This window comes from Hordeum vulgare, chromosome 5H, assembly GCF_904849725.1.
Source record: "Hordeum vulgare subsp. vulgare chromosome 5H, MorexV3_pseudomolecules_assembly, whole genome shotgun sequence".
In the NCBI taxonomy this organism is placed as follows: Eukaryota; Viridiplantae; Streptophyta; class Magnoliopsida; order Poales; family Poaceae; genus Hordeum; species Hordeum vulgare.
Window position 1 is genome coordinate 83888542 of NC_058522.1, and position 72089 is coordinate 83960630.

At 43.9% G+C, this 72089-nt stretch overlaps 1 protein-coding gene and 1 long non-coding RNA gene across 2 annotated transcripts; both read right to left on the bottom strand.

Moving 5' to 3' along the window:
- Positions 1 to 23955: 23955 nt before the first annotated feature.
- LOC123395568 (enolase-like) lies at positions 23956 to 24690 on the bottom strand. The gene is made up of 5 exons (XM_045090582.1): positions 24670 to 24690; positions 24505 to 24585; positions 24348 to 24422; positions 24130 to 24192; positions 23956 to 24036 (listed from the first exon to the last, which is right to left on the bottom strand). Exons 1-5 carry the CDS (start codon positions 24673 to 24675, stop codon positions 23956 to 23958), a joined length of 306 nt encoding a protein of 101 aa, XP_044946517.1. The 5' UTR covers positions 24676 to 24690.
- Positions 24691 to 24849: 159 nt separating this feature from the next.
- On the bottom strand, positions 24850 to 25251 carry LOC123395569. Its single transcript, XR_006609786.1, has 3 exons — positions 25196 to 25251; positions 25026 to 25112; positions 24850 to 24930 (listed from the first exon to the last, which is right to left on the bottom strand). It is a non-coding gene; the product is annotated as an uncharacterized LOC123395569 (long non-coding RNA).
- Between the last annotated feature and the right edge of the window lie 46838 nt (positions 25252 to 72089).

Consider the following 72089-nt stretch of genomic DNA (forward strand, 5'->3'; position numbering starts at 1 on the left):
CATCTTTGATCAACGAGCTAGTTAACTAGAGGCTCACTAGGGACAGTGTGTTGTCTATGTATCCACACATGTATTTGAGTTTCCAATCAATATAATTCTAGCATGGATAATAAATGATTATCATGAAGAAAGGAGTCTCGCACGGGTCCACCGTACCACGTGGTTGCCTTCAAGTGGGTCGCGCACGTCGTGCGTGGAAAAGACCGGTAGAAGGTTCGACCGGACTAACGACTCCGAATGCTTACCTATGTTTTACCACCTTTATCAACAAAGTTCATGTGCCTGGCACAATAAATCGAGGTAGTGGGGTGTCAGACGTGTTGCATGCGTGCCATGGGCCCCACTAAGACGAAGAACCACGAGCATATATGTCCAAAAAATTGGATGTTCTTGTTCCAACCCTCCTTATAACATGTCCCCTGGCTCAATTATTAATCTTACCTCAAAGCCTCTGCTCCTGAGCTCCAAACCCTAGCGATATGATACGTCTCCAACGTATCTATAATTTTTGATTGTTCCATGTTATTATATTATATGTTTTGGATGTTTTATATGCATTTGTATGATGTTTTAATTATTTTTGGGACTAACCCATTAATCTAGAGCCTAGTGTCAGTTTTTGTTTTTTCCATGTTTTTGAATATTGCAGATAAGGAATATTAAACGGAGTCCAAATGGAATAAAATCTTCGGAAATATTTTTCTTCGACGAGAAGACACACAAGAGACTTGCAATTTCCGGGAGGCCACAAGCCTGCAAGGCGCGCCCTGGGGGTGGTCGTGCCCCTCTTTTGTGGGCCCCCTGCAAGTATCCTAACCCTAATTCTTGGCCTATAAATTCCCAAATATTCCCGTATCACCAAAAAGAGCCACGAAAATACTTTTACGCCGTCGGAAGCCTCTGTTCCCGAGATATCCAATCTCGGAGCCTTTTTCGGTAATCTGCCGGAGAGGGAATTGATCATGGAGGGCATCTATATCAACTCCATTGCCCCTCCGATGATGTGTGAGTAGTTCACCACTGACCTACGGGTCCATAGCTGGTAGATAGATGGCTTCTTATCTCTCTTTGATCTTCAATGCCATGTTCTTCATGATCTTCATGGAGATCTATCCGATGTAATACTCTTTTGCGGTGTGTTTGTCGAGATCCGGTGAATTGTGAGTTTATGTTCAGATTATCCATGAATATTATTTGAGTCTCTTCTAAATTCTTATATGCATGATTTCATATATTTGCAAGTCTCTTCGAATTATTTGTTTGGTTTGGCCAACTAGATTGGTAATTCTTGCAATGGGAGAAGTGCTTAGTTTGGGTTCAATCTTGTTGTGTCCTCGCTGAGTGACAGTAGGGGTAGCGAGGCACGTATTGTATTTTTGCCATCAAGGATAAAAAGATGGGGTTTTCATCATATTTCTTGAGTTTATCCCTCTACATCATGTCATCTTACTTAATGCGTTACTCCGTTCTTCATGAATTTAATACTCTAGATGCAGGCAGGAGTCGGACGATGTGTGGAGTAATAGTAGTAGATGCAGAATCGTTTTGGTCTACTTGATACATACGTGATGCCTATATGCATAATCATTGCCTTGGATATCTTCATAATTATTTGCTTTTCTATCAACTGCTCAACAATAATTTGTTCACCCACCGTGTTATTTTCCTTTATGAGAGAAGCCTCTAGTGAAACTTATGGCCCCGGTGTCTATTTTCCGTATTATATTTTCAGATCTATAAACCAAAAATACCAAAAATACTTTGCTACAATTTATTTACTTTTGTTTTACTTTTAGATCTATCAATATTTTATACCTATTGCTATCAGATCTCATCCTTGCAAATAACTCTGATGGGATTGACAACCCCTTTATAGCGTTGGGTGCAAGTGTTTGATTATTTTTTAGGTACTACTATTAGGGCCTTGCTTGTTCCTCCTACTGGATTGATACCTTGGTTCTCAACAAACTGAGGGAAATACTTATGTACTTCGCTGCATCACCCTTCCCTCTTCAAGGGAAAACCAACACAAGCTGAAGAGGTAGCAAGAAGGATTTCTGGCGCCATTGCTGGGGAGGATACATAGCAAGATCATGCCTACCAAGTACCCATCACAAACTCATTTGGCATTTGCCTCTCGTTTTCCTCTCCCCCACTTCTAAAACGATTTTCAGAAAATACCAAAAAGATTTGCCTTTTTATTTGCCCTTTTTTCGTTCGTCTTTTTGTTTGCTTGCTTGTGTGCTAGATTGCTTGCTTTGTCACGATGGCTCAAGAGAATACCAAGTTATGTGATTTGTTTCACTAATAATAATAATGATTTTATTAGTACTCTGATTGCTCCCGCCACTAGTGCGGAATCTTGTGAAATTAATGCTGCTTTGCTCAATCTTGTTATGAAAAAACAAGTTTCTAGCCTTCCTAGTGAAGATGTCGCATCCCATCTAAATACTTTCGTTGAGTTGTGTCATATGCAAAAGAAGAAAGATGTGGATAATGAAACTATTAAATTAAATCTATTCCCTTTCTCATTACGAGATCGTCCCAAACTTGGTTTTCATCTTTACTTAAAAATAGTATTGATTCATGGAATGAGTGTAAAGATGCTTTTATTTCCAAGTGCCGCTTTGCTCGATCTTGTTATGAAATAACAATTTTCTGGCCTTCCTAGTGAAGATGTCGCATCCCATCTAAATACTTTCGTTGAGTTGTGTGATATGCAAAAGAAGAAAGATGTGGATAATGAAATTGTTAAATTAAAGCTATTTCCTTTCTCATTACGAGATCGTGCCAAAACTTGGTTTTCATCTTTACCTAAAAATAGTATTGATTCATGGAATAAGTGTAAAGATGCTTTTATTTCCAAGTATTTTCCACCCGCTAAGATTATCTAACTTAGGAACGATATAACGAATTTTAAGCAACTTGATCATGAGCATGTTGCACAATCTTTGGAGAGGATGAAACTAATGATTAGGAATTGCCCCGCGCATGGTTTGAACTTATGGCTGATTATACAATTTTTGTATGCGGGGTTGAATTTCCCTTCTAGAAATCTTTTAGATTCAGCCGTGGGTGGTACATTTATGGAAATAACATTAGCAGAAGCTACCAAACTCCTAGATAATATTATGGTTAATTACTCTCAATGGCATACGGAAAGATCTCCTACTAGTAAAAAGTGCATGCTATGGAAGAAATAAATACTTTGAGTGGAAAGATGGACGAATTAATGAAATTTTTTGCTAGTAAGAGTGCTCCTATTGATCCCAATGATATGCATTTGTCTTCGAAGCTACAAAACTCCTAGATAATATTATGGTTAATTACTCTCAACTACATACTGAAAGATCTCCTACTAGTAAAAAGTGCATGCTATGGAAGAAATAAATAATTTGAGTGGAAAGATGGACGAATTAATGAAATGTTTTGCTAGTAAGAGTGCTCCTATTGATCCCAATGATATGCCTTTGTCTTCTTTGATTGGAAATAATAATGAATCTATGAATGTGAATTTTATTTGTAGGAACCATTTTGGCAATAATGAGTATAGAGGTAATTTTAATCCTAGGTCATTTCCTAGTAATTAGTATAATAATTATGCAAATTCCTACAACAATTCTTATGTAAATTACAATAATATGCCCCCTGATCTTGAGAATAATACTAAAGAATGCATTAGTTCTCAAAAAGGTTTCAATGCTATGATTGAATAAAAATTGCTCAAGATTGATGATTTGACTTGGAACGTTGATAGAATTTCTCTTGAGATTGATTCTTTGAAACTTAGAACTATTCCACCCAAGCATGATATTAATGAGTGTTTAAAATCTATGAGAATTTCTATTCATGAGTGTAAGGAAAGAACCGCTAGAACACGTGCTAAGCGTGAATGGCTTGAAAAAATGTTTTCTCGTGATAATATTGATGAAGATCTAAAAGTGATTGGTGTGACACCTATTGAAACTTTGTTTTCTAGCATAAATCTTGAAAAAATGGGACTGGAGATGAGTCAACTTAGCTAAAAGGCGTCCCAATGATTCGGAGTTCATAGATCTTAGTGATAAGATTGATAAAAGTGGGATGGAAGAGGTCAAAACTTTGAATAGCAATCATCCCACTCTTTCATATTTCAAGGATTTTAATTTTAATAGTTGCTCTTTAATTGATTTCGTTTCCCTGTTGCCATCCATGTTGAATTCTCCGCATGCTTATAGTCAAAACAAAGCCTTTAATAAACATATTGTGGATGCCATGACGAAATCGTTTGAAGAGAAACTTGAGTTGGAGGTCTCTATATCGAGAAAAAATTATGATGAGTGGTAACCTACCATTAGGATTAAAATCAAAGATTATGAGTGACATGCTTTGTGTGATTTGGGTGCTAGCGTTTCCACAATTCCAAAAACTTTATGTGATGTGTTAGTATTCCGTGAATTTGATGATTGTTCTCTAAATTTGCATCTAGAGGATTTTACAATTAAGAAACATGTGGGAAGGATTAATTATGTTCTTATTGTTGCTAATAGGAATTATGTGCCCGTAGATTTCATTGTTCTTGATATAGAATGCAATCTTACATGTCCTATTATTCTTGGTAGACCCTTCCTTAGAACGATTGGTGCAATTATTGGTATGAAGGCATGTAATATTAGATTCCAATTCACATTAAGGAAAGGCATGGATCACTTTACTAGAAAGAGAATAATATTACCTTATGAATCTATAATGAGAGATACCTATGGATTGCATACCAAAGATGATAATACTTGGATCTATTGCATTATGCCTACCTAGGGGCGTTAAACAATAGCGCTTGTTGGGAGGCAACCCAATTTCATTTGTTTTGCTTTTTTGTGTAATGCACATATTATTACCTGTGTAACAAATTTTTTTCTTTTTTTCATTAGTGTTTGAGCCAAGTAAGACCTTTGGGATGGTCTATGGTGTTTGCAAGTTGATTTTGCTGAAAACAGAAACTTTTGCTCTCAGTCGAGGAATTTTATAAATTCACTAGAATGTTATTTTGATCTTAATGCTTTACACAAGATTGGTTTACAAAATTCCCACATAGTACTGATTTTTCAGAATTTTTGGAGTTACAGAAGTATTCGAAGTAAACAGATTGCTACAGACTGTTCTGTTTTTGATAGATTCTGTTTTATTTGTGTCGTTTTCTTATTTTGATGAATCTATGGGTTGTATCGGGGGTATGAACCATGGATAAGTTAGAATACAGTAAATATTACATCAATATAAATAAAGAATGAGTTCACAATCGTACCTAAGTGGTGATTTATCTTTCTTATACTAACGGATCTCATGAGTTTTCGGTTGAGTTTTGTGTTGTGAAGTTTTCAAGTTTTGGGTAAAGATTTGATCGACTACGGAATAAGGAGTGGCAAGGGACTAAGCTTGGGGATTCCCAAGGCACCCCAATCCATATTCAAGGATACCAAAGAGCCTAATCTTGGGGATGCCCTGGAAGGCATCCCCTCTTTCCTCTTCAATCCGTCGGTAAATTTACTTGAGGTTATATTTTTATTCACCACATGACATGTGTTTTGCTTGGAGCATCTTGTATGATATGAGTCTTTACTTTTTAGTTTTCCACAATCATCCTTGCTGCACAAATATTTTTAGAGAGACACACACACTGAATCGTGAATTTATTAGAATAAACTTTATGATTCACTTATATCTTTTGAGCTAGGCAATGTTGCTCTAGTACTTCACTTTTATATTTTAGAGCGCGGTTGTAGCGACCCGACTCAAGACGAGTCAAGCCTCTGGTGTTTCCGTACCATCCCAAGATCATGCTGGTACACACACACTACATAATGTATATATTCAAGAGTTCAATCACACAGCTTTATTAATCGAAATCTCATAAAGAGTACTTTATTACAACAAAGGATTACAATAAAGTGGCTGAAGGCCAACTCATGAGATATCTAACGAAGACTAAGCGGAAGCATCAGGTAGACGAGTCCATCCGACTCCAAGGGCATGTCGCTGAGCGTAGATCGTAGCCTCACTCCTGGTCGGAAAAGTACTCTGCAACATGATACGTTGCAGCCGTGTAGGTTAGCATATTGAATATGCCGGCAAGTCATCAAAGAGAGGAGTAAAATAATAATCAACTATCTCTACATGCATATTTGGCCGGTGGGGCTAAGTTTTGCATAAAGCCAGTTTTATCCTACAACAAAAGGGGTTGGAAGCAAAATATTACTACATTGTTTGTTGTTAACGAGATGGTTCCGCCAACCAGTTCTCGTACCCGAATAGTTGTTAACACCCACATCCTTATTAAGTTGTGTCGACAGTTCAGGGGAAATTCAATGCCTTCGGCTCAAGTTGTCCATGACCGTGGACACGGCTAATCGATTAGGTTGGGCACTCTGCAGAGTTTTGCACACGATCCCCACAAGATTTGATCGCCTCTGGGTTTGTCCTCGCACTTCAGTGTGTTTGAAGACCGGATGATCAAAACATGGTCTTTCAACGGGTCCCTCTGAATCCCTGTCGGTGCCCATCCATTCCTACCATTCTTCTACATCTGCTAGCACCGCCTGTCCAGAGTCGACGCGTTGTCCTACAAAGCCAGAGCCCATAATGACTTGTGGTTGTGCAGGTAAGCCTTGAGTCTTGAAGTCTCCGTCCGTCTCTTCGAGCCTGGGTGAAGCTTTCCGCAGGATGACATGGCCTCTCCAGCATCCCGGGCATCCACTAGGTTCTCCAGGGAGCCGATCAACCGTCCTTCAGCCAGAGTTGCATTGCGTCCGAGGTCTTGAAAATCTTGTCTTAACCGGTCTTGATTATTATATCAACCTCGCATCACTCGTGATATACACTCAACCGATAACCCGTCTACTCAAGCATAGCATTAAGAAATTGTCGTCCCGGGTCCTAGTATTGGGGGTTGTTGTGTTCCTACCACATGATACTACAACTTATACTAAAGTTTCCAAGTACCTAGGCAGCATGCAATTGGGCAAAAGAAAGGTGATCTACCATGCATCGAAAACATAGGTAAAATAACATGATCAAAATGACTTGCCTTGATGATAGTTGTCTTGCTCGAGCGCTTCTAAGTAACATGCTTCGCACTACGGATGATCTACCGATACAAACACAAAGCACACCATAAGCACTTCAATCATGCCACAAGTAAAAATAACATCACAAGTAAGGATTTGCTAAAGCCTGCGTAAAAGAATTCATCACGCGCCGGTATGGCAGAAACTTGTTTCTGTTGAAAACACCAGTAAAAATACTTTAAAAATTTTGAAACTTCTACCACAGTAAGATTTTATCACTAGAAAGCAGTAGCAAAATGAATCAACTAAAACTCATTTTTAAACTCCTGGAATAGGCAAAACAAGGTTTAAACTAAATCTGCTCTAACTTATATTTGAAAAATTCAAACATAGACAAATTATATGTTTTTAAAAACTATAGAAAAATTTTGAGCTACTGGAAAAAGAATCAATGTCATTGGACTTCGGGATAAAAAGTTGTGGCAAAAAAAAAACAGAAACTTTCTGTTTTTGCAATGTAAACTGAAAAACTGAGGCTAACTAGTAAACTAGCAGAGGGTACACGTGGCATGCTACTATAGGCTGTGGAGGCGTTTGTTGCAAAGTTTTGAGCAAACGGCCGGAGCTAACTAAAACCTGCTGGCTAAATCATAAGTGAACTAAAAAACGCTGGTTTTCTAAACTAAACCGAAAGGTTATTTTAGAATCTAATCTATACCATCCAACTAAGATCTAAGGGCTAAAAAAAGAAAAAGAAGAAAGAACAGAGGGATGGAGGGAGCTACCGTGGTGTGGCTGGAACTCCGGCGGGGTGGGGCGTCGCCGGCGAGGGGAGAGCTCCGGTGGGGGCGGTGGAGGTGACGAGGTGGCGGCGGCGGTGCTCCTCCTCAGCGGGGTGGGGCTCGGGGGCGTCGGGCGGCTCGGGTGGCGCTCTAGTAGGCGGGGCAGAGGGTGGCAGCAGCTCGGCTGCCGGCGAGGTCGCGGCGGAGGGCTTGGGGGCGGCGGTTTGTCAGGGTAGGGTTGGGAACGGGGGCGGCTCGGGTGGGGGTACTTATATAGGCCATGAGAGGGAGAGCTAAGGAAGGGGAGGGGTGTAAATCGGGGAAGGATCCCGGGTACTGGGGCAGGCTCGGTCTCGGGCTTGGTTTTGGTAGGAGGAGGAAAAAGGGTGGCCGACGAGAGCTTGCTCGGTTGGTGGGGCCCAGCGGCCAGTGAGAGAGAGGAGGGGAAGAGTGGGGCGGTCGCCCTGGATCTAAGGGATTTAGATCCCGGGTACTGCGGGATTTCAGCCCATGGCCTAAGATGTGCTCGGGGGCGGCTAAAAGGAAAAAAAAACCTTCCTAATTTCTAACTTTTTTCCGAAACAGAAAACAAAAACGAATAAAAGGGAAATAAATCAAAATATTAATATAGGGTATTATATACCAAAAAAATCAAAAAAATATTCTCTACCCGAATAACATTTTTCGAAAGCAAAAATAAAAACTTTAAAAAAATGTTTTTTTTCAGAAATTCCCAATTTGCTTTATTTCTTTTTGCAAACATTTTTGCAAATAATCCTTGGATTTTCTTGGCTCCAACATTTCAGAAATTTGCCCGCACTTTGGAGGGTCATTTTCCTCCGCTCTCTCTCTTGCGTGCAAGAGTCTTTTCTCCGGGCTTTTCTCATGCGAGGGAAAACGGAAATGCAAATCAAAAAGACGAAAGAAATTCACGTGCTAAATTTATTTCAAGAAATATGCATAGATTCTTAGCTACAATGTAAAACATTCCCAATTAGGAAAATTGGGATGTTACAAACCTACCCACCTTAAGATGAATCTCGCCCTCGAGATTCGGGTTGGCTAGAAAACAGGTGCGGGTGGTCTCGACGAAGATCCTCTTCTCGTTCCCACGTGGCTTCTTCCTCGGTGTGGTGGCTCCACAACACCTTGCAGAACTTGATGATCTTGCTGCGGGTAACTCTGTTGGCAGTCTCGAGAATCCTGACGGGTTTCTCCTCATACGTCAGATCACTGTCAAGCTGTATGGCCTCTAGGGGCACTGTATCTCTCAACGGAACATCGGCCATCTCAGCGTGGCATTTCTTCAACTGGGAAACATGAAAGACATCATGAACGCCGGACAGTCCTTCCGGCAGTTCCAGTTTATATGCAACTTCGCCTCTACGTTCAAGAATTTTGTAGGGGCCAATGAAACGAGGTGCTAATTTTCCTTTCACACCGAATCTCTTGATTCCTCGAAGTGGAGACACTCGAAGATATGCTCGGTCTCCCACTTTGTACGTTACCTCCTTGCGTTTGCTGTCAGCATAACTCTTCTGCCTGGACTGAGCTATCTTGAGTCGGTCACGTATAAGCTTGACCTTCTCTTCAGAATCTCGGATAAGATCGGGACCAAAAAGCTGTCGGTCTCCAACTCCATCCCACATCAACGGTGTTCTGCACCTCCTTCCGTATAGAGCTTCGAAAGGGGCCATCTTCAGACTGGTCTGGTAGCTGTTGTTGTATGAGAACTCGGCATACGGTAAATTGTCATCCCAACTAGACCCATAGTCTAGTGCGCAAGCTCTCAACATGTCCTCCAGAATCTGATTGACTCTCTCGGTCTGTCCACCTGTCTGCGGGTGAAAAGTTGTACTGAACTCCAATCTTGTTCCCAAGGTTTCATGCAGTTGGTGCCAAAATTTTGATGTGAACTGAGTCCCTCTATCAGACACAATGCTCTTCGGTACTCCGTGCAGACATACGATCCTCATCATATATATCTTGGCCAGCTTGGCACTCGTGTAGGTAGTCTTCACCGGAATGAAGTGAGCTACCTTGGTCAAACGATCGACCACAACCCAAATAGAATCATAGCCAGAACGGGTCCTGGGTAATCCTGTGATGAAGTCCATACCAAGCTTTTCCCATTTCCACTCGGGTATGGGCAGAGGTTGGAGTAAACCTGCTGGCTTCTGATGCTCGGCTTTTACTCACTGACAAACATCGCATATTGCTACGAACTCAGCAATGTCTTTCTTCAATCCTGTCCACCAGAAACTTTCTTTCAGACCCAGATACATCTTGGTGTTGCCGGGGTGTATCGAGTACGGGGAATCATGGGCTTCCTGAAGTATCAACTTCCTGAGTTCGGGATCATTGGGCACATAGATGCGATCCTCAAACCATAAAGTTCCGTGTTCATCCTCACGAAAACCTTTAGCCTTCACGTCTTCCATTTTCTGCTTAATCTCAGTTATCTCCTTGTCTGATTTCTGTGCTTCGCGGATCTTTTCTGTCAAAGTGGACTGAATTTCTAGAGTGGCAACAAATCCTCTTGGAACTATCTCCAATTTGAGCTCTTGGAGGTCATCCACTAACTCCTGGGGTAATCCTCCAGCTGTGAGCGTGTTCACATAACTCTTGCGGCTCAACGCATCGGCTACAACATTTGCCTTGCCTGGGTGATAATGCAATCTCATGTCATAGTCCTTGATCAAATCTAGCCATCGCCTCTGTCTGAGGTTCAACTCCTTCTGCGTGAAGATATATTTCAGGCTCTTGTGATCAGTGTAAACATCACAACTATTTCCGATCAGGAAATGTCTCCAGATCTTGAGAGCGTGCACTACGACTGCTAGTTCCAAGTCATCTGTGGCATAATTCAACTCATGAGGTCTGAGCTGTCTGGACGCATAGGCTACCACTTTGCCTTCTTGCATGAGCACTCCTCCAAGTCCTTGACGAGATGCGTCACAGTAAACCTGGAAATCCTTCCGAATGTTCGGCAATATCAGCACTGGGGCTGTAACAAGACGTTTCTTCAGCTCTTGAAAACTGGTTTCACATTCCTCAGTCCAAATATACTTGGATTCCTTCTTCAACAACTCTGTCATGGGCTTGGCAATGTTTGAGAAATTCTCAATGAACCTCCGATAATATCCGGCAAGTCGGAGGAAACTGCGGATCTCCTTGACTGAAGTGGGTGCTACCCATTCGGTGACTACTGCGACCTTGGCAGGGTCCACTGCTATTCCTTCTCCTGAGATGACGTGTCCGAGAAATCCGACTTCCTTCAACCAAAACTCACATTTGCTGAACTTTGCATATAGCTTATGCTCTCGAAGTTTCTCCAGAACTAGAAGCAGATGTTCCTTGTGTTCCTCTGCGTTCTTGGAGAATATCAGTATGTCATTGATGAACACCACGACAAACTTGTCCAAGTATTCCATAAATACCTTGTTCATCAGATTCATAAAATATGCCGGAGCATTAGTCAGTCCAAATGACATGACCGTGTACTCATACAAGCCGTACCGAGTGGTAAAGGCTGTCTTGGGTATATCCTGTTCACGAATCTTCAACTGATGATACCCGGATCGAAGATCGATCTTTGAGAATACGCGAGCTCCAACTAACTGATCAAACAGATCATTGATCATCGGCAAGGGGTACTTGTTCTTGATGGTCACATCGTTCAATGCACGATAATCGACAACCATTCTCAAGGACTTGTCCTTCTTTTCAACCAAGAGCACTGGGCCTCCCCAAGGTGAAGAACTTGGGCGAATATACCCTTTGTCCAATAACTCCTTAATTTGCTTCTTGATTTCTATCAAGTCATTTGCGGGCATCCGATAAGGTCTCTTGGATATCGGTGTTGTTCCGGGTAATAGCTCAATCAAGAACTCAATCTCTCTATCGGGTGGCATGCCCGACAATTCCTCCGGAAATACATCTGGATACTCCCGTACAATCGGTACTTCCTCCTGGACTACTCCTGTGAGAGAGTTTACTCGCTTACTCCGTGTCGGGCGCTGAGACACGTACTTAATCCGCTTCTTCTCGGGGGTGGTGAGCAAAATAGACTTAAGGGCACAATCGATATTCCCTTCATACTTGGCCAACCAATCCATGCCTAGGATTACATCCAATCCCTGGGACTCTAATACGATGAGGTCGGTGGGAAAATTATGGTTCCCGATGTTGAGACTCAAAGCATGGCATCCTATCCCGGCTGTCATCATGCCTGTTGGGAAACTGACCTTAATAGGTTGGCTGAGGGTTCTAGTCGGCAAACTATACTTTTGCACAACTACCCTTGATATGAATGAATGTGTTGCACCAGAATCAAAAAGTACCAATACTGGATGTGAATTTAGCAAAAACTTACCAACCACAGTATCGGGGTGATCATAGACCTCTTCAACATCAATGTGGTTCACCTGAGCTCGAGGAAAAGGATTGGGCTTCTTTGCTGCAGAGTTGTCGTTGCCGTTTCCATTTCCCTGCTTGTTCTGGGGACAATCAGTGGCATAGTGTCCCGTCTTATGACACTTGAAGCATGTGATGTGAGTCAAATACTTCTGAGCTGGAGCTGAATGCTGCTGAGTGCCAGTACCGCCATTCTTGAAGTTGTTGTTGTTGCGGTGGTTCCCATTTCCTCCATGGTTGTGGCCTCCATGGTTGTGCACTGGGTGGTTATGCTGAACGTGTCCTCCAAACTTACCGGATCCAGTCCCGGTATTCCCTGAGTAGGGGGTGTAGCGAGGCTTCTGCTGAGTGCCGGAGTTGAACTTTCCAACCCCATACTTTCGCTTGCGGTTCTCCATCTGCTGATGTTTACCCTCCAAGATGAGGGCCTTATCAACCAGCTCCTGGTAGTTGTTGAAGGTGGCTACAGTCAACTGAATGCTCAGCTCATCATTCAGTCCTTCCAAGAATTTTTCCTGTTTGGCCGCATCATCGGCCACATCTCCAGGTGCATAACGGGCGAGCATGCTGAATTCATCGACGTACTGGGCCACAGAGCGATTCCCCTGGCGTAAGTTGCGAAACTCACGCTTCTTCAGACTCATTGCAGCAGCTGAGACATGCGCGGTGCGGAAGGCTTCCTTGAATTGCTAACAAGTGACTCCAGCAATGGGATAAGTGGTGGTGTAGTTCTCCCACCAAGCAGCTGCAGGGCCTTCAAGTTGATGCGCGGCAAAGCGCACCTTCTCAGCTTCAGAACAACCAGCAGTGATAAGTTCACGCTCCATCTTGCGGAGCCAATCATCTGCCACAATGGGCTCAATGCTGCTGGAGAAAGTTGGAGGGTTCAACCTCAGGAAACGGGTGAGATTGTCAACCTGGGGTGGATGATGGTTGTTGTTATTGTTCTTGTTCTGGATGATCAGCTGCATCAGGGTGTTTTGTTGCTGGATCAACTGGGTGAGTTCCGGCGGAAAGTTGGACTCAGGGGCGCGTCTTGGAAGCATCTGATGTTTGTAGAGGGGTGAGATTAGCATAGAACAATGGTCTAAGAGTAATTACACTACCCATATGAATGCAACACACAAGTATCACACCACACATTTTATTCAATACCATCACAAGGTTCACACGAGGATACAAAATTCGATAATCCTAAACATCGGCCTAAAACGTAAAACGATAAGGTAAATTTGGTGGTCTAGTCTAAGTGTCCTCCTCAGAAAGGCATGGTGACGGGTCCTTCGGTGGAGCTTTCTTCATAGTCCTCGTCGTTGCTGATCAAGGGGGCTACGTCTCCTTTGGGATGAAGGTTCTCGCCCATGTCCAGTTCCTCCTCCAGGTATGCAACTCGAGTCTTCAGCTTCTCGATCCGCTCCAGAAAGTCCTTCACTTCCAGCTCATGTTCATAGTGGGCTTCCCAGGCTGCATCTTCAAGTTCAAGCTCGCGGAGTGACAGTTGCTAGATCTTCCTGCGTCCTTGATCACGTGATACTCCAGAGTCCTGCTGTGTTTCTCCAAGGTCTGGGCATAAGACAAGAGAGCGTCCTTGGTATTGCTTGAGATGATATATCCGTCTTCGTTTCTCCGGGATACGGTGAATAGGTCTGGGGAAATAGGGCAGCCTTTGTATTCTTCCTTGATACGTCCGAGTGCACAATGGATCGCCATGTCCCTTCCGAGAATCCATTTGGGTGCGATGAACTTGAAATCCATCGGCTCAGTGCGCGGCTGGAATGTCCTTCCGGAATTGTGCACCTCGGTCCTGTAGCGTGAATCCTCCGGGTAAGACGAAGTTGACTTCCCTGTGATAGTCGGCAGAGAAATCCTCAAGTCCTTGGTGATCTGCACCAGCTCCTTTCTGAACGGCATAGTGGTGTCGGGCTGGCAAAACTCCGTGAACTTAACTCGGACGAAGGTGGCCATCTAAACATTGGAAAATCGGAGAGAAGTCAGAAATGATCAGAAGAGGAAAAAGAAGACTTATAGACATAAGAGAAAATAGTTTTCTTCCTAAGGCTTTAAAATTCCTAGAGGTTACATCCTAAGGTCAGCGTGTGCTCTGAATACCATTTCTGTAGTGACCCGACTCAAGACGAGTCAAGCCTCTGGTGTTTCCGTACCATCCCAAGATCATGCTGGTACACACACAGTACATAATGTATATATTCAAGAGTTCAATCACACAGCTTTATTAATCGAAATCTCATAAAGAGTACTTTATTACAATAAAGGATTACAATAAAGTGGCTGAAGGCCAACTCATGAGATATCTAACGAAGACTAAGCGGAAGCATCAGGTAGACGAGTCCATCCGACTCCAAGGGCATGTCGCTGAGTGTAGATCGTAGCCTCACTCCTGGTCGGAAAAGTACTCTGCAACATGATACGTTGCAGCCGTGTAGGTTAGCATATTGAATATGCCGGCAAGTCATCAAAGAGAGGAGTAAAATAATAATCAACTATCTCTACATGCATATTTGGCCGGTGGGGCTAAGTTTTGCATAAAGCCAGTTTTATCCTACAACAAAAGGGGTTGGAAGCAAAATATTACTACATTGTTTGTTGTTAACGAGATGGTTCCGCCAACCAGTTCTCGTACCCGAATAGTTGTTAACACCCACATCCTTATTAAGTTGTGTCGAGAGTTCAGGGGAAATTCAATGCCTTCGGCTCAAGTTGTCCATGACCGTGGACACGGCTAATCGATTAGGTTGGGCACTCTGCAGAGTTTTGCACACGTTCCCCACAAGATTTGATCACCTCCGGGTTTGTCCTCGCACTTCAGTGTGTTTGAAGACCGGATGATCAAAACATGGTCTTTCAACGGGTCCCTCTGAATCCCTGTCGGTGCCCATCCATTCCTACCGTTCTTCTACATCTGATAGCACCGCCTGTCCAGAGTTGCCGCGTTGTCCAACCAAGCCAGAGCCCATAATGACTTGTGGCTGTGCAGGTAAGCCTTGAGTCTTGAAGTCTCCGTCCGTCTCTTCGAGCCTGGGTGAAGCTTTCCGCAGGATGACATGGCCTCTCCAGCATCCCGGGCATCCACTGGGTTCTCCAGGGAGCCGATCAACCGTCCTTCACCCAGAGTTGCATTGCGTCCGAGGTCTTGAAAATCTTGTCTTAACCGGTCTTGATTATTATATTAACCTCGCATCACTCGTGATATACACTCAACCGATAACCCGTCTATTCAAGCATAGCATTAAGAAATTGTCGTCCCAGGTCCAAGTATCGGGGGTTGTTGTGTCCTACCACATGATACTACAACTTATACTAAAGTTTCCAAGTACCTAGGCAGCATGCAATTGGGCAAAGAAAGGTGATCTACCATGCATCGAAAACATAGGTAAAATAACATGATCAAAATGACTTGCCTTGATGATAGTTGTCTTGCTCGAGCGCTTCTAAGTAACACGCTTCGCACTCCGGATGATCTACCGATACAAACACAAAGCACACCATAAGCACTTCAATCATGCCACAAGTAAAAATAACATCACAAGTAAGGATTTGCTAAAGCCTACGTAAAAGAATTCATCACGCGTCGGTATGGCAGAAACTTGTTTCTGTTGAAAACACCAGTAAAAATACTTTAAAAATTTTGACACTTCTACCACAGTAAGATTTTATCACTAGAAAGCAGTAGCAAAAAGAATCAACTAAAAATCATTTTTTAAACTCCTGGAATAGGCAAAACACGGTTTAAACTAAATCTGCTCTAACTTATATTTGAAAAATTCAAACATAGACAAATTATATGTTTTTAAAAACTACAGAAATTTTTTGACCTACTGGAAAATTAATCAATGTCATTGGACTTCGAGATCAAAAGTTGTGGCCAAAACAAAACAGAAACTTTCTGTTTTTCCAATTTAAACAGAAAAACTGAGGTTAACTAGTAAACTAGCAGAGGGTACACGTGGCATGCTACTATAGGCTGTGGAGGCGTTTGTTGCAAAGTTTTGAGCAAACGGTCGGAGCTAACTAAAACCTGCTGGCTAAATCATAGGTGAACTAAAAAAATGCTGGTTTTCTAAACTAAACCGAAAGGTTATTTTAGAATCTAATCTATACCATCCAACTAAGATCTAAGGGCTAAAAAAAGAAAAAAAAAGAAAGAACAGAGGGATGGACGGAGCTACCGTGGTGTGGTTGGAACTCCGGCGGGGTGGGGCGTCGCCGGCGAGGGGAGAGCTCCGGGGGGCGGTGGAGGTGACGGGGGTGGCGGCGGCGGTGCTCCTCCTCCACGGGGTGGGGCTCGGGGGCGTCGGGCGGCTTGGGTGGCGCTCCAGTAGGCGGGGCAGAGGGTGGCAGCAGCTCGGCTGCCGGCGAGGTCGCGGTGGAGGGCTTGGGGGCGGCGGTTTGTCGGGGTAGGGGTGGGAACGGGGGCGGCTCGGGTGGGGGTACTTATATAGGCCATGAGGGGGAAAGCTAAGGAAGGGGAGGGGTGGAAATCGGGGAAGGATCCCGGGTACTGGGGCAGGCTCGGTCTCGGGCTTGGTTTTGGTAGGAGGAGGAAGAAGGGTGGCCGATGAGAGCTTGGCTCGGTTGGTGGGGCCCAGCGGCCAGTGAGAGAGAGGAGGGGAAGAGTGGGGTGGTCGCCCTGGATCTAAGGGATTTAGATCCCGGGTACTGCGGGATTTCCGCCCATGGCCTAAGATGCGCTCGGGGGCGGCTAAAAGGAAAAAAAAACCTTCCTAATTTCTAACTTTTTTCCGAAACAGAAAACAAAAACGAATAAAAGGGAAATAAATCAAAATATTAATATAGGGTATTATATACCAAAAAAATCAGAAAAATATTCTCTACCCGAATAACATTTTTCCAAAGAAAAAATAAAAACTTAAAAAAATGTTTTTTTGAGAAATTCCCAATTTGCTTTATTTCTTTTTTGGAAACATTTTTGCAAATAATCCTTGGATTTTCTTGGCTCCAACATTTCAGAAATTTGCCCGCACTTTGGAGGGTCATTTTCCTCCGCTCTCTCTCTTGCGTGCAAGAGAGTCTTTTCTCCGGGCTTTTCTCGTGCGAGGGAAAACGGAAATGCAAATCAAAAAGACGAAAGAAATTCACGTGCTAAATTTATTTCAAGAAATATGCATAGATGCTTAGCTACAATGTAAAACATTCCCAATTAGGAAAATTGGGATGTTACAGTGGCGGTGTTGTGAAATTATTAAAACTCTCGTACTTCACTTATATTATTTTTAGAGTTATTTAAACAGCATGGTAAATGGTTTAGGTTAGGAATTTAGTCCTAATATAATAGGCATCCAAGAGGGATATTATAAAACTTTCATATTAAGTGCATCGAATATGATGAGAAGTTTGCTTACTTGCATACAGTTTTGAGATGTGAAGATGGTAATATGAGAGTCATGCTAGTAAGTAATTGTGAATTTGAAAAAAATACTTGTGTTAAAGCTTGTGACTCCTATAGGATGCACGTATGGTGAACTGTTATGTGATGAAGTCACAGCATGACTTGTTTAATGATTGTCAACCTTTGTGTGGAGGTCGGGCTCGCGCGATGGTTAACTCCTACCAACCCTTCCCCTAGGAGCATGCGTATTATACTTTGCTTCGATAACTAATAGGCTTTTGCAATAAATATGTGAGTTATTTATGACTAATGTTGAGTTCATGGATTATACGCACTCTCAACCTTCAACCTTTGCTAGTCTCTCTAGTACCGCGCAACTTTCGCCGGTACATTAAACCCACCTTCCTCAAAACAGCCACCATATATTTTCCTTAAAACAACCACCATACCTACCTATTATGGCATTTTCATATCCATTCCGAGATATATTTCCATGCAACACCACCGTCCCGTTTTTATGACATGCACCATCACTTCCATATTGCTTATAGAGTCATACTTTGTTCTAGATATCAAGTTGTAATCTTTTGAGTTGTAAGTAAATAGAAGTGTGATGATTTGCTTTATTAGAGCATTGTCCCGTGTGAGATAAAGGATGATGGAGCAATGATTCCCTCACAAGTTGGGATGAGTCTATGGACTTTACAAAAAATAAAAGAGGCCAGTGAAGCCCATAAAAAATTAAAATAAAAGAGGACATAGAAGCCCATCCAAAAAAGGAGAAAAAAAGAGAGTGAGGGAAAGAGAAAAGGGAGAATGCTACTATATTTTTCCACACTTGTGCTTCAAAGTAGCACCATCTTCATCATAGAGAGTCTCCTATTTTGTCACTTTCATATAACTAGTGGAATTACATCTTTTGCACAACCACTTTGTTTTGTTTTTGAGCTTTCAATCACTTATAGCTCTAGTGCATTTGTTGCATGGCAATCCCTACTCACTCACATTAATATCTATTGATGGGCATCTCCATAGCCCGTTGATATGCCTAGTTGATGTGAGACTATCTTCTTCTTTTTTTTGCAACCTCCACCGCATTCTATTCCACCTATAGTGCTATATCCATGGCTCACGCTCATGTATTGTGTGAGAGTTGAAAAGGTTTGAGAACATAAAAAGTGTGAAACAATTGCTTGATTTTCATCGGGGTTGTGCATGATCTAGATACTTTGTGTGGTGAAGATTGATCATAGCCAGACCATATAATTTTTTAGGGATAACTTTCTAAGACCATGCTATTTCGAAAGGAAGCAATTACCTTATTAGTATGCTTGAAGTATTATTGTTTTTATGTCAATATAGACTTTTGTTTTGAGTCTTATGGATCTGAATATTCATGATACAATAGAGAATATTACATGGATAAATATGTTAGGTAGCATTCCACATCGAAAATTCAGTTTTTATCATTTACCTACTCGAGGACGAGCGGGAATTATGCTTGGGGATGCTTGATACGTCTCCAATGTATCTATAATTTTGTATTGTTCCATGTTATTATATTATATGTTTTGGATGTTTTATATGCATTTATATGTTGTTTTATATTATTTTTGGGACTAACCTATTAATCTAGAGCCTAATTCCAGTTTCTATTATTTCCATGTTTTTGAATATTGCAGATAAGGAATATTAAACGGAGTCCAAGTGGAATAAAATCTCCAAATTTCTTGGACCAGAAGACACGCAACTAACTTGGAGTAGGGGGCAAGGCAATTGCTGGGAGGCCACAAGCCTGCAGGGCGCGCCCTGGGGGGTGGCCGCACCCCCCTAGCTTGTGGGCCCCCTGCAGGTCTCCTAACCCTAATTCTTGGCCTATAAATTCCCAAATATTCGTGTATCGCCAAAAAGAGACACGAAAATACTTTTACGCCGTGAGGAGCCTGTGTTCCCGAGAGATCCAATCTGGGAGCCTTTTCTGGTAATCTGTCAGAGAGGGAATTGATCACAGAGGGCATCTAGATCAACTCAATTGCCGCTCCGATGATGTGTGAGTAGTTCACCATAGACCTACAGGTCCATAACTAGTAGCTAGATGGATTATTCTCTCTCTTTGATCTTCAATATCATGTTCTTCATGATCTTCATGGAGATTTATTCGATGTAATACTCTTTTGTGGTGTGTTTGTCGAGATCCGATGAATTGTGAGTTTATGTTCAGATTATCCATTAATATTATTTGAGTCTCTTCTGAATTCTTATATGCATGATTTCATATCTTTGCAAGTCTCTTCGAATTATTTGTTTGGTTTGGCCAACTAGATTGGTCACTACTAGAAAAAGGCCTGCTAGTGGCGCACCTGTTTTGGCTACTAATGGCGCAATATAGGTGCACCACTAGCATCACGCCATTAGAATTTTTTACTGATGGCGCACCACAGGTGCCCCATTAGTCTCTAGTATACTAATGGCGCACGAGGCAGTGCGCCATTAGTATAGCTCATGGTGCGCCATTAGTATCTGGTATACTAATGGCGCACCAGGCAGTGCGCCATTAGTATAGCTCATGGTGCGCCATTAGTATCTGGTATACTAATGGCGCACCAGGAAGTGCTCCATTAGTATAGCTCATGGTGCGCCATTAGTATGCCTCCCACGGGCCATATCTACCCATGTGCTCTGGCTTACTAATGGCGCACTAGTTGACGATGCGCCACTAGTGTGCTTTTGAAGTGCGCCACTAAAGTGCTGAGTGGTGCGCCACTAGTATGAATATTAGGTATTTTTTTCCTGGTATTTGCACAGATTACAAAACATATTATTGCATAGAATATAGAGAGCACAACATATAAACAACAGATTTATCGAATACAATAGAAGATTAGTCTCCAAATACAATTCATCATATTAGTCTCCGAATTTAAAATACCGAACAAAGTTAGAACATTACAAGTCTCGAGACCGCGAGTAGCGAGTTTGTCTTCGCATTACAAGTCGATATCGATCATCTAAACTACCATCACATAGAAGAGAGCTGCGGGCATCACTACCATCTGTGTGTGCGCTGCCATCATCAGTGGTGGCATCCTCGGCGGCACCATCAGTGGTGTCATCCCCGACGTCACTAGGGGTTGTGTAGTCGGGATCGGTGTCTTCCGCGGCGTCCTCATAGCGGTGAGGTTCTTCCTCCATCTCCTGGGACAGCTCCCAAAATGCCTTGCCCGAACCGACGGCCTCATCGTTGTGGGCCATGTTCAGGAAACGCCCAACCAACCTGGCCTCACATATGCAAAACATATATTTCTATCCAATTTAAGCAGGGTAGCAGGCGGCCATCATGCACGTATACGAAGAACATAAGTACTAATATGCAGAGAGTGAGAGAGAGAAGATTATGCATATCAAATATATGTCTTGCTCCTGAGCAAACTAGTAAGCTGGAAAGCAGTGAATAGTTCTCCAAACACAAGCACCAATAAAACTGCATATAAGTAACACATGTATACCATGAAGGTAGCACTTCCAACAATAGCTCAATGCTGAAATCTTTTGTAGGAAAAAAGATCTGCTTACATGATTGATGGCATACAACAAATAAGACACCATATTGGGTACAGTGAATGAAAGCGTGGTTTAGTTTTGGTAAATACCAGACCTAGCCAGTAGATAGTAACCAATAGGACACCATTTTTTTTGTTTCCAATCAAATTCGGTTCAAGTGTGGTTATTCCTATGCTTGAAGTTTGAATAGTATTTGACGTCCAAAATGTCAGCAAATATCACAAGAACAAGCACCAGGAGATAACTTTTACTGGCAGGTCAACATCAAGATTTGGGATCTAGAAAACAAACACAAAATTCATCACTAGCAAATATCCGCATGTATAAGTTTCCCCTACCCCAGCAAGCATCAAGTGCCATAGAGATATAATTTCAACTTACTCAAACAGCACAAATTGTCAGACATTTTGGTTGGATGCAAGTGTCATGGGCATGGACCAAGCACTAATAATCAAACAATCATATTATCTCCAGTAGATATAAGACAGTGAGGCTGGTTATTAATTCTACCAGAAGAAGCACAAATGTTGGCATCACACAGAGCACATCACAAGATATAATAACCCAAGAACTACGCAAAAGACCAGTTCAAAGTCCGACCTGACGTTCTGGGAAAGATAACTGTAGACATCATATATCTGATCATTGTAGCCTCTGCTCAACATCTCATCGGCTTCATCCTATTATGAAATAAAATTAGCCATGGTAGAATCATTGAACTTAAACAAATTAAAAAAACAAATACAGAATAACAAAAGCAATCTAACCAGGACTCGGAGCTTAATGGCTCTTGTGCCCAAGGTCCTTCCCTTGATCATATCACATACTCTGCCCGGGGTTTCTGAGACAGCATGCACTCCATAGTGAGGCTTCCTAATATCCTCGCCAATACTTTTAACACCAACACATGATATCTATCTGTTTGTGTGGCAGGTTCCCTAGTTGGTGACCATATAATAATTGCATGCATCCTACAGAATGAACATTGTACCCAACATTAACTTCAGCTTCACTGTTTTGGAGCAAGTGCTATATAATTCGTCCGATTAACCAGTTAACTTCCCAGTTAATCGCTACTCTTAGGGTGACCGAAACGAATAACACCTATTCATCGGGTTAACTTGTCATGCCGATGAATTGGCCAGTTAGACCGATTAATCAGTTGTCATACGGATTAATTAGTTGCCAAACTGATTAGTCACTACTAGCCTATTAACTAGTGGGCAAACGAATCCCAAAATTTTAGCATATAACGCCTCCCACCCCCTCTTTCCACTAAATACCTGGGGTTTGGCCCTCCTCCCGCTTCCTCATGCTCCTTTCATCCCCTCCTAACCTGGCTCATGGCTAGTCGTGTTCTCACGAGTGCCAGTCACTGCACTACACCTGCAAGATCTAGTTGCTCAATGGCATCACCCCCCTTGGATACTCCCTATCCTCTCCCATGGGATGCTCCCCAATCTCTTCCTCAATGGTGTCACCAGCAGGCAAGGTACTACCATCTTTCCCCATATCTTAGTGGAGAATCCAACATTCATATATTAGTGGAATTTGAATTAAAAAAATTTAGATGGGTGGATGGAACTGTTGGTTTTGGTTGTTATCTGCAGTATATTATGTGATGTATGTTTTCAAGTATATGGATAAGTTTAAATGTTTAATTGATCATTTCAATTTTGAGATTTTATATAGTTGAATGTATAACGATTATTAATTTTACCTCTTATCTATTTTTTATATGCCTACAATAGAATATTTTGGTATATTACATAGCTAGGTGCGTGGAATTATGGTATAATACATAAAAAAATTAGATATAAGTTGGCAAGTTTCTATTTCATCTACTGATTAATGGTCGACCGATTAATCTAGTTATTAGGCCGATTCACCGATTAATAGCTACTCCCAAGCCGACTGAGCAGCTACAAGTTACCGATTTCTTAAACATTGCTATATATACATTATCAAATCTAGTGCATTAGAGATACTCCCTCTATAAAGTAGTAATATTAGATCACTACTTTAGTGATCTATAAGTGATCTTATATAACTTCACATAAGGAGTACTAAACAATGGTGAATCGCACAATAACGGCACATAAAGTGGAACTGACAAGGCATCAAGGCCAGCACACTGTAAAATGTGCAACACATTTGCAGAGACATGTGCATATGTATCCAGTGCACTAGAAACCAGTAGAACTTTACTATTTTAACAGGTTCCACGAATCTATTTTGAATCAAGTGCATATGCTTCATATCGCAACTGATGAATTACAAGGTTAAATGATGGTGAAACACATAGTAAAAAGAGTCAGAAAATGAGACCAGTTTATATCGTCAAAAGCAGATGGATGGACTCCGATGTTCTCACGGATTCCAGAAATCTATGCCGAAATCACGCATGCCTTCGCAACTCTCTGCAAAATAATGATACAACAAATTAATTACACTAATCCAACGGAAAGCATGTGACCATCTTCTCAATAGAACAAATAACTCACAGTTGGGTTGGTGACTAGAAGGTCATCACCAACATTCTGAACTTGCTCTACGCATTCCTCAGTCATCTTAGCATAGTGAACCCAGTCATCCTTGTCAAATGGGTCCTCAATCGACACAATAGGGTACTCACTCACGACTGACTTGTATACGTTCTTCAGGCTATCTCCAGATATCTTCTGGGAACCATCGTTGTTCTACAGCAAGAGAAAGCAATGTCAATGAAGCTCTTGAATGAAGGATAAAAAATTCTTCACACGAAATAAACATCAGAGCTGCTTACCTATTCCTTGAAGTTGAGGTCATAGGTTTTGTCCTTGTCATTGTAGAACTCTGAAGCAGCAACGTCCATTCCAATGACAACCTAGAATTTCCCATACCAAGACATCTCCTTGAGTCACAAACTTGAACTTCATTGAGAAGGGCACAAGAACATAATCTAGTCAAGCAGACAAACCTTGCCGGTGTATCCAGCCTTTTCAATTGCAGTCTTCAAGAGCTCAAGGCCCTCCTTGTTCTCCTACAACACCCAAAAACAAAAAAGAATTAAGATCACACCCCACTAATATTGACCTCAATTTACAACGACAACATGCAAGTCAACAACTGTTGTCAAAACACCAAGACGTCCCAAGGCACGGAAATCTGATCCTAAACCTAAGGACAGGGAAATACCTGAATGTTAGGAGCAAAACCACCTTCATCTCCAACATTGGTGGCATCCTGCCCATACTTCTTCTTGATAACAGACTGTCACAGAAAATGACAGTTTTAGTCAATTTACTTTTTACTATAAGATAGCAAAGAGAAGGAAAAAATATGGAAGAATTACCTTCAAGTTGTGGTACACTTCAACGCCCATCTTCATTGCCTCCTTGAATGAGGCAGCTCCAGTAGGAAGAATTATGAACTCCTGCAAATATGCAAGTATAGGCATTAAACTTATGTGCAAAAACAAAATGACAAAGGATATGGAAATCTTAGTTCAGAGCATTGCCTGCATAGCAAGCTTGTTTCCAGCATGGGAACCACCATTGATAACATTGAATGCAGGAACACGCAAAACCAATTGCTTGTTGCCAGCAAGGTCGGCAACGTGCTGCAGTGAAGAATACATTCATGTTAGAAGACTTTAGGCAATATCAAACAAATGTATAATATTAGCAATGGTGCACACCTGGTACAGCGGAATCTTCTTGACGCTGGCTCAAGCTTTGCAAACAGCTAGTGACACAGCCAGGATCGCATTAGCACCAAGCTGAAAGTACGGAAGAAACTGAGTTGTTAGAAGGGAATCTGCATACGGAAATTAGCATTTGCGCCAAGTAAAACTCATTGTGAATTCTGTAATACCTTCTGCTTGCACCAACCCCACTCGTTTTTGGTTCCATCAAGCTGCTGAACCATAAAGTTGTCGAGCTCAGTTTGAGTTGTAGGGTCCTGTAGAAGGAAACAGAGGACTGAATGAATTATGCATTCAACTCTAATATCACGATAGAAAAGGGGGCAGAGACAATGCTAACCTTGCCAATCAAAGCTCGCGCGATAATCGAGTTCACATTGTCAACAACCTGTGAAAGAAAAGGAAGAGTATATGTAAATACAAAGAAAAGACTAAATTATGCATGCAAATGGACTACTCACTACAACAGAAAAGAACAGGATAGCAATACTGAAACATCAAGCACTAAATGATCCTGAATTGTTCCTTCCATGGCAGTATTTGAGCAAGTTGGTTTATTAGTAAATAAGGAAACAAGGCATGCACAAGAGATATTGCCCATGATGTTTTACTTCATAAATACATAATCCTAAGCTACTAGATATAATCATTGGCAATGAGATATAAAAAAACAAAAAAACTATAGCCTACCACTTTTAACATTGAGAAAACATATTGTAGTTCACATTATAACATTAAGAGAAAAAAATCAACAACCTGACACAAACTAGAAATATCAAGTTATACAGCACAAGGAAACATAGTATGGGTGAAACCAACATGGCAAAATAACTTGTTCTCACAAACAGGATAGCTGGAAAGCTACACTAGCACTGTTTGGTCCATTCGGCATAATAATTTGGTTAACAAGTAGGAAAACTTCAAAAGCTGACAACAATATTACCAGTGTGACAACAGAACAAAGGAGACGCTAAAAATCATAAACAGCAGCCACATTACATGACTAAGAACTGTGACATAGATTTGCAGAATATGGAGATAAACTTTGGTGAAATGGGTGTAAACCTTGGAAACACCCTTTCCCAAGTAGTCAGATCTATTGTCCCTCAGTTCCAAAGCATCATAAACACCTACAGAAGAAATATGATTCAGACCAGGTTAGTTCAACAAAAAAACACATAACATTAAGTAAATAATGATCCAAATAACAGTTTTCGCCTTCACTAGCCAGGAACTCATGAACCTGAGCAAGAATTTAAGGGTTGAAAAGCAGAGAGTGATCACAGCAATAAAATAACACACGAGTTGATGCACCGCTGGGAACGGCGGCCCTGGCGAAGGTCCCAAGTTGGCACGCATTATACGGTTCAGTTTTCTTACTTGACACGCATTATACGGTTGTAGATTGTACTGAAGTTTAGTGGCCTGTGAACTAAAATGCAGCGCTCAAGTTGTAAAACTACGAATCTCTTGACTCAATACTGACTGCCAAACTGGCATGAGATATCAATACTTGAAGATGGGGCATCTTGTATGCTTAAGATGACTGAAGAAAAAATATGATAACAAATGGCTACACAACAAGCAAGATATTTCAAGAAAGATTGGACAGATACAGTCACTGCATAGAACAGTTGGCGTGCGCGAGCAAGATGAGGGACATGGGCGTACCTCTCGGGGCCTGTAGATGGCGGTGATGACCCTGGTGTTGCCCATCTCGAAGAGCTCCGAGCCGTCGGCCCTGGAGATGAAGCCGACCTCTCCCTTGAGCTGCCGCATCTGCGAGACGCCGGCCGCGAAGAATCACAGCCAGCCAAGCTGGAACCGGACGAAGGCGAGAGAGCGGGGGCTCACCTCGTTGGCGCGGCGCCCATCGACGTGGAATCCGGTGAGAGGGTTGACATACTCCATCGCCGGATTGTCTCCGCGATGGAATGCGGCACGGGCCTAATGCTCCAGGCATCCCGATAAGGGAAGCACGCATCTCTGGGGCCAGGGAATCAAACCCCCCCGCAGCGAACAGGGCAGATCTGGAGAAGCTGAGTTGCTGCCCGGTGAGGGGACGGCGCTCGGCGGGGGGGGGGGGGGGGACAGGCACCAACGGCCCAGGGAGTTGGCGCGACGGAGGGGGATGGGTCAGCTAGGGTTCCGAACCGATTCGATTCAGAGAGGAGGGACTTTTTTTTTTGCAAAACTACTAATGGCACACCACCATCTGGTGCGCCATTAGTAACCCTGGTTACTAATGGCGCACCAGATGGTGGTGCGCCATTAGTAGTTTTGCAAAAAAAATATAGTAGTGGCGCACCACCTACAAATGCGCCATTAGTAACCCTGGTTACTAATGGCGCACTAGCTGGTGGTGCGCCATTAGTAGTTTTGCAAAAACAAATTATAGTATTGGTGCACTGGGTGAGTGGTGCGTCATTACTAGTTTAACTAGTAATGGCGCACTCTGCCCCGGTGCGCCATTAGTACTTTTGCAAAAAAAAATAGTAGTGGCGCACCGAGTGTGTGGTGCGCCATTAGTGTCCATCACACTAATGGCACACCTGCACATGGTGCGCCACTGCTATATAGTAGTGGCGCACTACTTGTGTGGTGCGCCATTAGTGTCTATATCATCTATAGCCCTTTTCCTAGTAGTGGGTAATTCTTGCAATGGGAGATGTGCTTAGTTTTGGGTTCAATCTTGCGGTGTCTTCACCCAGTGACAGTAGGGATAGCGAGGCACGTATTGTATTGTTGCCATCAAGGATAAAAAGATGGGGTTTTCATCATATTGCTTGAGTTTATCCCTCTACATCATGTCATCTTACTTAACATGTTACTCTCTTCTTCATGAACTCAATATTCTAGATGCAGGCACGAGTCGGTCCATGTGTGGAGTAATAGTAGTAGATGCAGAATCGTTTCGGTCTACTTGGTACGGACGTGATGCCTATATGCATAATCATTGCCTTGGATATCTTCATAATTATTTTCTTTTCTATCAATTGGTCGAGAGTAATTTGTTCACACACCATGTTATTTTCCTTTATGAGAGAAACCTCTAGTAAAACCTATGGCCCCGGAGTCTATTTTCCATATTACATTTTTAGATCTGTAAACCAAAAATACCAAAAATACTTTGCTGCAATTTATTTACTTTTGTTTTACTTTCAGATCTATCAATATTTTATACCTATCTCTATCAGATCTCATCCTTGCAAATAACTCTAAAGGGACTGACAACCCCTTTATAGAGTTGGGTACAAGTGTTTGATTATTTGTGTAGGTACTACTATTGGGGCCTTTCTTGTTCCTCGTACTGGGTTGATACCTTGGTTCTCAACAAACTGAGGGAAATACTTATCTACTTTGCTGCATCACCCTTTCCTCTTCAAGGGAAAACCAACCCAATATCAAGAGGTAGCACGCCGCCGCTCGATTTCATCGTTGCCGGAGAATAAGCACTTAGTTGTCATGCCTTTTTCTTCATAGTACTCATGCCGGCCGCGACTATCTTCGTCCGCCGCCACCGTGGCCATCATCCACAACCAATCTAGGGTGTGGCAGATCGAACTGGTGGTCTCTCCACCTCGTCAAACAGTTCCTCGTGTTCTTCATCGTGGTAATTAAATCATTGATTTTCCACTTGTTTGATCTTAGAAGTTACCAAATATCTTCGGAAGCAGTTTTTACACCATCTTTTTGACGGAACTCAATCATCCATCTCTATTTGCTCAATGCTTTTACTTATGTTGAAAATCTTGGTTGACTGCTCACTTTTGCAATTTTTTCAACTTATACAAATCTGAACCACCTTGTCGTGAGCAAAAGTGAATATATTCGGTGAATGAGGTCAATATCTTCAGACCATGTTTTTATCTTCAAAATCTTCCGAGAATGCCTATGACCTCTTCTATTCCCTTCGTATCTCTAATTCTTTGAGGCGTATATGTACGCGACAGAATCACTTGGATCTCATAGTCTCAATTCATTTGCAGATTATTTGTAGATACATCTGGACTCACCTAGAGCTAGCTCTCACTTGAATCAATTTGTGAAGCATTTGCTAAAGTCGAAGACTATGCCCAGAGATATAACTCCTAAGAAAGGAGGAAGAAAAAGACGTGTGAACACTGCCAAAGATTTTCCACGTTGACTATATGAACGATACAAGTCTGATCCTGAAGAGAACTACCAACAACACAAGAACTGGATCCAATGGATCCGAAGATATTGGGTAGAAGAATGGCTCAACTACCGCTTTGTAAGTGATGAGTATGCTAAGAAAAATGCAGAAAAGGCTCCTTGGACTGAGATTTTCTACAAAAATCTGCATCCAAAGACAATGGTTGAAGCCATCAATATTGGCTTCTTCATGTGCATGGTCAGGCCACCAATGCCAACGCATTCATATCCCTCCAGTATTTGTGGATGCTCTATGACTGATGAAACACTTGAGCAAGAAGGTCAACCCCCTGTCATTGATCCAAAGCCAATGGATAAAGCAAAGGCTTCAAGGCCTATATCCACAACACCTGAGGCTTCGCAATCAATGCCAGCTAAACCAAGTGAAACTCAGGATGAGTCTTGCACAAATAGGGGACTAAAAATAAAACATGTTGCTCCCCGTGGATCAAAGCCATCTATATCCTTGATGGATGCTGCAAAATGATTGAACTCTCAGATGTTGAGTTTGATGATGAAGCCCTAGCAAAGCTTATTCAGCAAAAAGAGGAAGAGGCCAAACATCTCGAAGACTTGCCTCTGATTGATGCAATTACTCAAGCAGTTCATTGATGAATGGTTTGTTGGCCCCTCTCTCATCACTGAACCCCTTTAGCTTCCCATTGGGCTGAGCATCATCTTCCAAGGGCTGGTGAATGAAGAATTAACTGTTTCTCAAAAGTCTATGCAACAACCTGAGAAGATTCACCATGAAAAGGCTCTCTTCAGGAGCAATATACACAAGCTCAAAGTTGAGCAGATACAAGGCTATCAAATCTTCATGAAAGGCTTAAAGCAGAATTTGAGAAAAGTAGTGAAGATGTCAAAGGCGCTCTTGAGCGTCTAAAAAAGAAATTTGCCGTCCAAGCTCACAATGAGATGTTGAATACAAAAGCGCTTGGCCAACCCGCTCTTGACCCAAGAATCATTGAGTGGTCAAGGCAAGGTTCAGTGTCTTCGAGCCGGCATGCGTCTTCAAGGTACGAAATGCCAAACATTGTCTTCCCAACAAGCTTCTCTGGCTCAAGAGCACCTCCTCCTTATTGTGTTGTGACCAGCAAGAAGAAAAAACAAGTTGAGGCAGAAGCCCGAAACAAAAAATATGCGCTAGCTTCTGAAGCTCAACCTATCAAGAAGCTGAAGAGAAAGAAGACAAAGTCTTCAAGCTCGACCCAAGTGCCCAAGCCCCCTCAAGCTCCTTCTGCCACTCCACTGCTTGTGAGGAGCCCCTACTAGTGATGCCTATCTCCATGGCTCCTCCTGCCTCGAAAAATGAGGTGTGTTCTTCTTCATGAGTCTGCTACCACAAAGGCTCCAACAACTGATGAAATTTCGGCTACTAAACCCAATCCAGCTGAAGACATTGCTTGTGCTGAAGACAATGTTGAGAAAGAAATTGAACATGTGCCTAAAATAGATGCACCACTAGTATCATCGCCACTGCAAGATGACAGTGAATATGTGGACATTGCCACCCCTTCAAGAACAATTGTGACTGAAGCAAGTTCGCGCACTCCTCCTACTTTGTTTTTAACTCCAATGCAAAGATCACTAGAATCTCCATTTGGATCCATGGAATTTGAAAGCACTGATCGTGCATCGCCACTCAAATGGCTTCATCGAGGACCAAGGCCAGTTATATCTTCAATGCAAAGCATACCTGTAGATGAAGTGCATGTAACTCCGATTGCATTAGTCGATGAAGTTCTCGGGATAAAAGATGTTGCTCGTGAAAAACCTGAGATTTAAGCCAAAGAAGCTGAAGACATTGTTGCTGATGATATTGTTGCACCTTTGGAACAACCTATTGCTAAAGGTGAAGCCAATTCTCCATCTGTCGATGGTCCTCTTGTTCATGTTACACCATCGACTAACGACAATGCTGAAAATAGTGTCATGGGTCACAATAGGGAAGGAGAAATGGTGCCAACAAGATGGACCAAGCTTGTTCCACCACCAAGGACGACCCCCCCCCCCCCTCAATATGAATTCAACATCTTTCATTGCCCAAGAGTTATGAATCTTATGCCCATGCTTCCAAGTCTTTGACAACTCGGATCAACATGTCCTCTTGTCTTCAGTGTCAAGGAATTCATGCTCAACAACATATTACTTGATTCTAATGGCAATCCCTACATGCATCAAAAGGTTCAATCTGATCGATTCTGGAGTGCACCACAACACACCTACTACACATGTGTGCTCTATGGACATAACATGGTCTTCCCTCACAAGCATCTTAAAATTCAAGCTATGAGTGGTCTTCCTTGCTTTGATCAAGCCCTCGATTGTCTTCAGGATGTTGCACTGTTGCCCTTCATTGTTGATCATGAAGACTGGATTGAAGAACTCATTCTTAAATTTTATGCAACTCTCCACATCTCTGGCTATGGAAGTGATCTCAAGACATGGGCTATGGACTTCATGATCCGTGATGATCATATAAAAGCTCCTGCTATGGAATTCTTTGCCACCACTCCACTTTCTGCATCTGGCGAAGATCTTCATGTGAAATATGCTCCGTATGAAGAAGCCACAAGAATCATATTCCAAATGCGTGAGCCCAACATGACTGAAATGTTGACACTTCTGAAGACTTTGGCCCCACATGAAAATTTGCCCACAACATTATTTGTTGATGATCTACAATATCTGTCAAAGACTATCTATCATCTTCTTCGTCACACCATATGGCCAATCAAAGGGCAGTCATCTTCAAGCAAGGTGGAAGGGGCATTGAAGACATTCATCTACAATATCATCTATGACATCATGTTCAATCTTCAAGACTTATTTTTTCACACCATGGTTGCTAATAACATCAATCTATTTGAACTCAAGATCTATGCACCATGAAACATGCGCTTCATCTCGTAACCATGGAATATATCTTCCGGATGTGGAAGTCATATAGGAAGACAATTACCCATCCAAGAGCAAGAACCTCATTACTGGAGGAACCAGTTGCACTGTTGACATCGAAGGGCTTCCCATTCCATCTGATCAAGCCAGGGCAAGGCTAATTAGATCAATTCGCCGCCCAGAACCAAGTGCCACATCAACTAAAGCCACTGCTAGCACTCTGCCTCAACTACCCCATTCTAGAAGGGAACATGTCATGACTGATTGAGAGCTTCTAGTCTCTCTGATTAAAAAGTAGGATCGGTACGAGGAGTGGACGCGAAGGTAAATGCATTCTCTCGTCACTGACATCAATCGTATTTGCAACCTTTCCATCAAGAACACCTTTGTTGCTCATGAAACTTGCCAATGTTACTGGAAAACATTGTCAATCCTGGCTTTTGAGGATGATCCTCGTGAGGATGGCTTCGACAAGAACTTCAGATTATGTGCTCCACCTCCTCGCACGGATATGTGGTGCAAGATGTCATCTCTCGAAGACAGAGACCATTCTTCTTCAGCACCATCTGTCCATATCAATCTTGCAAATGATGAAGCTAAATATGGCACCTCTCCTCTAGCACCAACAGATCACAACGGCACTGCACGAGGCCCTTCTACACCAACCTCCACCGACCATGCTAAACCAACGTCTTTAGCACATGCTAGGAACGAGTAGTGTCGAATGTCTTCGCCATTTTTGGTCATTCGATGATAAAGGGGCAGAAGCATTGGATTGATAGTATTCAAATGGGTCTATATGGGTTGGGTGCTACAATTTTGTTAAGTTTACAACCCCCGTACTGAACATTTGCTGCCTTGGGTTGTAAATTTTAAGTCCTCGTGGACGTGTGCGCAGTTTTTGTTTATCATACCTTTGGCGCTATTCCATATCTGATCATATGCATCTGAAGTCAGTCAGCAGACGCCCATTTTTTGTTATGCATTTCATTATATTCATGAACATATCTAAAATGGTAGTTGCATTCCAATATATAGGGGAGATCTCCACAAATTAAATCCTTCCATGTGCTTTTCCGTTCAAAGCAAAATCATCATAAGCACATATTCAAGGGAGCTCTGTATATCTTGCAATCATGATCTCCAAGTCTTTATCTTCACATATTGTATACCCATTGAAAACTTCAACCAGTTTGTCATCAATCACCAAAAATGGGGAGATTGTGAGTGCATCTAATGCCACCCCTTGTTGGTTTTGGAGTATTGAAGACAAATGTGGTTGAGGGACTAATGTGTTTGTGAGAGTTCAGACGTTAACACAAACAGAAGTCCACGGAGATTTAGTTTAACCGTCGAAGATGACCCCCAAGAATCTCCGAAGACATTAATGATGGCCGAAGCCATTGGTGGTATGCAAAGAAAATCGCTTGAAGATAATGAAACGCGAAGTCGAAGTCTTTTATTAGTTTTGTTTCTTCTTTACCGAATCATAGGAACTACCATACTATTAAGTGGGGTCGATATGATCAAAGTTAGACGCTAACATTATGCTCATCCCAAAATACACATGTCTTTGAACGAACACAATGAGAGGAAATCTCTTCCAGAGTTGGTTGAGTCAGCATTGCTTATCGCCCAAGTAATGTTGTCGTTTGTGTCTTTGAAATCCGACTGTTGGACCACGTGTCGGTTAACCATTAACCCAGGGTCATTTTGGTCATATCATGTTGGGTTACCTGTTGGCTATAAATAGCCCACCCCCTCCAGCATATATTGGTGGCTGATACGTCTCCATCGTATCTACTTTTCCAAACTCTTTTGCCCTAGTTTTGGACTCTAATTTGCATGATTTGAATGGAACTTACCCGGACTGACGCTGTTTTCAGCAGAATTGTCATGGTGTTGTTTTTGTGCAGAAATGAAAGTTCTCGGAACGTCCTGAAAATTTACGGAGAATATTTCTGGAAAATATGAAAAATACCTGCGCAAAGATCCACTGGAGGGGATGAGCTAGTGGGCCCCAAGCCTTGTTCCCGCGGCCTCCCCCCTGGCCGCGGCAACCAAGCTTGTGGAGCCCACGTGGCTCTACCGCCGCCAAACTCAGCTCTATAAATTCACTTTCGCCCAGAAAAAATCAAAAGAGAAGATTTCATCGCGTTTGCGATACAGAGGCGCCGCCACATCCTGTTCTTCATCTGGAGGACAGGCCCGGAGTCCGTTTTGGGCTCCGGAGAGGGGAAATCGTCGCATCGTCATCATCAACCTTCTTCCCTCTCCAATTACATGAAGCTCTTCATCGTTCGTGATTAATCTATTTGTAGGCTCACTGGGTGGTGATGAGTAGGATGAGATCTATCATGTAATCGAGTTAGTTTTGACGGGGATTGATCCCTAGTATCCACTGTGTTCTGAGATTGATGTTGCTACTACTTTGCCATGCTTAATGCTTGTCACTAGGGCCCGAGTGCCATGATTTCAGATCTGAAATTATTATGTTGTCACAAATATATGTGTGTTTTAGATCCGATCTTGCAAGTTGTAGTTACCTACTATGTGTTATGACCCGGAAACCCTGGAGTGACAATAACCGGAACCACTCCCGGTGATGACCATAGTTTGAGGAGTTCATGTGTTCACCAAGTGCTAATGCGTTGTTTCGGTTCTTTATTAAAAGGAGAACCTTAATATCCCATAGTATCCTTTTGGACCCCGCTGCCATGGGAGGGATGGACAATAGATGTCATGCAAGTTCTTTTCCCTAAGCACATATGACTACACACGGAATGCATGCGTACATCACATTGACGAACGGGAGCTAGCCACATATCTCTCCATGTTATAACTGTTGCATGATGAATGTCATCCAAATGAATCACTAACCCATTGCCTACGAGTTTGTCCCACTGCTGCTGTTACTTGTTTTGCCTTGCTGCTGCTGTTACTACTGTTGCTACTTGTTGCTGCTGTTACTACTGTTGCTACTTGCTACTGCTGTCACTACTGTTGTTCCTTGCCACTAATGTTACTCGTTAGACTGCTGCTACCTACTATAATACTTTTCTGGCCCCATTGATACAACCGTTAGAAATAGCCTGTCGTGTCAACAGATCGTTTTTGGAACCGTTGCTATTATACTACTTTGCTACTGATACTTTGCTTGCAGATACTAATCTTTCAGGTGCGGTTGAATCTGACATATTCAGCTGCTAATACTTGGGAGTATCCTTTCACTTCCCGTCTGGCGAACCAACAAATTTGGATCGAATAATCTACCCTCGAAAACTGCCGCGAACCCACACGCTGGTGGGCCATTGCAAGACAATTACTAATTGTTGAGAAACTAGGAGCTGTTCTGGCTCTGTTTCCGCGGAGGCATCAAGTCAGGCACACGTCAACAACATTCTTCTAGTGTCATTGCTGTGGACTGCTAGCAAGCAGCTCTTTTCTGGCGCCGTTGCCGGGGAAGGATTGCTATATTCTTTGAGTCACTTGGGATTTATATCTGCTGATCACTATGAAGAATCTGAAAAATCCAAAAACCAAAGTCTTGCCCTCAACTACGAGGGGAGGTAAGGAACTGCCATCTAGCTCTGCACTTGATTCACCTTCAGTTATGAGTAAGTTTGCGACATCACCTACTGCTAGAGATGCTATGCCTGATACTGCTAGAGATGCTATGCCTGATACTGCTAGAGATGTTATGCCTGATACTGCTAGAGACACTATTTTTCCTGATGATGCTATGCTCGATACTGCTAGAGATACTACTTTGCCTGATGTGCCACTAGGGGTGTTCCTTGATGCTCATATTGCTAGAGTTACTGCCAATGCTCGTGATGCTTCTGAAACTGCCGATACTATTGAGAAAGAACCTGCTTTTGCTCCTGCTAGATCTAGCTCTCCTAGATATGAATTGCCTGATATACCTGAGGGTTACGTTATAGAGGGAGAGATAGCTGAGGATTTTCTTATGTGTAAGGATGCCTATGACGCTGAGAAATTACTTCTCAAGTGGAAGGAAAAATCTCTGGAAGTTAGGATGAAATACGACCCGAAGTTTGCCACTTCACCTATCTTTATCACCGATAAGGATTATGAATTCTCTGTCGATCCTGAGATAATCTCTCTAGCCGAATCTGATCCTTTTCACGGTTATGAGTCTGAGACGGTCGTAGCCCATCTTACCAAACTACAAGACATAGCCACCCTTTTCAGTAGTGAGGAGAAGATCTGACACTACTATATCCTTAAGCTGTTTCCTTTCTCTCTAAAGGATGATGCTAAAGCCTGGTTCACTTCTCTTGCTCCTGGATGTGTGAGTACTCCCAGGATATGGTCTATTACTTCTGTCAGAAATATTTCCCAGCCCATAAGAAGCAAGCTGCCTTGAAGGAAATATACAACTTTGCTCAACTCAAAGAAGAGAGTCTCCCACAAACTTGAGGGAGGCTCGTCCAGCTACAGAATGCTTTGATTGATCACCCTCTTAAGAAGAATGAGATACTTGATATCTTCTATAACGGACTTACCGATGCCTCTAGAGACCACCTAGATAGTTGTGTCGGTTGTGTTTTTAGGGAACGTACTATAGAACAAGCTGAGACTCTACTAAATAACATCTTGATCAATGATAATGCTTGGACTATTCCCGAACCACCTCCTAATCCAACTCTGAAGAAAAGAGGTATTCTATTCCTCAGTCCTGAAGATATGCAAGAAGCCAAGAAATCTATGCAAGAGAAAGGCATTAGATCTGAAGATGACAAAAATCTACCACCTATCGAAGAGATCCATGGTCTCGATAACTCGATACAGGTAGTGGAAGTAAATTCTCTGCGTAGGTTTGATGAGAGTGATATTCCTTTTCATAAACCTGCTAGCCTGTGCTTTGATGAACTTGGCAACTTTGTTGCCAAACAACAGAGTTTCAATGATTATGTTAGCAGACAATTGGAACAAAGTACGTGTATGCTTAGTCATTTAAGTGCTTGTGTAGACAGAAATGTCAATGATCTGAAGCTTCTGAGTAAACATGCCTCTATGATTACTACTCAGGTAGAACAAGTACTTAAAGCTCAGAATGACTTGCTCAAAGAATTAAATGACAACTCTGTCAGAGTCATTACTAGAGGAGGCAAAATGACTCAGGAACCTTTGTATCCTGAGGGTCATCCTAAGAGATTTGATCAAGATTCTCAAGGAATTAATGCAGATGCACCCAGTCATCCTAAGGAGAAGAAGAAGGATGATAGAAACCTGCATGTTAGTTCACCAAATACTATCACACCTGAAGAACCAAATGATATTTCTGCGTCTAATGCAGAAACACAATCTGGTGATGAACATGAACCTGGTGACAATATGGACAACGATGTTTACAATGATGCTCAACCTAGCAATGATAAGGATGTGGAGATTGAACCTACGGTTAATCCTGATAACCCACAACCTAAGAGATACAATAAGAATGACTTCACTGCTAGGAAGCATGGTAAAGAAAGGGAGCCATGGGTTCAGAGTCCTATGCCCTTTCCTCCTAAGCCATCCAAGAAAAAGGATGATGAGGATTTTGAGCGCTTTATTGAAATGATAAGACCCATCTTTCTGCAGATGCGGTTAGTTGATATGCTCAAAATGTCTTTGTATGCCAAGTACATGAAAGATATCGTGACCAATAAACAGAAGATACCAGATCTTGAGATCTTCACCATGCTTGCCAATTACACATTCAAGGGTGGAACTCCAAAGAAACTTGGTGATCCCGGAGTGCCCACTATACCTTGCTCCACTAAAGGAAACTACGTAAGAACTGCCTTATGTGACCTTGGAGCCGGAATTAGTGTTATGCCTCTCTCTCTCTCTTTATCGTAGACTTGAACTGGATAAGTTGACACCCACTGAAATCTCTGTGCAAATGGCCGACAAATCAACTGCTTTCCCTGTCGGCATTTGCGTGGATGTGCCTGTTGTGGTTGCTAACACCACCTTCTTAACGGACTTTGTTATCTTGGATATTCCCGAGGACGATGCCATGGCTGTCATCCTCGGAAGACCCTTTTTAAACACTGCAGGGGCTATTATAGATTGCAACAAAGGCAATGTCACTTTCCATGTCAACGGTAATGAGCATAACGTGCATTTTTTGAAGAAATGATATCAAGTACATTGCATCAATGTTATCGAAAAAACTTCATCGATTCTTATTGGGAGCTTTGAATGCCCTATTCCTCGTGTTAAGATGAAGTATGACTTACTTGTTGGGGAGATTCATATCCCCATTGAGGTGACTTAGTGGCTATTCAAAAATTCTCCGTTCTCTCTTGCCATTCGAGAAAGTTTTGTCATAAGGATTTGGTCAACCCCATTGACGGATTTCTTTCGATGACCATGAAATGGATGAATCAAAGAGTCACATACCTCTGTTTTAAGCTGTCACTATCTTTAGCTTAGAAGAAAAATGATAGGTTTACTTTAGTTTTTCCTGTTTTCTGTTTTAGCGTCCCGGAGAAAAATACCCCGAAAATAAAAGTTCTCCGATGGTCCTGAAAATCTAGTATGATTTTTTCTGGAATATTTGAAAAATACTGGGACTGAGAGCTGGCCTGGGGGCCACACCAGTGGGCCACAAGCCCTGTCACCGTGGCCACCCCCCTATCCGCGGCAAGCAAGCTTGTGGGGCCCACAGGGGGGCCCTCCACTCATTCCAGCTCCCATCCTCTTCCTCTACCTCCAGAAAAAATCGTTTCGCAGCTCAAACCCGTGTTCTTTCTCATTTGGCTGTGGTTTTCTATCTCCTTGCTCAAAGAACCATTCTTTGAACTGTTTTGGGGAAATTACTCCTTGGTAAGTGACTCCTCCATTGGTCCAATTAGTTTTTGCTCTAGTGCTTTATCCTTCGCGTATTCTTGTTACCTTGGTGACCCTGTTCTTGAGCTTGAAATGTTGATTTTAGCTGGTCCCAAGTAGTTTTAGGGCGTGATACGGTCCCTAGGTGCTAGTAGGAGTAGTTGCTATGAGTTGTGTTAATCTCTATTCACTTCTCTTTTGAAGTCTCTAAAAATTTCAGAATTTTTCAGAGCTAGAAAAGGAAAAAGATGAGGAGGTTCTTGAGAGGCTCTTCAAGCCGTAACCCCATGGAGGATGAGAAGAACCACCCCAAGTACGTGGTCCCTCGAGTCACAGAAGTTCGAGCGTGCGAGTGGCCAAGTGATGAATTTTTGCGCGCCGCCGGGATTTATGAAGACTTTTATTACTTGGTAGAGAACGCAGGTCTTACCGCGTTCGTTGAAGATAAGTGCTCACAATACCTCCTCCCCACCAATATTTTCGTTCAAAGCTTCAACTTTTATCCGAGGAAGAATCCTCCCATGGTTGAGTTCATGTTGTACGATATCCCCCAGTGCATGACACTACAGGATTTTTGCAATGCATGCAAATTACCTTATGTCGGGGATATTCATGATCCTCGTCCACGGGACTTGGAGGATTTCATAGGTACTATTGCTGTTGGAGAGGAGAGAGGAGTGTCTCGCGCTAGAATTGCTAGCATTCATTTTCCTGTGCTTTGGTACTTCTCATTATTTGTGGGAAAATGTTTGATTGGCCGTGGGGAGGCTGGATCACTTAGCTCTCCAGACCTTGCAGTTTTGCGTGAAGGCCTTTATAGCACTAAGACTTATAGCCTAGGTGTTATAGTAGCTCAGCGGTTGAACACAAACCGTTCCAAAGGTGTCGTCTATCGAGGTATCTATGCTACTCGTCTTGATAGACACTTTGAGATACCTATTAGACTTCGCGAGGTAGAAGAGATGCTTCTTCCTGAGAAATATTTGGATTATGACAGCATGGTTCGCCATGATTTTCTGGATAGAGATGCTAGTAGACAGATGATTTATAACCTGTTATTTAGTCAGGGTACTCGAGAGACTATTACTTTGCCTGCTCCTTCTCTGTTCGATCTTCATGCAGGCAGGTACACTATTATGCCCTCGGACATCTACGCATATTGAGGCTTGGCCCAACCACAGGTGCCCGTGCCCGAGCCGCCAATCGAGTACCAGACGCCAGTTTATCAGTGGGAGCCAGAGGAGCTCACACAGCAGTGGCATCCACAGTCCGCTCCGGAGTATCCCGGAGCTGGTTATTTCCCACCTTGGGAGTAGACCAAGATAGGCCAAAAGCCTAAGCTTGGGGGAGTACGTGTTCTCACCGACCTTACATTCATGCTTATGCTTTCACCTTATTAGCCGTTGTTTACACTTTGCCACTGTATTATCCAGGCTAGTTTATTTTCTTTTTCTTGTTTTCTTGTTTTGTGTCCTTTTGAGAAAACCCAAAAAGATTTTCCTTTCTTCTTTTGCTTGTTGGGAGCTTTCCCGTGTAAATAGTTTTCTTTTCCTTTTTCTTTGGGTCAAGGTAGAAGATATTGGTTACAATGTTTAGTGGTTCTTGCATGCATACATGTTTAGCTTTCAAAGAGTCATATTACTTTGTCTTCTCCTTTGTGTTTGCCTGCAGATTCAGCTTAGTCCAATGCACGGGCACTCTTATTATTGTTCACATCATTCGATCGTGCAAGTAAAAGGCAATAATGATGATATATGATGAAGTGATTGAGACTGGAAAAGCTGGGATGAACTCTATCTATTTTGTTTTTGTAAATATGGCTAGCTTGTCGTCCCAGATTCAGCTTTGTCGTGAGAGAACCATGTTTGCAATGACAACTTAGATATCATAGTTTCTGATGCCATGCTTATTTAGCTAGAAGCTTATAATGGTTTGTCTTGAATGTCAACATAGATTTTGAGATGACTATCATGTAGTATGATAGGATGGTATTATCCTTTGAATGATTCAAGTGGCTTGACTTGGCGCATGTTCATGCATGTAGTTGAAACAAAATCAACATAGCCTCTATGATGCTTGTGTTCATGGTGATTTATATCCTGTTCATGCTTGCACTCCATGTTAGTTAAACTCATTGCATCTTGATGACTGTTGTCGCTCTCTAGTTGGTCGCTTCCCAGTCTTTTGCTAGCCTTCACTTGTGCTAAGCGGAATACTGCTTGTGCATCCACTTCCATAAACCCAAAAGTTTTTCCATGAGAGTCCACCATACCTACCTATTTGAGGTATTTACCTGCTTTTCAAAGTAAATTTGCATGTGCCATTCTCTAAACCTTCAAGAAATAATTAGTTTTGCATGCTTGAACCGCTCATGTGGTGACAGGGGGCTATTGATATCTTCCATGTTAGGCGTGTTATCCTCGACATGTGTTTATTCACCGTCATTGACGAGAAAGGGGCCGGTAATTGGAATGCCCAGTTCCACGCTTAAATCGAAAACATAACTGTAAAACAAGTCTCCCCCGGATTGATGTTAGTATGTACGGTACCCGAGGATTGGGCTAGCCGTGGAGTGTGATTGATTGGTGGTGGGGGAGTTAAAACTTTACTTTTTTGTTTGGGAACCACCTATAGCATGAGTAGCGTGGAAGATATTGAGAACTCTTGGTCATTGCGTTGACAATGAAAGCATGCCACCCAAAATTATTATCTCTGTTTTCAAAGCTTGAGCTCTGGCACCTCTGCAAATCAATGCTTCCCTCTGCGAAGAGTCTGTCTATTTATTTTCCTACTGAGTCATCCTCTTCTTATATAAGCACCAATTAGAGAGCACCTATGTCATTTTTATGCTTTGCTTTTGATTGATATTGAGTATGACTATGACTGGATCTTCGTTGCTATGAATTACAACGTTTAGCCAGCCCTTGATCTTTGAAAGTGCTCTACATTTATGTTTTGCGGTCTCACAAAGAGATAGCGAGATACCACCTATTCATATTGCTTCATGCCTGTTTTGATTGAATTGTTGGTATCTGAAACTCATTATTATTTGCTCGCTAGCTCATTATGCCATTGATATTAGTTTACCGTGAGACCTTTGTGTCACTTGCTTATGTGGTTAACTTGTGATCTTGCTGAAATTCTGGTTACGAGTTAGACATAGTTGCAACAACAAGATCAAACAGAGTTTGTCAAAGTTTTTCTTCCTCTTTCAGTTTGTCAACTGAGTTGCTTGAGGACAAGCAAGGTTTTAAGCTTGGGGGAGTTGATACTTCTCCATCGTATCTACTTTTCCAAACTCTTTTGCCCTTGTTTTGGACTCTAATTTGCATGATTTGAATGGAACTAACCCGGACTGACGCTGTTTTCAGCAGAATTGCCATGGTGTTGTTTTTGTGCAGAAATGAAAGTTCTCGGAACGTCCTGAAAATTTATGGAGACTATTTCTGGAAAATATGAAAAATACCTGCGAAAAGATCCACTGAAGGGGATGGGCCAGTGGTCCACAAGCCCTGTTGGCGCGGCCTCCCCCCTGGCCGCGGCAACCAAGCTTGTGGGGCGCACGTGGCTCTGCCGCCCCCAAACTCAGCTCTATAAATTCACTTTCGCCCAGAAAAAAATCAGAAGAGAAGATTTCGTCGCGTTTGCGATACGGAGGCGCCGCCACATCCTGTTCTTAATCTGGAGGACAGATCTGGAGTTCGTTTTGGGCTCCGGAGAGGAGAAATCGTCGCCATCGTCATCATCATACTTCTTCCCACTCCAATTCCATGAAGCTCTTAATCGTTCGTGAGTAATCTATTCATAGGCTCGCTGGGCGGTGATGAGTAGGATGAGATCTATCATGTAATCGAGTTAGTTTTGACGGGGATTGATCCCTAGTATCCACTATGTTCTGAGATTGATGTTGCTACTACTTTTCCATGCTTAATGCTTGTCACTAGGGCCCGAGTGCCATGATTTCAGATCTGAAATTATTATGTTGTCACCAATATATGTGTGTTTTAGCTCCGATCTTGCAAGTTGTAGTTACCTACTATGTGTTATGACCCGGCAACCCTGGAGTGACAATAACCGGAACCACTCCCGGTGATGACCATAGTTTGAGGAGTTCATGTGTTCACCAAGTGCTAATGCGTTGTTCCGGTTCTGTATTAAAAGGAGAACCTTAATATCCCGTAGTATCCTTTTGGACCCCACTACCACGGGAGGGATGGACAATAGATGTCATGCAAGTTCTTTTCCCTAAGCACGTATGACTACACACGGAATGCATGCCTACATCACATTGACGAACGGGAGCTATCCACATATCTCTCCGTGTTATAACTGTTGCATGATGAATGTCATCCAAATGAATCACCGACCCATTGCCTACGAGTTTGTCCCACTACTGCTATTACTTGGTTTGCCTTGCTGCTGTTGTTACTACTGTTGCTACTTGCTGCTGTTGTTACTACCGTTGCTACTTGCTACTGCTGTCACTACTGTTGTTCCTTGCAACTGATGTTACTCGTTGCACTGCTGCTACCTGCTACAATACTTTTCTGGCGCCATAGATACAACCGTTAGAAATAGTCTGTCATGTCAACAGATCGTTTCTGGCACCGTTGCTGTCATACTACTTTGCTACTGATACTTTGCTTGCAGATACTAATCTTTCAGGTGCGGTTGAATCTGACATATTCAGCTGCTAATACTTGGGAGTATCCTCTCACTTCCTGTGTGGCGAACCAACAAATTTGGGTCTAATACTCTACCCTTGAAAACTGCCGTGAACCCACACGCTGGTGGGCCATTGCAAGACAATTACTAATTGTTGAGCAACTGGGAGCAGTTCTGGCTCTATTGCCGCGGAGGCATCAAGTCAGGAACATGTCAACAACATTCTTCTAGTGTCCTTGTTGTTGACTGCTAGCAAGCAGTGGCTGCTCAGAGTTAGATACACATGTTGTCATTTTGGAGCAACCCACCTCGAAGACATGGAGAGAGAATTATCCTCCTAGGATAAACCCAAACACCCACAACCAGTGTGTTTGAGCATCAACAAAGTCATTCTATTCTAAGAGAACTGAAGACTTATTACATTTTAAGATTGTGATCTTCCAAACGGTTAGGCATCGTGACGTAGTGCACCCAAGGTTATTATGGATTGCTGGGTGACCATGGTCTAGAAAAACACAAGTCATTGTGGATTGTCGGGTGACCAAGTTTGTATGGGTTTTGGAAGTATCCCCTGAAGACTTACCTGAGTGATTGAGCATGGTCTAAGTGACCTCGTCTCAAGGGGGACAAGGTGAGGACGTGGTCTTGAGAGTTCAATCTCAGCCTCCCCAACCAGACGTACAGTTGTTAGAGCAACTAGAACTGGTCCAACAAATCGTGTGTCTTTGTCAAGTTACTGGTTCTATCATTTACTCTCTTACTTTTTGTACCGTACTGTGAATCCATAGCTTGATCATCTCAACTTGAAGACATTCGTCAAAGACATTCTTAACTGTCTTTCATCTTCATACTACCTAAGTTTATCTTTGATATATCTTAGTGTGAGATATGGCCATGCTCTATTTGTCTCAATGTCTTTGTAGTATTGCATGTTGTGCTTAGATCCTTGACCATTATCCTTACTTGATCTTGTATCACTTCCGCATGCGTTGAATACATTTACTGTATGAAGCTTTTCATAAAAAATGCCTATTCACCCCCTTTAGTCGATAATTAGCACTTTCACAAGCACCTTCCATTGCGGCTTCGGAAGCTGCAATATACTTGGATTCTATTGTGGAGTTGGCCATCATATCTTGCTTGCAATTTTGCGAGCTCATTGCTCCTCCGTTCATAATGAACATTTATTTTGATTGTGGTTTGGAAACTAGCATCGGTAACCCCATATGTCGAGATCTTCCTCACCTTTATATAACAGAAACAATTCATTAGACCTCCTAAGTTACTTTAGAATGCACTTTATTGTTGTCCAGTGACTCTCACCCGTGTCAGCCTGGTATATGATTGTAAGACTTATAACAATGAAACGTCATGTTGTGTACGTAACATGCCATACATGATGGATCCGGTCGTCGGCGCATACGGAATCCCACTCATGCTTCATCGCTCATTAGATGTCGAAGGACTTCGAGTCTTGCTCAGGCTTATACCGTGTGATACTTATGAGAACCCCTTCTTCGCCTCACACATCTTGAACCTCGAGTTAAAATCCGATTTCACCATGCCCGAGTCTAGGTTTGTTTTTCCCATGACCAAGCCCAGGTTCCCTATGCCCCGATTCGGGTATGCTTTGTTCGAGTGTGAAATCCTATCCCCATGCCCCAAGTCCGGATACCCTCTATCCGAGTGCGAAATCCTATCCCCATGCCCTGAGTTTGGATACCCTCTGTCCGAGTACAAAATCATATCCCCATGCTTTGAGTCCGGATACCATCTGTCCGAGTGAAAAATCCCCATGCCCGAGTCCAGGTTCTCTGTGTCCGAGTGTGAGTCCACCATACATGTGTCCGACTTCCACATTCCCAAGTCCCGGTTCCCTATGCCCGAGTCTAAGCCTTCCATGCCCAAGTATAAGTCCAAATTCCTCATGCCCGAGCCCTGGTATCGTATGTCTGAATATGGGTCCTCCATGCCCGAGTCCTAGTCATCCTTACTCAAGTCTGAGTCGTCCATTTGCTGATTTTGCCTCCTCATTGCCCGAGTTCGAGTTGGTCGGGTACGTCTCCTCACTACGTGAACTCGGGGTTGGCCGAGTCCGGCTCCTCAATGGGTAACGGGCATAATTTTGGTCATGGTTTCTTATAGTTAGCCCCACTTCTCATCTGCATTTGGTTTTTGTGTCATAGGCGTAAAAGAGTAATAGGGTCATCTAGTCACTTTAAACACGGATGACACATCTAAACCGCAACCACAACGTATTTAAATACTTCATCCCTTCCTAAATATAAGTCTTTTTAGAGATTTCACTATGGACTACATATGGATGTATATAAACATATTTTAGAGTATAAATTCACTCATTTTGCTCCGTGTGTACTCCATAGTGAAATCTCTTAAAAGGCTTATATTTAATAACGGAGGGAGTAGATTTTTGTACTGCAAATATGTGTAAGAATGTGTGTGTCAAGAGAAAAAGAAAAATGTATGCAGATGCTAAACGCTCATGCATTTATAGAGTTAAGTGTACGTGTGCATATTATGAAGACACGTGTTTATGTTGTGTTTATAATAATACTCCCTCATCAGTTATCCAAACGATTTTATAAATATACTTCTTTGTGGAGGGAGTACTAATTATGATAGATACTTTCACTGCTGAAGGTCTAGTAGAAGAGTAAACGATCCGATAGGACTTTTCCCCTAAACCCTAGGCTCTCTAGCGGCGTCTAGGGTTAGGTGGATGGAGAGACAGCCACGGATCTCATCGGCGGCGCGCATCAACAATGACGAGGACAATGGTAACACCGTCAGTCGGGAAGGGGTGGAATCATAGAGGTGCCCTCTCTGCTTGCTCCGCCCGGGCACAGATGGAGGAACCATTAGGCAAGTTGGACATCTCTAAATAGGAAGCAATGCTATTGGTGATCGACGACGCTGTAGATGGTGCTCCAACCAAGTGGTTGTTGGCAGGGAAGGTATTGCATCAGAATCTGCTACATATCCAAACTATCTGCAATGCCCTTCGTCCGGCATGGGGAAACCCTAGGGGTCTAACTTTTCGATCCTTGGGAGAAAATATGTTTGCTGCTGAATTTGAATCCAAGCGAGATTAAGATCGCGTTTGGGATGGAGTGCCCTCGCATATCAATAAGAACACGGTGATCTTGGAGGCTTTTGAGGATCACATGCAACCCTTTGAGCTCAAGTTCGATAGGCTGGCAGTGTGGGGTAAGTGTCATGGTTTTGTCACGGTAGATGTCCTCATGGAAGGACTTGGGGGTGAAGCCATCACAACTCTGTGGCGACTCAAAGGGGTTGATCGGGAACGATAGACGAGTCTACCCAGGTTCGGCCCCTCAGATTGAGGTAAAAGCCTACGTCCCGCTATGTGTATATTGCTGTGGAGATCGATTACAAGGGTGCGAATTCGCCTGACCTAGCTCTCGAACGATGTTAACTTAATCCTACCAGCCCTAAAGACTCGCCTTTATATACATGTCGAGGCTCTAGGTTTTACAAGAGTCTGGATCACGCTATGATTCGTGACCCGGTACATCTCTAACTCCCCTTGCCCCTTAAGCAAGGAAACGTCTGGCGATCCTTCTCCTGCATGGGCTGTGAGTCGCTGTCACGCCCAAGATGCGACCCTATCCTCAATTTGGCACGGGGCCCTCGTCAGGGATATAAGCGCATCTCGTCGTGTCGCAAGAATGGATATCGTTACAAGTACATGTACTGAAAAGAAGAGATATATATGTAGATAATTGGCTTACACTCGCCACAAGCTACATCAGAGTCACATCAGTACATTACATAATCATCAAGAGTAAGAGCAGAATCCGACTATGGACGAAAACAAATGAGAAAAGAAGAACGACGTCCATCCTTGCTATCCCAGGCTGCCGGCCTGGAACCCATCCTAGATCGATGATGATGAATAAGAAGAAGAAGCAACTCCAAATGAACAATCTACGCGCTCACGTCAAATAACCTTTACCTGTACCTACAACTGGTGTTGTAGTAATCTGTGAGCCACAGGGGATTCAGCAATCTCATTTCCAAAGGTATCAGGACTAGCAAAGCTTAATGGGTGAGGTATGGTTAAGTGGTGAGGTTGCAGCAGCGACTAAGCATATATTTGATGGCTAAACTTACGAGGACAAGAAATAAGAGGGGGAAGATCTACGCATAACGGACGTGAACGACTGATGATCAAATGAATGATCCTGAACACCTACCTACGTCAGACATAACCCCATTGTGTCCTCAATCGGAGAAGGAACTCACGAAAGAGACAGTCACGGTTACGCACACAGTTGGCAAGTTTTAATTAAGTTAACTTCAAGTTATCTAGAACCAGTGTTAAACAAAGTTTCCACATTGCCACATAACCGCGGGCACGGCTTTCCGAAAACATTTAACCCTGCAGGGGTGCTCCAACTAGTCCATCACAAATTACCACAAGCCGCATAGAAATCCTCGATCACGACACTCGCGATCTCGTCGGATTCCTTAGTGGAAAACCTCAACTCTGAGATTACCCAAAGCATAACCGGAATCCCGATGCACAAGATATCTCGTCAAAGGTAAAACTAATCTAGCAAGGCCGCCCGGCGTGTCGACGATCCCGATAGGATCCGCGTATCTCGTTATCAGGACACAACGGATGAGCGACGCGTACGGTGGCCTGATAGAAATCACCCAAGTTGCCCTGGGTTGGCCCCGCACAGTGCTCTGTTTTGGACCAGCACTGGCCCTCCCTGTATTATGTGAAATTACTCCTCGGGTTCATGACGCCCTAAGCTTTCAGTTTTAACAAAATTATTATGTTGGGCAAATGTAGTAACAATATTGGGCCTTGCCAGACCAGCTTTAATCTAAAACGAATTATCAAGGGGGTCCCCATAACAACCCCGATCGTGTTAGGAGCGTTCAATTATTGAACATAACACCGGTAGCCGAAACTAAGGGGGCAAAGGTGGAACAAAACACCATTCTAGAAAGGCTGAGCCTTTCACCTTTCACCAAGTATATAGGTGCATTAAATTAAATAGCATTTGATATGGTGATATGACAAGGAACACATGTTATCACATGGAAGCAACTACACCTGCAACTAGCAACGCTAACAACATGGATAAGCAAGCAGTAACATAGCCAATCAGTGGTTTGCTAGGTCGAACAGGTTGAAGGTTATCATGGCATGATTGAGAGGCTGATATTTAACATGTGGTAGGCAACGAGACATAATCGATAGAAGCGGTAAAACTAGCATGGCAATGATAGTAATGATATCTGGGGAAATGGTCATCTTGCCTGAGATCCCACTTGGAAGAAGAACAACTCCGAGAAGTCGGCGAACCAACGTAGTCGAACGGGTCCTCACATTCCAACACGCTTGCAGAACTCTATCGAGACGGAACAAACCGGAAACAAACATCAACACAGATATTCACCACACGAAGCACAACATGATGCACATCCTAATATGATGCATGAATAGGTTAAAATGCAAGGGATGGCATGGCAATTCACCTCACACAACACTACACATTAAGTGAAGCTCGATATGCAACGAGTTGCATATCGACGAAACTCCACGACTAATTATTTAGTTCACTCCCGTTAATTTCCACGGCAATATTAAATGTTTTTAACATGGCAAGGGGTGAAGCGGTGATCCTACAAGTCATCCTAGTCGGTTAACACGCAGAGCATAGATCGGAGCTACGGCACAGGAGACATGCAACACAAGATTATATGCCATGAATGCGTCATGCATGCAAGTTCAAACATCACGGGCAAGAAGAGAAAGAAACAGGTGTCGCCACGGCGAGCGAGAGGGAACCATGGCGACAAGACGAAAACGATGCCACGGCAACGTTCCTATCCCAATAACTCGTCGAGATATCGTGCCAACATACTGGGAACGCGTGCGGGAACGGTAAATAAAGATGGGGTGATCCCGGTTACCGGGTTCCCATGTGTCGGGGGCACGACAAAAAGAAGACAACGTGCAACGGGCAAACATATGGTGCAAACATACAATCATCTCATACATCACATGCACACGGTCACGACAACGTTCCATCGGTATACCTTCGAAGCGTGCATATCGTAGCGCTTCGGTCCGGTGAAGGAGGACAACGATCGTCGTGGAAGTCGTGGTCGTCGAGGAACTCGGGTCTCGTCGACGGTAGTCGTACACGGTTCTACTCGCCGGTAGTCGAACACGTCTCCGGGGGTCGTCGAGGACGACGTGGTGCTCGGCAAGCTCGTCGTCGACCCACGGCAGGCGGGGATGGTGCACGCGGCAACGGCAAGCGCAGCACAAGCTAGCAACAGCAATCTACAGCAGCACGGGCAACATCAACACACAAGCAAGCAATAGCATCTACAGCAACTAGCTATATAGCAGCAAGACTCGGCACAGCAGCTAGCAACCTAGCATCTAACTGCAAAATCTACTAGCACAAACTATAGCAACTAGAGCTAGCAGCAAGCAATCATCTACAGCAGCAGCAACAAGCACTAAGCAACCCAAGCAGCAGCCAGCAACTAACAGCAGCAACACATCGGCGGCAAGCGGTAGCAACAGTAAGCGCTGGGAACAGAGAGACGCGCCCGGGTCGGCCATGACCAGCGTTGGCGTCCTCGGGTCCGGCGGCGGTGCGTGGGCGCGATGAAGTGGCCGACCTGGCGGCGGGGAATAGCAGCATCGCGGGGAACGGCCGGCAGGCGGCGAGCACGGGACGAGGTGGCGAGGACGAGGGGCCCTGGCACGGGAACTTGGCGGCGGGCGACCATGATGGCGGCCGCACGGGGGTGTTGCTCTAGCGAGCACGTCGGGGCGGCGCGAGAGGCGAGCACGGCGGGCAGGGGAGCTGCGGCGGGTTCTTGTGGCCAGCGATGTCGTAGCAGGCGACAGCCACAGCTAGAACGACATGGCACGGCAGAGGAGAGCGGAGGCCATGGGGAACGGCGGCAGGGAGAGGGCCAAGGGAGCTGCAAGCCTGGGCGCGCGTGAGGGAGGACAGGGAGAGGGGAGACGGCGCAGGGCACGGGTAGCACGAGGCCAAGGCTCGGGAGCGGGGCAGCGTGGAGATGGGATCGGGGCTCGGCTAGGGAGAACGACGGCGCAGCGAGGGGAACAGGAAGGAGGAGATGGGATCGGGCTGGAGGCTCCCTGTCGCTAGGTCACCGGCCTTGCCGCGGTGGGCCTTGGGCCGGCTTGGCCCAGGCTGAGCTCCTCCTCTCTCTTATGATTTTTTCCGCTTTTATAAACCGCAACTCAACACAAACAAAAGAAATAGATTTAAAAAAAATAAAAAAAATGTTGTTGACTCCTTTGAAAAAAATATTCCCAACTATAAGAAATAGTTGGGCATTTTTAAAAGAAATAAAATAAAACCTTTTGAAGAATAAAAATTTAAAACCCGTTTACAAAAGAATAAAAATCAAACCCCTTTGAAGAATTAAATAAAACCTCTTTATTTAAAGAATAAAATAAAAGCCCTTTAAAAGAGAAAAGAAAATGAGAGGGTTTTAAAATAACACACAAGGAGAAATAAAATAAAAACCCAAGGGTTGCCCCCATATTTAATAAAAGGTGTTTTAAAAGAAGACGAGTTTTAATAGGGGTTAAAACGGAACTTTAGCAAAACCACAAAAAACGAAATAAGAGGGGAGAGGGGGAGTTTCTATCGCACTAAGACTCGGTGAGCACTCGAAGCACACACACTCAAAACACCACACGCGACAGACGATGCAAGATGACATGCATGATGCGACGATGCAAACTAAATGATGATGCCACCAAATAAAACTAACCACACGATGGAATGGAAATAAAGGGGGAATCTTGTGGAGCGTCAGCATCGGGTTGTCACAACTTTCCTACACTACAAGAGGATCTCGCCCCGAGATCCAAGAATGAAAGGGGGGAGAGGATGAGAAAGAACAAGAGGTAAAAACTTAGTCACTTCTTGACAAAGAAGTGAAACCAACGATCCTTGAAGGTAGCAAAGCAATGAGGAAAGATATGAGAAGAAGCAAGAATTCACAGAAAATTTCGGCAGCACTTCGGTAGGAAAAAGGGACAAAAAATTCGATAAGAAGAAAGAAATAGACAATATTCATAACAACCAAGTAAATAGAACAAGGGAACACCATGAACTTGATAGAACAACATAATAGACCCAAAAGAGCAACAACACAATGCCTCCGGAACAAGAGAATAAGAACTAACTCATATGGAAGAAGAGAATGAAGAAAAGAATGACAACTACTATCTCAAATGAACTTGGCAAGCATCCTTGCGGGAAGAATTGAACGGAGTTGTTGGAAGAACAACAACGAAAAGAACAAGATAGTAGTGGGCTTATGAAAATCATCTCACATTTATGAGGTGACAACCAACCACTAAAAGAAACAAGGAAAGATTGGGAGAAACAAGATACGAAAAATTGCTCACACCAAGAGGATACATTGAGAACTTGGATCAATGATAATCACCATAATAGACCCCATCCCAAGGAAAAGCTTTAGGTGAAACCTAAACCAAGATAACTCAAGGAATAAACCATGAGTTGAAAATATCCCATGAACATAGAATTGGTGGGTTTAATTATCTCATTCTTGAAAGGAAAACTCTTCGAGGCTCCTACACTAACAAGAATGCTATAATACCACCTCAAAGGATAAAGGAGAACAAACGCATTAGAAATGCAAGAGAAAGGATACTTGAGGTTCTCCAACAAGAATCTTGAAGAACACTTTGAGAATGAATCACATACTTGAAGAACCACCAAGAAGGACCTCCGTATACAAATGAATGATACAAAGATATGAAGGATGAAAGAATAAGATTATGACCTTGCGAAGACTTAGATGAAGCTTCACAAAGAGATACTTGATAAAACTTGGAACTCTGGAAAAGAAAACATAATAACAGTTGAGAAAAAGGAATTGATATCATGAGCCACTCCGGAAGAAGAATTGAAATCATTTGATGAAACAAGAATAAGAATTATGTTACGCTTATCCTTCATCAATTTTAATTGATGACAAGCAACGGATTTAGCGTAGCACTTCTTCTTCTAGAAATGATTGAGGAGAGAGATAAGGATCACTTGAGGCATGATTGAAGGACGCACCGGTAAGAATTCACAACTGAATGGGAACACCACGAATTAATGGAGATGCACGAGAATGAAGATATCATGAGCCACCTGCGAGAAACTAGAACAAGGCACCGATATAATTGAGAGACGAACGAAGAGACAACAATTGAGAAGAATTGAGGATGAAAGCTGAAAGCTGAGAACGAAGAATCTTATGAAATGATGGCCTTCAGAGGATCGAGAATGAAAACAACTCAGAAAAGCACTGGAAAGCAAGAAATAGATATGCATGATTGGAACAATTCAAGATGATAACACAACGCTGAAATGACGAATCTGCAAGAGGATGAACCAAGATTTGAGAGAAAAAAAATCCTTCGATCTTCAAAGCAGAGAATGACGAGAAGAACACCAGCAAGATTTAATGAGACACTCCGGAATAAAGAAGAACGAAAGGTTGAGCCAAATATGAGAATTAATTCAAATAGATCTTGAAGAAGTAATATGACTGATGGAAATCATACTTACGTCATAGTTGAAAAGAATTAAACATCTCCGGGAAAAGATTAAAAGAGTCAGGAAAGATCCTGGGAAAAAACCTGTGGGTTATGGGCCCACTCTAAGAAACCACCGTTGGAAAAGATTACTTGGAAGAGAGATATTGCACCGGTATGAAGAGGACTAGATGAGGTTGAGAACCTCAAAATAATTAAAAGAATTGAAAACACGAAACTTCCGAGATATCTTCAACACTCCGGATGAAAAGAGAGGAATGAATAACCAAGATAGGCTGAAAGAATCTCCAACATGAAAAAGAATTACAATGATAATTAGGATATGACGAACACGGATAGCTGAATTAAATTCACCGGTAAGGATGATAAGAATGAACAAATATGACATGAATCTCCTGAGAATCTTCACAATGAATCACCGGGTAAGAGGGAAAAGAACAGACAGCGGAAGCACAATGAAAAGAAAACTCTTGGATGAAAATTCAATCACTTAAGAAAAAGGGTGGGAGGGCGGGGAAAAACAAAGACAGCTTGGGACAGATGGGATGAACTCTAGAATAAAGGGAGAATGATCTTGCAAAATTGGAGAGGATTGAGTTCAGTTGAAGAGAAGCACGCCGGTTGAATGGAATTGATATGATGACTCCGATTGAAAGGAATTGATAAGACAATTGATAGAGCAAAAGAATTAATACTCTCATAAAAATATGAGAACACCTCTTAGAAAAGATCTGAAATTACCACTTGACATCGAAGCAACACAAATTTGTTCGAAGATCGTCCTATAAGTAACTACTTGAATTCCCACCTAAGAATTCCTGAAATATCTGGTCATGCAATCTGGTACACGGATACAAGGAGTAATATCACACAACTCCTATACTAACCCGTCACCTGTATTACATTCATCAACACACAACCAGAATCTCGGACCTTCATCTACTACAGACCCTCGTGATCACAATGATACAAAGTATGGCAGTACTATCGAACAATCTGCACCAGTACTGGGGACATCGGGGTTATCTCGCCACTACTAGTATTGAAGCAATTACGAACATCCTTCATCCTGAGATATTAAGAAATCTGAATGATAACGATGTGCTCAAGAATCCCCTGGAGCTCAACTCCCCTGAAACTGAAAGAAGACAGGAGGCACCAGGAGAGAACTCCATCACATCAGCATCATATAGATCACAAAAATATCCGCGTGATCCTAAATTTTTTTGAGTGAGGACAGGAGTAGAATTAAATTATTACGTCAAGATTCCTCACCAGAGCATAGAAGAGGAGAAAAAAGAATCCTACTCTCCGATATATAACTAGACTCAAAGCAGTTTTTCACTAGCTTGACTCGGCCAAGTTCGATCAATCAAGGGGGCTCCTAGGTCGGTACTGCTCTGATACCAACTTGTCACGCCCAAGATGCGACCCTATCCTCAATTTGGCACGGGGGCCTCGTCAGGGATAGAAGCGCATCTCGTCGTGTCGCAAGAATGGATATTGTTGCAAGTACATGTACTGAAAAGAAGAGATATATATGTAGATAATTGGCTTACACTTGCCACAAGATACATCAAAGTCACATCAGTACATTACATAATCATCAAGAGTAAGAGCAGAGTCCGACTACGGACGAAAACAAACGAGAAAAGAAGAACGACGCCCATCCTTGCTATCCCAGGCTGCCGGCATGGAACCCATCCTAGATCGATGAAGAAGAAGAAGAAGCAACTCCAAATGAACAATCAACGCGCTCGCGTCAAATAACCTTTACATGTACCTGCAACTGGTGTTGTAGTAATCTGTGAGCCACAGGGGACTCAGCAATCTCATTTCCAAAGGTATCAAGACTAGCAAAGCTTAATGGCTGAGGTATGGTTAAGTGGTGAGGTTGCAGAAGCGACTAAGCATATATTTGGTGGCTAAACTTACGAGTACAGGAAATAAGAGGGGGAATATCTACGCATAACGGACGTGAACTACTGATGATCAAATGAATGATCCTGAACACCTACCTACGTCAGACATAACCCCACCGTGTCCTCAATCGGAGAAGGAACTTACGAAAGAGACAGTCACGGTTACGCACACAGTTGGCAAGTTTTATTTAAGTTAACTTCAAGTTATCTAGAACCAGTGTTAAACAAAGTTTCCACGTTGCCACATAACCGCGGGCACGGCTTTCCAAAAGATTTAACCCTGCAGGGGTGCTCTAAGTAGTCCATCACAAATTACCACAAGCCGCATAGAAATCCTCGATCACGACACTCGCGATCTCGTCGGATTCCTTAGTGGAAAACCTCAACTCTGAGATTACCCAAAGCATCACCAGAATCCCGATGCACAAGATGTCTCGTCAAAGGTAAAACTAATCCAGCAAGGTCGCCCGCCGTGTCGACGATCCCGATAGGAGCCGCGTATCTCGTTCTCAAGACACGATGGATGAGCAACGCGTACGGTGGCCTGATAGAAATCACCCAAGTTGCCCTGGGTTGGCCCCGCACAGTTCTCTGTTTTGGGCCAGCACCATGAGCACTGGCCCTCCCTGTATTATGTGAAATTACTCCTCAGGTTCATGACGCCCTATGCTTTTAGTTTTAACAAAATTATTATGTTGGGCAAATGTAGTACCAATGTTGGGCCTTGCCAGACCAGCTTTAATCCAAAACGAATTATGAAGGGGGTCCCCATAACAACCCAGATCGTGTTAGGAGCGCTCAATTATGGAACATAACACCGGTAGCCGAAACTAAGGGGGCAAAGGTGGAACAAAACACCAGGCTAGAAAGGCCGAGCCTTCCACCTTTTACCAAGTATATATGTGCATTAAATTAAATAGCATTTGATATGGTGATATGACAAGGAACCCATGTTGTCACATGGAAGCAACTACACCTGCAACTAGCAACACTAACAACATGGATAAGCAAGGAGTAACATAGCCAATCAGTGGTTTGCTAGGTCGAACAGGTTGAAGGTTATCATGGCATGATTGAGAGGCTGATATTTAACATGTGGTAGGCAACGAGACATAATCGATAGAAGCGGTAAAACTAGCGTGGCAATGATAGTAATGATATCTGGGGAAATGGTCATCTTGCCTGAGATCCCGCTTGGAAGAAGAACAACTCCGCGAAGTCGGCGAACCAACATAGTCGAACGGGTCCTCACATTCCGACACGCTTGCGGAACTCTATCGAGACAGAACAAACCGGAAACAAACATCAACACATATATTCACCACACGAAGCACAACATGATGCACATCCTAATATGATGCATGAACATGTTAAAATGCAAGGGATGGCATGGCAATTCACCTCACACAACACTACATATTAAGTGAAGCACGATATGCAACGAGTTGCATGTCGACGAAACTCCACGACTAATTATTTAGTTCACTCCCGTTAATTTACACGGCCATATTAAATGTTTTTAACATAGGAAGGGGTGAAGCGGTGATCCTACAAGTCATCCTAGTCGGTTAACACGCAGAGCATAGATCGGAGCTACGGCACAGGAGACATGCAACACAAGATTATATGCCATGAATGCGTCATGCATGCAAGTTCAAACATCACGGGCAAGAAGAGAAAGAAACAGGTGTCGCCACGGCGATCGAGAGGGAACCATGGCGGCAAGACGGAAACGATGCCACGGCAACGTTCCTATCCCAATAACTCGTCGAGATATCGTGCCAACGTACTGGGAAGGCGTGCGGGAATGGTAAATAAAGATGGGGTGATCCCGGTTACTGGGTTCCCATGTGTCGTGGGCACGACGAAAAGAAGACAACGTGCAACGGGCAAACATACTGTGCAAACATACAATCATCTCATACATCACATGCACACGGTCACGACAACGTTCCATCGGTATACCTTCGAAGCGTGCATATCGTAGCGGTTCGGTCCGGTGAAGGAGAACAACGATCCTCGTGGAAGTCGTGGTCGTCGAGGAACTCGGGTCTCGTCGACGGTAGTCGTACACGGTTCTACTCGTCGGTAGTCGAACACGTCTCCGGGGGTCTCCGAGGACGACGTGGTTCTCGGCGAGCTCGTCGTCGACCAACGGCAGGCGGGGATGGTGCACGCTGCGACGTCAAGCGCAGCACAAGCTAGCAACAGCAATCTATAGCAGCACGGGCAACATCAACGTGCAAGCAAGCAATAACATCTACAACAACTAGCTATCTAGCAGCAAGACTTGACACAGCAGCTAGCAACCTAGCATCTAAGAGCAAAAACTACTAGCACAAGCCATAGCAACTACATCTAGCAGCAAGAAAGCATCTACAGCAGCAGCAACATGCACTAAGCAACCCAACCAGCAGCCAACAACTAACAGCAGCAACACATCGGCGGCAAGCGGCAGCAACAGCAAGCGCTGGGAACAGAGAGACGCACCCGGGTCGGCCATGACCAGCGTTGGCGTCCTTGGGTCCGGCGGCAGAGCCTAGGCATGATAAAGTGGCCGATCTGGTGGCGGGGAACAGCTGCATCGCGGGGAACGGCCGGCAGGCGGCGAACACGGGAAGAGGTGGTGAGGACAAGGGGCCCTGGCGCGGGAACTTGGCGGCGGGCGACCATGACGGCGGCCGCGCGGGGGTATTGCTTTAGCAAGCACGGCGGGGCGGCGTGGGAGGCGAGCATGGCGGGCAGGGGAGCTGCCGCGGGTTCTTGTGGCCAGCGACACGGCAGCAGGCGGCAGCCACAGCTAGAACGACATGGCGCGGCAGAGGAGAGCGGATGTCATGGGGAACGGCGGCAGGGAGAGGGCCAAGGGAGCTGCAAGCCTGGGCGCGCGTGAGGGAGGACAGGGAGAGGGGAGACGGCGTAGGGCACGGGTAGCACGAGGCCAAGGCTTGGGAGCGGGGCAGTGTAGAGATGGGATCGGGGCTCGGCTAGGGAGAACGAAGGTGCAGCGAGGGGAACAGGAAGGAGGAGATGGGATCGAGCTGGAGGCTCCCTGTCGCTAGGTCAGGGGCCTTGCCACGGTGGGCCTTGGGCCGGCTTGGCCCAGGCTGAGCTCCTCCTCTCTCTTTTGATTTTTTTTCCTCTTTTTAAAACAGCAACTCAAACAAACAAAAGAAATAGATTTAAACAAAAAATAAAAATTAATGTTGTTGACTCCTTTAAAAAAATATTCCCAACTATAAGAAATAGTTGGGCATTTTTAAAAGAAATAAAATAAAAACTTTTGAAGAATTAAAATTTAAAACCCGTTTACAAAAGAATAAAAATCAAACCCCTTTGAAGAATTAAATAAAACCTCTTTATTTAAAGAATAAAATAAAAACCCTTTAAAAGAGAAAAGAAAATGAGAGGGTTTTAAAATAACACACAAGGAGAAATAAAATAAATACCCAAGGGTTGCCCCCACATTTAATAAAAGGAGTTTTAAAAGAAGACGATTTTTAAAAGGGGTTAAAACGGAACTTTAGCAAACCCACAAAAAACGAAATAAGAGTAGAGAGGGGGAGTTTCTATCGCACTAAGACTCGGTGAGCACTCGAAGCACACACACTCAAAACACCACACGCGACAGACGATGCAAGATGCCATGCATGATACGACGATGCAAACTAAATGATGATGCCACCAAATAAAACTAACCACACGACGGAAACGGAAATAAAGGGGGAATCTTCTGGAGCGTCGGCGTCGGGCTGTCACAGTCGCCCTCTTCTTGTCTTGGGCCACAGCTGGCTCTTCTTTTAAACACCTTGTGCCTTTTGCTTCCTAAATCAGGGCATGTCTTGAGTATGAGATGTTGAGCCACCATCATCTTGACCCGGGCCCCAAGGGCGGGTCTCATGGCGGGATAATATCCCCAACATTAGGCCCTAGATTGACTTGAACTTGTTCGCGTCAATAAACCTCTCACATTCTTGGAGGCTCAAACACAATCCCAACTTGTCTTCAATGGAGACATTACCAGCTTATAAACTTCTCCTGATTTTCTACTGTGGAAATTAATGATGTTAGTTGTCCCGAAATTTTAGGAATCTTCATGACGTCATTCCAACGGCTTCTTTGGTCTATCTGTTTAGCCCGACAATCGAAGCGCCATCAATTCCAAGATATATGGCGTCCCCTAGATTCCCGTGCCTGTTGTTTCCAATTCCCTCTCAGCCTTTAAATACCGATAGGGGATCTTTTTTTTACTTTTACCCTACCTTCTATTCGTCTTCTACCTCGAGCTTTCACTATGCGACGCTCCGCCGCTGCACCTCCCACCGACGAGCACTCCCGTATGAGGGTTTCGTCGCCGCACATCTTCTACTTCGAGTTGCAGATTCCTTCTGCCTCCATCGATGCCATCAGGTAAGGTTTCATTTCCTGCAGTAGATCTGATTTAGGTTACCCACCCTAGCTCACCGGAGTTCGTACGGTTCGTCCCGCCGCCATTGATGGCACACATCTGTTCGACCTCTTTAGCAAAAACACCTTCCGTCGATAGGTTGCGGGATGGAGATGAATCTAATCTTGCATAGACTTCATGGGTATTTTTGCAGGAACCTCATGTACATTAGATGTTGCCGCACCCATATTTCAATGCTATCTGGAGCCATTAAATTTTCTTTTTTCATACCATTTATAGATCCATCTTTCTATATGTTTTGGTAGAAAATTGTTTATCCAACACTTAGCAGAATCCAATATCGCAGTTCCCTTGTGAACCAATGTTATTCTCTCACAAGCCGGTTTAAACATTTTGTAACTCGCCGTCTTCGTGAGCCTCCCTGTATTCAGGCGACTCAAGTATCATGAACTTCTTTTATTGCCTATATCTTGAACTCCTCATTTTTCTCAATGATTTTCACTTGCTAGAATAACCCGCCAATCATACTTATGCAGCTTGCTCCTTCCTGAATCTATGAGTCATGTCGAGACCATCAAAATATGACAGGTTACCCTTAGAAATTAGCGATGCTGCCTTGCAACAATTCATGTCGGTAGGGACCTTGTCTACTAAGGATATAATTGGATGGAAAGCCGTTGCGGGAGAAGTGCGACCTCAACCCGCCTAAGGAGAGGTCGTGGTTTTCGCTGATCATTTAGAACAAGGCTTCTCTCCTCCTGGCTCAAAATTCTTTCGGGATGCTCTTAGTTTTTACAACCTTCACCCCCAAGATCTAGGTCCCAATTCAATCAGTAACTTATGTTAGTTTCAAGTCTTTTGTGAGGCATACCTTGGAATAGAACCCATTGTTCCCTTATTTAGGGAGTTCTTCTACTTAAACCGACACACAGAATGGGCTGACGGCCCCAGCTTAGAACTCGGTGGAGTCACAATCCAGAGGCGGCGTGAGATTGGTTTTCCTGTTGGGCTGCCACCTTACCCAGTCACCCCAAAGGCTGGGGAAAACCTGGTTTTATTGCAAAAATACCACACCGGCTCAAGAAAGTCATGTGCCGGGTTTTAGAGAAGAGCGTCTTCTGATGGATTTCCAGCTCCCCGACGCACTGACTCCAAAGGAACAAGCCGCCCACACCTTTGTTTGGGCAAAACTGATAGCTCCGAATGCCAATGGCTTGACCGGAGTTGACTTAATCCGATGCTGGGAGGAATGGTGTATTATGCCCTTAAGCCGCCGAGATGGACTGATGTGTCATTACAATGGCGACTTAAACAATGCTCAACGCTTCACCAACGTAATGCATGACTCTGAAGAAGTTAATAGCCTTGTGAAGAAATTATGTGGTGAGCCCAAAGAAGCATGTTCCAATATTGGTTTGAAACCATTTTGCGTCATGAATCCGGCTCCTGAGGTAAATAAATCCAACAATCACCCGCCTTATTTGGTATTCCCCTTGTTCTTTGTAAGACTAACTTCCCCTGTTGTAGAAAAATGTGCCCTTGTGGAAGTGTAGGCCAGTAAAGCCGCATGTTAAAAGGGTCAAGACTGTTGCGAAGAAGAAGAAGAAAACCAAAACAGGTGCCGGCGAGTTATCTATTGTGGGCAAATCACAAAATATTGATTACGTGAGGTAAATGTCCAGACTGTCCCTTTGTTGTGTCACATGCTTATTCTAATCACTTAACTTATTCTCAGGGGGATGATGTGGAATGTGACGCTGAAGATGCTGAGGTAATTTCAATATCTTGTGACTCAAATATTTCCTTGGGAAGACCTCAAAGGCGGGTTTGTAAGAAAGTCCCCATGAATCATCCATAAGCTCATTTGGATCCGAACTTCCTTTTGAAGAAGTCTTTGTATACTCCAAAACGTCACACACGTAGCTCCTCAGGTGATCTTATGGCGGGTCTACCTAAGAAAACATCCGGCCGCAAACGCCGCACTGAGGTGCCTTCTTTTTCCTTATCAAATATACTTTCAATTTTCTCAAGCTCACCAAATTTTTCCAATGTAATAGGTGTCTCCTCCTTCATGTGGCGATTCAGCATCCTCAAAATTGCCATCCCTTGTTCGTCTCACAGGGTATGTTACTATTTGTTTTATCAGCACTTGCTTCAATACTTCACACGTCATTCACATGTCATTATATATACCTTAACCTTTCATTTTTTTAGAGCTCAAGCGAAGAAACGGAAAATCGGCAGGTCAGCTCCAAACATTGAAACGCATGAAGTGGAACAAACACATGCCTCTATCCATGATATTTCGGCTGAACCAGCTGGGACTTATACTGAACCTCATGGATAATATCGCTGATATTCAAGCCAATCCACCAAAAATTGATGATGTGTCCATGGATCCGAGTCAAAAATAAAATCTCAACCCGCCAAGCCCCCTGAAGTCATCAAAAGACGCCATGTTCGAAGAAGATGTTTTTCTCATTACTGGGACGGGTCACACGACGCCCGTCCATAATATGTTGGCTAAGCATACTGTCGGGGATGTCTCAACCAAGATAGACAAAGGGAAAGCTGCACTTGAGCTTCCCAATATCGAGAAGCTGAACTTTGAAGAGCTGCATGCGGGATATCTAAACCGCCTTTCCATGAGCAGGGACCTTGAAGCTGGCCTGGTAAACATGATGAAGAAAAGATGCGAGGTATGGTGTTGTGTCATAAATTACCCCATATATCCCTCTGTATCCCCCAAGGGTCGGGTCATCTTCTTGAGGATGAGCCGGGTCTTGTGTAATAATTTTGAAAATTTCAAGCTGTAGCCCTCAAGGGTCGGTGGGTCATCTTCTTGAAGATGAACCGGGTCTTGTGTAATAATTTTGAAAACTTCAACCTGTAGCCCCCAAGGGTCGAGTCATCTTCTTGAAGATGAGTCGGGTCTTGTTTAATAATCTTGAAAACTTCAACCTGTAGCCCCCAAGGACCGGGTCATCTTCTTGAAGATGAGCCCGATCTTGTTTAATAATCTTGAAAACTTCAACCTGTAGCCCCCAAGGGCCGGGTCATCTTCTTGAAGATGAGTCAGGTTTTGTTCAATAAATTTAAGAAAACAAGTACATTAGCCCCCAAGTGTCAAGTGTATTGCTTGCAATCTGCTTGAGACTTGATGTCAATTGATCATTTCGGCCTAGTAGCAACAAGGTAACTGATCCATCGTGCTTGATTTTGTAGGAGACTATAAGTCAAGCTGACGCATCCTTAAGTGGGATGAAAAAAAGTTTGGGACGTCAACAAGACACCAGGGCTACGGTGGAATAACAACTTTGAGCCACTTTGGCAGAACTTGAAAAAGCCAAGGCGGAGCACCTACTATACAAAGAGTCAACTGAAGCTGAGAAAGCCGCTGTCGTGGTTTTGTCACCGCAGATGTCCTCGTGAGAGAACTTAGGTGTGAGGCCATCGCAACCATGTGGCGGCTTGAAGGGGTTGGTCGGAATCGAGAGACACGGATTTACCCAGGTTCGGCCCCTCCGATGGAGGTAAAAGCCTATGTCCTGCTTGTGTTTAATTAATGAAGATGATGATCTCGATTACAACGATGCAGACTTGGCACTTCTAATCTCGTGGGTGTCTAATCTGTCTATCTCATGATTTGTCTTGTCTAGACCTAAGTTGTGAATCTGTCTATTGAGACGTCTAAAAAACCTAACCCTCTTGGGGTGTCTCGCCCCTCCTTATATAAGCTGAAGGGGCGAGTTACATATAGAGTCCAAGCCGGATTTAGGCTTAGCATATTATGACTCTCCATCACGGGCTTCTCTTCGTGGGCTTCTGAGTCCGGGCGACTTACGAACGGATTGTTGAGTCCCCGGCAACTTACAAACAGATTGCTAAGTCCCGGGCTACTTACGAACGGATTGCTGAGTCCCGGGCGACTTACGAACAGATTGTTGAGTCCCTGGCGACTTACAACTGGGCTGCTTACGACCGGGCTGCTTACGACCGGGTTGCTTACAAACAGATTGCTGAGTCCCGGGCGGCTTACGACCGGGCTGCTTACGACCGGGTTGCTTACAACCGGGCTGCTTATGACCGGGCTGCTTACAATCGGGCTGCTTACATCCGGGCTTCTCTTCAAGACTCATCTTCGGGGAATCATTTTCGGAACTTGACTGTCTGGCGGGTTATAACTGTCTGTCAAATCATAATTGTCTGCCTAGTCATAACCGTCTGTCGGGTCATACTACGGGGTATATCCCCGACATTAGCCCCCAGGTTAGCTTGAATTTATTCATGGTAAGCTCCTGAAATAAGAATAGCAAATATGTTGAGTGACCGGCTCTTTCCCTTGGTCGGTTTATGAAGTGGCTCCTCTGAAATCCGGTCTCTTCTCCATATGAATGAGTCGTCTTCACAATCATCTTGTAAGTCCATGTCCTTTGCAAAATAAATACATATGCCATTGAGTCGGCCTCCAATGCTTTGGCTTGATGAAAATTTGGGGATAAAGAAATCCACACAATGTTGAACCAGCTTCTCTTGCTTCGGCGGTTATGTTTGACAATGGCGAGTCATGATTGCTAATGGCGGTTCATGATTATTGGTAATGCCCCGTCAAACAACTGAAGTCAAATTGACTATATTGAATTATTGGGGATAATGAAATCCGTGTGATGTTGAGCCGGTCTCCCAATAGTTCACCTCGCTGACGAAATAAAATGTGCTCTTCAATTTTTTGATATATCCATATTACCTGTAGCCCCCAAGGGTCGGGTCATAAGTGTGTGATGGGTCGGGTCTTCAACTTGAACCTCACGATCTGTGAAACATCTTAGTGTTGTAGCCCTCAAGTGTCGAGTTGTCTTGCCTGCGGCAACCTGGGACTTTAGAAATTATGATCTAAATAGTATAGCCCCCAAGGGCCGAGTCGATTACTTGTGGCGACACGGGACTTCCACGTTCTTCTCTTTTGAAAATAAAACATCATATGATGTAGCCCCCAAGGGCCGGGTCACTATGCAATATTGAGCAGGGACTTTGTAGATCTGACGATGGAACCTTGAGCAGCAATGTGTAGCCCCCAATGGCCGGGTCATTATAAAAATGATGAGCCGGTTCTTCCTTGAATCCATATTTGAAATAAAGAGCGAGTTGTAGCCCCCAGGGTCGGCTTATCTCCGTGAGGTAGCCGGGTATGTTGATGATGTGATGATTTGAAAAGCGGATTGCATTAGCCCCCAAGTGTCATGGTGCATGCTTGCAGCGACATGGGACTTTCATAATTTGATGTAATCTTGATTTGAATAATGTAGCCCCCAAGTGCCGGGTTGTGTGCCTGCAGCGACTCGGGGCCATTCCTTCCATTGTAGAATAAAATCATATCCACTCGTTGAGCTGATGATGCCTTTGTGATAAAAGAAATCCTTGACCGTGGTTGCAATGTAACCCGGCAAATATATCCTTGAGAAATCCATATGTCAGAGAAATCCATAAGTGTTGTAGTTTACTACATAGCACAAGTTGAAGAAATCCAAGGGTCGGTCAGTTAGATGACTCGGCATTATATGTGATAGGGCGGCTCGTTGACAATAGTCAATTCTTCCGAGCTAGCATTAAAAACCTCAATCATTTAACACTGGTTATGAAAACACATGATGAAAATCCAACCAAATTGGCTATTCAAAGATATATTTGCTCCTGCAAAAAATTATGCTTTGACCCGGTTTGAAGACCAGCATGATATGTATGTATGATGCATGATACAATGCAATATGATGCATGTATATGATAGAATAGTGTTGGTTACACCATAGCCGGCTCAGTGAGTCTCGGCGGGTAAGACAAGTTTGCAAAACTCTAGTGTTACCCCAAGAAGGCTTTTGCAACAGCCCAAGTTATTTAGACCGGCTGATTAGGCGCGAGTCAAGCTTCAGTGAAGCAGGTTCAGTGAACCAATGGTTTCTCTATTTTACATGTGTGGCTCTGGCCGGTACCTTCCATCTTTTAACCAAGGCGAGTTCAGGGTCCAAAAAGCAGATTGACTCGCCAAGTGTACATGGGTCTATTGGGCGACTCGTCCAACACATAGTCCAGTATAACCATTTGTAATGCGGTAATTTTTCGCTAGCCAAGAGGGTATTCAGGCTGAACTCAGTGAGTGGAAGCCCCCAGGTGACCTATGATTAGGGAAAACCAGACATAGGATTATAGAAGCGTATCCGCTCTTACTGCAAAACGACTTGGGACCTAGTAGCCCCCAAGTAAGCCGGCTTAGTTCTCAAAATCATATAAGGCGCCCATGTTTGCACCGTGCATCGTGGCAACTTTGGTCCTCTTTGGCTTACCAGTATCCAGTTTTGAAATAAGTGCAGCATGGCGACTTATGCTCTTTGATACTGATAGCGTGCATGCTTGGACGGCTTATGAATCATCCGCCAATAAGGTCGGGCACCCATGTTTGGGCGGTGGCATCAAGGCGACTTGTCTTCTTGGGTGATCTTTAAATCTTCTCGTTAATGATGCATCAGCCCCCGAGACCGGCTTAATTTTTTTGTAGCGACCTGGAGTTCTTCAATTTATTCAACCCAGTTGAGTCTGCCGAACCATGTCCGTGTAGCCCCCGAGTCTTAAGTCGACTCAAGGAGGCGGCTTGAGATTCTCCATACTTGATTGTGGCATAAACCGGTCATAAGATTTGATAGCTGAAACAAGTCACAGAAGAACTAACTGGTCTTCGTTGACACATCTCCAATATGACCAGTGCTATCTTTGGTAAGTCCTTGAGACAGTGCCTATTATAATCATCGTAAAGGACACAAGGTGCCGGACGACTTATGTTTCATTTGCTCCTTGCAGGCCCTTGATCTGCCAACCTTCAGGATGACTGTGTGCTGAAGCTAAAGGCGATATATACCCTGACAGAACAACTATATGCTGGGAGCTTACTCACCGTCAAGGCTGTATGGGGTGACAAAGACTCAATGAAATATATCAAGGACATGCTGAGGCGACTCTCAACCATACCCCAGCATATAGAGGAAATAAGGAACTCATATGCACGGAAAGGCCTGATCACAGCTATGAGACAGTGTTTAGCCTATGCTCCACAGCTCAAGTCGGATGAGATAGCTGACGGGTTTCCTTAGTATAAGATGACGACTTAGAGTTCATGCAAGAAGACTACGCCCAGTGCATAAAGGATATTCGTCGTGCAGCAAGCCGGCTTGCCGAGAGTCTTGACCTGTCAAAGTATCACGCGGCTTATGATGATGACTATAAGCGTGTGGCGGCTCCCGGTTTTGCACCAATGGATTTGACTCCTCAGCGCCGTAAGCATCTTTTTCCTCTGATGCTGACCCGTCAACCATCTTGACATAGAAAGCTGAATTTCATGCTTTAATCAATTGCACCTCAGATGTGGACAACTTCCAGATCCAAGACCCCGAAAACTCGGCACAGGGTGACCCAGAGGCGGCTTAGATGTGGCGACCCTCGGAACTTCAACCTAAAGAAAAAGACTGAACCCGGAGGAAACTTGCCACCGGGTTAATATAGAAAACCTTTTGGCCTTTACGAGCCATGTAATTTACTTTCGAGTATAGTTAAACTGCTTACATATTTGCATGAATAGGGATGCCAAACTTTCCTGACGTTACTTTGTAATATAAGTTGCCAGTTTGAGATATCGGTGGTTAGGAAGTATTTTATCCTTCTCTTCCTTGAAAGAAAAAACCTTTAACATCACCCAATTTGAATGAGTCAGCACAATTGTTGGGTCTCTACCTGAAAATATAACACCATGTAAGGTGGAAAATAAGCCGGCTCAGTGGGTCACGACGGGTAGACGGGCTTGGACCCTAAGAGGTTTTCGCAAAAACCTTTATGTTTTTGGACTGGCTGATCAGGCTCAAGTCAAGCTTCAGTGAAGCAGGTTCAGTGAACCCATGGTTTGTCAGGTTTCCATATGCTGGCTCTCGCAAGCACCTCAATGTTTTAACTTTGGAAGTTCAGGGTCCAATATTGGATTGTCTCGCCAAGAGTACATGGGGTTTATGGGTGAGTCGCAAACATACAGTCCAGTATAACCATTGTAATACGTTAATTTTTTGCTAGCCAAGAGGGTAGTAAAGGCGGGACTCAATGAGTCAGAAGCCCCCAAGTGATCTATGATCAAGGAAAAGCGGACATAGGATAGCAGAAGACAATGATATTACTGCTAAATGACCTGGGGACTAGTAGCCCCCAAGTAAGCCCGTTTTTATCGTTCATGACCATACATTGGCGCCTATGTTTGAACCGTGCATCATGGCACTTGATCCTCTTTGGCTTACTAGTATCCATGTTTGAGCGAACACAATAGGGCGACTCTCTCTCTTTGATACTAATAGCGTCCATGTTTGGATGACCTCCTTGGCGGTGACTCATCCTCTTGGGCGACGGCTTATTTAATCAATAAAGACTCATGCTCAAAATATAGGCTGAAACGGCAGAGACCCCGAATTTCGTGGCGTCGGCTCTATTGATGTGATGTAAAGAGTACAAATACAAAACTATGTACATGGATAAGGAGCCAATGTCTCTAAGTGTAGTAAGGCCGCAGATGAGCAATGTTCCACAGGCGGGTTGTCTCTTCTTCCGAGGTTGGCTTGTCAGGACGTAGATCAATCAAATAATAAGAGCCATTGCAAATGTTTGTGCTGATGACGAAGGGTCCTTCCCATGAAGGCGAAAGCCTGTGCATACCCGTATGGTCTTGAATCAGTCAAAGGACCAAGTCTCCCTCCTGGAAGACCCGACTCTTGACTCGTCAACTGTGGTAACTACGCAAGTCTTGTTGGTAGATAGCCGATCGCGCTGCGGCTAAATCACGCTCCTCCTCGAGAGCATCCAAAGAATCCGGATGTGCTTGCTCGTTATCGGCTTCTACGTATACGATGACTCTGGGAGAATCATGCCTTATATCACTTGGGAGAACCGCCTCAGCCCCATAGACGAGGAAAAAGGAGTGTAACCAGTAGATCGGTTTGGTGTTGTTCTCATACTCCAAAGTACGGAAGGAAGCTCTTCGACCCAACAATCCGGAGTGCGCTGCAGAGGAACCATGAGCCGGGGCTTGATTCCATGCAAGATATCCTTGTTAGCCCACTCAGCTTGACCATTGGACTGTGGATGAGCTACTGCGGGTACATCAAGCCGTATGTGTTCTCGTTGACAAAACTCCTTCATTGCCCCTTTAGACAAATTAGTACCATTATCAGTAATGATGTTGTGGGGATAACCAAAATGGAAAATCAGCTTCTTGAGGAACTTGACTGTTGTCTCTGCTTCGCAATTGCTGTCCGGCTCTGCTTCAACCCACTTGGTAAACTTACCAACCGCCACCAATAGATGGGTCTTTTTGTCGGAAAACATTTTAAACGGGCCAACCATATCAAGCCCCCAAACTACAAAAGGCCATGTAATTGGGATCATGCGCAACTCCTGAGCCGACACATGTGCTTGACGTCCAAACTTATGGCATCCTTCACATCGGCGCACTATATCCTCTGCGTCGGCATGAGCCATCAACCAGTAGAAACCATGGAAAAAAGCTTTTGACGCCAAAGATCGTGACTCAGCATGATGTCCACATTCGCCAGCATGTATCTCGTTGAGAATATCTCGCCCTTCTTCGAGTGAAACACAGCGCTGAACAACCCCACAAGTACTTCTCTTGTGCAACTCGCCTATAACCATGGACTTGCACCGCCGCATGATTTTCCTAGCAAAAACTTCATCAGTTGGCAACTCACCTCGAGCGAGATAAGCCATGTTAGGTATCGTCTAGTCAAGAATTGCCCGGAGAGCCGCCACTAAACGTGACTCCGGGTCAGGAATCGCTATATCTTCTTTGGAAAGCAACTTCACAGAAGAATTATGTAAGACATCCAAGAACACATTGGGGGGAACGGGCTAACGTTGCGATCCGAGTCAGGAGAGAGCATCAGTGTGACATCCCCAGATTAGACTACAGTAATCTTGGTAATTGAACTACAGTAAACCTATGCAAAGGATGACACGTCACCGTGATTCTATTGTTGATCTCGTGATAGTCGAAACCGAGTCGAAGTTCAAAGTTTAAAAATAAATCGAACGGGAAAAGTTTTACAATGTTCAAAATAAAAATTGTCGGGGAAGTTATTAAAAATTTCTTAATAAGTTATGAAAACAAATCGGGCATTTGAATTTGTTTAAACACTATATATTTAAAACACAAATAATAAAAGAATAATAATAATAAAAGTATTTAAATATAATCATAAATGGTAAAAGAATATAATAAAAAAATAATGAAAAACCCCTTGGCCCAAATTGGGCCTACCATCCCACTCCCATTCGGCCCACCCCTCCCTCGAGTATAAAGCCCCCCAGGGGGCTAACCCTAATCGATCCCCATCCCCATTCGGCTCCCTCCCCATCCCACTAGCCGCCGCTACCCCGCACCTACCAGTCCCGCTCACCAACCACCGAGCCCCACAACCCACGCTTACCTACCACGACCCCCCGCGAGACCCCTACCTCCCCACGACAGACCCCCCCCCCCCCGCGAGACCCCTTCCTCCCCACAACACCCCCTCCTCTCTCGGTCTCACACACCACCGAGACCGAGCCCCTCGATCCCTCCCAGATCTCCCCCTTGCTCGGCTCCCTCCCCAGATCCCCCCGAGCGCCAGAACCTCCCTCTCCCCTCGAGCCCCCCCCACCTCGTCTCCCACTGGAGAACGAGCACCGCCCCACCACGCGCCCCACACGCCCCCCCCCACCACCACCACTTCGACGGCTCCTCTGCCTCCCCCTGCACCTCCCCGGCCGGCCCCAGCCCCTGCCTCCACCTCCTCATCGCGTCACCCTCCCTCCCGCTCGATCCAGGAGGGATCGGGCAGGGAGGTCCCCCTCCTCGTCACGCCGGCCGGCCCCTCCGGGAGGCCCCTCCGGCCACCCACCTCACCGGAACCGTCACCACAAGCACCTCGTCCTCCTCCACGCCATCTCCTCCGTGCCTCCCGAGAACTTCGGCTTCACCGGGCCCTCCCATCAACGTCGGTGAGCCCCTTTTCGGGATCCTCCCACCGTCTCATTCCTTGCGCCGTCCCGGTTCCATTCCGGCAAACGGCGCTCCGTTCCGACATCGTGATGCTCGTGTAGGTGTAGGTGTAGATAGCCCCCTCTCTCTCTGTTGAGATGAGAGAGATGTATATAGAGATGCCCAATGAGGTTGGAGATGAGGTGTGAGAAAAATAAATAAAAATAGAATGATGTATTGTGTATGTATGTATGTATTAGATGCAGTATGTATTTTCTATGTATGAGATGCACGTATGTATGTATTTATGTATGTAGGTATATGGACAAATACGTTATGTTTATTATATGGGTAAATATGTGTATGTTAGCTCATGTCTAGCCTGCGTCTTGCCATGTCTTGCTTTGTGTTGCTCCATTGCTATTATTTATTGTTTCTTCCCCCTCTTCTTACCAGTAGACCCCGAGACTGACGCTGCTGCCGGGTACATCTACGACCCTGCCGACCAGCCTTTTGCCGCAGAGCAGCAAGGCAAGCAAACCCACCTTGATCATTCCTGTATCGCCTATCTCTTTCTTCCTACTGCTTGCATTAGTATCTTGCTACTGTTTAGTTAGCTCCTATATCTGATGCATAGCCTATTTTTCATGAACTGATACTTTCAGTACTGTACACTAAATCTGCTTAGTATAGGTGGAGCACTCTTCCCCTCTGACCCCGTAGTCCAGTTGCCCCGCTTTGCTTTCAAATCTCGATCCCTGATCGACGAGCCAGACCCGACATAGCACATGCACCCCCACCTTAGTTATACGACGCTACAGAGATACTATCGAGTACTGAGGGTGACACCTCGCTAAGTACTCCTGATGATATCTCTGTAGTATAGCTAGTCGGTGATACGTCCATTTTGCATCATGTTTTCATGTTGATATTTATCTCTTCTTTGGTTGTTATTTCACTTCACGGTACTATTCTTATGCCTTTTCTATCTTTTGCAAGGTTTACATGAAGAGGGAGAATACCGGCAACTCGAATTCTAGCCTGAAAGTGGAGCAAAGTTGAGATACCAATTATGCGCAACTCCAAACGCCGTGAAAATAAACGGAGATTTTTTTCCCAGTTTATAAAAAATATTGGGCCGAAGAAGTGTCGGAGGGGCACCAGGGGGTGCCCACAAGCCTGCACGGCGCGACCACCCCCTTAGGTCGCGCCATGGGGGCTTGTGGGCAGCCCACTAGCCCACTGGCCCCCCTCTTTTGCTATATGGAGGGTTTCGTCCAGGAAAATATCAAAACGGAGCTTTTTTGTGGTTTCGCAGCCGCCACGAGGCAGAACTTGAGCAGAACCAATCTAGAGCTCTGGCAGGACGATCCTGCCGAGGAGACTTCCCTCCCGGAGGGGGAAATCGTCGCCATGGTCATCACCAACACTGCTCTCATCGGAGGGGACTCGTCACCATCAACATCTTCATCAGCACCATCTCATCTCCAAGCCCTAGTTATCTCTTGTAACCAATCTCCATCTCACGACTCCGATTGGTACTTGTAAGGTTGCTAGTAGTGTTGATTACTCTTTGTAGTTGATGCTAGTTGGATTACTTGGTGGAAGAGTTTATGTTCAGAT

Bases quoted from the DNA above. Each gene is read 5' to 3' on its own strand.
- LOC123395568 (XM_045090582.1), bottom strand. The intron at 24,423-24,504 runs GTAATTCTTCCA...TTTCTGTGACAG, and splicing joins AAGTGTACCACAACTTGAAG to TCTGTTATCAAGAAGAAGTA. The intron at 24,037-24,129 runs GTTTGTCTGCTT...GGGAAATTCTAG, and splicing joins AGGCTGGATACACCGGCAAG to GTTGTCATTGGAATGGACGT.